This window comes from Cyprinus carpio, chromosome B11 (genome assembly GCF_018340385.1).
Source record: "Cyprinus carpio isolate SPL01 chromosome B11, ASM1834038v1, whole genome shotgun sequence".
In the NCBI taxonomy this organism is placed as follows: Eukaryota; Metazoa; Chordata; class Actinopteri; order Cypriniformes; family Cyprinidae; genus Cyprinus; species Cyprinus carpio.
This window is the reverse complement of record NC_056607.1, coordinates 21,967,398-22,039,486: the sequence shown is the minus strand read 5'-3', so window position 1 is coordinate 22,039,486 and position 72,089 is coordinate 21,967,398. Positions and strand designations below refer to the sequence as shown.

Sequence of the window (72,089 nt, the reverse complement as noted above, 5' to 3'; positions counted from 1 at the left end):
GAATTTTCATTTTGGGGTAAACAGATCCATACCTAGGCACAGAAAATCAGCAACACTTAGCAATCACTTAGAGTGTAACCCCCCCACCCCCCCACACCCACACACACAAAACACCCTAGCAACCATTTAGAACAACTTAGCAACGACATACTTAAGAAACCACCAAGAACACCATAGCATATCATATACTTTTAGCAACATGCTAACAACCACTCAGAACACCTTAGGAACTGAATACCTTAGAAACCATCAAAAACACCCAAACAACTTGCTAACAACCTTCCCACGTCACCTTACCAACCACATAGCAACGTATTGGCAACCATGCTGATCATATTAGCAGTCATATGCTTTTGATGCTAACCATCACTCACAGCATCTTAGCAATCGCATAGCAACATTCTAGCAACCACCCAGAACACTATGGGAAACATGTACTTTAGCAACACCCAGAACACCCTAGCAACTGCACAGCAAAATGTTAATAACCTCTCAGAACATCTTAGCAATCACGTAGTAACTTACTAGTAACCACTCAAAACACCCTACCAAATGAATACTTCGGCAACCATCAAGAACACCCCGGTAACTACAAAGCAACTCTCTAACAAGCACTCTCATCTTTAACAACATAACAACATTCTGGCTACCACCCAGATTATCTTACTGACTACATAGCAGTGTCCTAGCAACCAACCAGGACACCTTAGCCATTGTATACATTGTATATAGCAACCACAATGCAAAATGCCATTAACCACCCAAAACACTCTATCAATGTCCTAGCAACCACCCAGAACACCCTAGCAACCTCACAGCAAAGCGTAACAGTCACTCAGAACATCTTGGTAACCACATAGCAACATCCTAGCACCCTAGTAATGTCCTAGCAACCGTCCAGAACACCCTAGCAACCTCACAGCAAAGCGTAACAGTCACTCAGAACATTTTAGTAACCACATAGCAACATCCTAGCACCCTAGTAATGTCCTAGCAACCGTCCAGAACACCCTAGCAACCTCACAGCAAAGCATTACAGTCACTCAGAACATCTTGGTAACCACATAACAACATCCTAGCACCCTAGTAATGTCCTAGCAACCGTCCAGAACACCCTAGCAACCCTCACAGCAAAGCGTTACAGTCACTCAGAACATCTTGGTAACCACATAGCAACATCCTAGCACCCTAGTAATGTCCTAGCAACCGTCCAGAACACCCTAGCAACCTCACAGCAAAGCGTTACAGTCACTCAGAACATCTTGGTAACCACATAGCACCATCCTAGCACCCTAGTAATGTCCTAGCAACCACCCAGAACACCCTAGCAACCTCACAGCAAAGCATTACAGTCACTCAGAACATCTTGGTAACCACATAGCAACATCCTAGCACCCCAGTAATGTCCTAGCAACCACCCAGAACACCCTAGCAACCTCACAGCAAAGTGTAACAGTCACTCAGAACATCTTGGTAACCACATAGCAACATCCTAGCACCCCAGTAATGTCCTAGCAACCACCCAGAACACCCTAGCAACCTCACAGCAAAGCGTAACAGTCACTCAGAACATTTTAGTAACCACATAGCACCATCCTAGCACCCCAGTAATGTCCTAGCAACCACCCAGAACACCCTAGCAACCTCACAACAAAGTGTAACAGTCACTCAGAACATCTTGGTAACCACATAGCAACATCCTAGCACCCTAGTAATGTCCTAGCAACCGTCCAGAACACCCTAGCAACCTCACAGCAAAGCGTTACAGTCACTCAGAACATCTTGGTAACCACATAGCAACATCCTAGCACCCCAGTAATGTCCTAGCAACCACTCAGAACACCCTAGCAACCTCACAGCAAAGCGTTACAGTCACTCAGAACATCTTAGTAACCACATAGCACCATCCTAGCACCCTAGTAATGTCCTAGCAACCACTCAGAACACCCTAGCAACCTCACAGCAAAGCATTACAGTCACTCAGAACATCTTAGTAACCACATAGCAACATCCTAGCACCCCAGTAATGTCCTAGCAACCACCCAGAACACCCTAGCAACCTCACAGCAAAGCGTTACAGTCACTCAGAACATCTTAGTAACCACATAACAACATCCTAGCACCCCAGTAATGTCCTAGCAACCACTCAGAACACCCAACAAAGTCCTAGCAACCTCTTAGAACGCCTTAGCAACTACATACCTAAGCAACCTCCAAGAACAACCTAGCAACCGCATTGCTACTATCTACTACTATCTACTATCTATAACTACTATCAACACCCAACACCTTAGCAGTCGTATACTTTAGCAGCCATTCTTAACAGCTTCCTAGCAACAGCCCAGATCACCCTAACACAGACTTTGCCACCAGCAGCTGTCTAGTAATGTTTTGGTGAGTTTTTCATGTGCAAGCACCGGTCTTACTTGCTTCACCAGTTGTACAGGTTATAATGTCAGGCTCACATTCATTTCAGTCTGAGAGTAGGGGTGGGCGATATGACCAAAATCTTATATCATGATATAAGTAATTTTATTTCACGTTGATGATATATATCACAGTATAGTTATTTTTGCTTTAAATAAGGTCTTTATGATATCAAAATTGTCACCATTGTCAATATCACGAAAAAACTAATACTAGCCTAAATTAAAAAAAAAATCAGTCAATAAATAAAAAACTTCAAGCTCACTGAAGACAAGCAAACAGTCAGCAATTAAATAAGAATAAGAAATTACAAGAAATAGGACAAAAAAAACTACAGTAGAACAAATAAGAAATGCTACATTGTATAAAGTAATCAAAAGAATAAAAACACTGCATATTCTTCAGTGTAAATTAAATATATATTTCTTCTTATTAAAGTTACAAAAGTGATTGTCAAGAGCAGTGAGAGCTTCTCCCTAATGTTGTTGTTTGCCTAATGTGAATCACAGACAGCAGGAATATTAGACTGCTGTCACATTAAGAGCTGCCCGGACCAAATACTGTTACATGTTTTTTTTCTCAGCTGTTTGATTTCACTTAAAGGGTTAGTTCACCCAAAAATGAAAATAAGCCCATAAATCACTCACCCTCAAGTCATCCTAGGTGTATACGACTTTCTTCTTTCAGACGAATCCAGTCGGAGTTATGTTTAAAATTGTCTTTGAGCTTTCAAGCTGTTTATTGGCACTCAGCCGGTGTGCTTCAGTCCAAAAGAAGTGAAATAAAAAGCGCCCATCCATAAATAAAAGTGTCTCACACGGCTCCGAGGGGTGAACAAAGGCCTCCTGTAGCGATTTGATGTGTTTTTTTAAGAAAAATATACATATTAAAAACGTAATAATCACTTAAATATAGCTTGCGGCAACAGTTGTACACGGTAGCAGTTCTGGGCGGATTATGTATGAGGTCAACGTTGTGCATGCGCCGGTGAGTCTCGTGAAAACCAACGTTTGTTAACAGGAGCAAAGGAAGCAAAGTTTCCTTACTTTAGCAAGTCTCCTCTTGGCTTATATCGAAAGCCTCTGACATTCTTCTTTACAAATCCTCTTTTTGTACTTCTAATGGGCTAGTTGCATATCTCCGCCATCTTGGATTTCCGAGTCTAGTGAGTGTGTGCATAGATACTTCCGCTTGTGCTAAACGCTAGTGCAGAGAACCAGAGAAATCCAAATATTACCTTCTATATATGTTTACAGGATTTATAATATCACTTAAAATGCACATCTAAACCGCTATTATAACTATACTATAAATGTTAACTGAGTGCATTTGAAACTTACATATGTTCACACACATACAAAAAATCAAACACCTAACCAACAATAAAAAAAAGTATAAAAATTACTTAACACACAAAAACACAATTAATTTTTCCCTTACCAATTATGTAAATGTACAAATTACTTATTTCTTCAAAAATGTATTACATTATTTTTTTTTTTAAATGAAATATTTACCTTGTGTTGTGAGACATGGGCTGCAAATGATCTTCATAAATATCCATTTCTCAATTGTGCACATACACCAGTTTGTTCCATCATAATTTTCACAACATTTTAATATTTTACTCAGTTAACTTAGCATCAAACATATTTTTTTAATAAAATAAATGGGCTGTAAAAGGATTCAACTAATGCATGACAAATTCAAAGATTTGTTTTATCTGATAACTAATGCAGAAGAAATCGTAAAAATATACATGCACTGCTTAGACAATTATTTATGCAACAGATCTTTCACAAAACAGGTAAAACACACAGGTAATGCAAACACCGATCTTTCAATTAATGCCAACCTACCATAATAACATTGTTAAATTGTACAGTTAACTACAAATTTTGTTAATAAAACATACATGCATAAAATCTGAGCGTCTCGAAACGATCGTTTGACAGTCGCAAACCTTATAATCTTATAAATAGCAGTCAGAACAAAATCAGCTCTCCGAAAATGTACAGTATTGCAGATTTGAGTGGATTGTGTTTGAATGAAGAGATCCCCATTGACTGACTAAACACTGATGCTGAGCCTCATAATCAACAGAAGAAAGAATGAAGCATTCTCGATCCTCGTGGTATCTTAATGAATTTCCACACAGATGTATGCAATAATGTAAGGAGGATGTTTTCTCTTGTCTTTGATATACCACTATCCGCTTTTTAATTTGAAAAACGTTAATCATTTATATCTAGCCAAGTTTCGTATGTAAGTTTCCCCTTACAGTAAATGAGAACGTCGCAAGACCGGAAGTAAGTATGCACACACGCTTGTGCACCGAGCGCATTAGTGACCGTTGTTTTGTTCTGATCTCTCCCCTGTGCTTCCGCGTTCGTCACTTCTGAGCGGCACATGTGGAAAGCCGACCTCATACATCATCCTCCCGGAGCTGCGTTTTGAATATGGATATTTTTGTTACAAAAACGAATTTATTCGCTACAGGAGGACTTTGTTCACCCCCCAGAGCAGTTTGAGACACTACTTTTTTTTTTTTTTAATGGATGGCCGCTTTTTATTTCACTTCTTTTGGACTGAAGCACTGCAACAGTGCCATTAAACAGCTTGAAAATAACTATTAATATAACTCCGACTGGATTCTTCTGAAAGAAGAAAGTCATATACACCTAGGATGACTTGAGGGTGAGTAATTTATGGGTTAATTTTCATTTTTGGTTGAACTAACCCTTTAAGATCTAAACTATTGTGTTTATGAGGAGACCTGCAAAAACGGCATTTTGACACATACAAGTGTGTGTATTTAACCATTCTAGGCTTATAAAGCCTCAAAAATAACCATGCTCACCGTGGTCAGAAAGTCTCTCAGACAGCGCTTGTATATGGCGAAATTAGTTCTCTTTCACTTCTGATTGCACTTCAACAGCTTAAAATCACTTGTTTTTAAACCACATTGCTTAAAAACGCATACAAATGATAAGATTTCATGACCAAGTAAGCAACGTCACATGAGTGTGTAACCACGATAGAGATGATGGTCCGAAATCTCTACCAATGGACAAGTGTCTACTGGATAATTGTGTCTGCGGGTATATCGCCAAACCCCTGTCTGAGAGGTAAATGTGCGGCTTTACACCAGAATCCGATGCTGAAAATATCAGGTCATTTGGGTGTAACAATCATAACAATCGTTTTAAATGAATGTTATTCCAGAACGATCAAGGATAAAGTCTTTGAGCCCGATTTAGATCTGTCACTTTTCTTTGGCGTATGTAAAGTGCTGTTAGCATGGGGTCAGGCTGTCTGTGTGGGCTGGATGTATGTATGGGTGGTCTTACAAGACAGTCGCATCAGCTGCTGTGTGTCACGCCTCCGCTTTGCTTCCATTCATCAGCACCTCGTAGGCCGAGCAGCCTGATAAACATGCTCATTTAGTAACCGCGCGGGGCCGATCCATCCACATGTTCTGTTCATGAGCCCTGAGGGCAGGGTTCACCTGGGTAGGAGCTGTAAGGTAGTAGTTAAGGCAGACTCTCTTTGGGTCGAGTCAACCTGGTCTCCTCATCTCCCTGCTAGGCTTGGGTAACTATCCTCAAGACCCCTCTGCCTACGGACCAACGCGTCCTTCTCACACTTATGTACAGGAAGAGCAGGGATATAGCGGAGGTAGGTGAGCAACTGCATCCTACAATCACTTAAACCCAATAGAACAAACATCAGCCTGTGGACCCATAATGCTTCGGTTCTGTTACATGCATCCCATGTACAATATGCATATGCCGTGTGCATATTCTACATCAATCTCTTGAGTTTCTCATGGGATATACTAAAGTACAGCTACATGTCATTCAGAGAGCCTCAAAAGACGCATGTTTGAATGAAATACAATAAACTCCATGTTTATTTATTTTTCAGTATTGTAACTCGTATGGCTTGTAGCTGTATGTTTATTATATGAACAAAACTGACGGCTTGCTTCAGATGTTCTTTTTCCCATCACTGCATTGCTTTGCTGCCAAAAGGATGATCTAATATTGTCTCTGCTGGGTTTTCTGTGGATTTTGTGCCCCTCACGCAGCGTGTGACAAACACGACTAAACAAATCTGTGCGGATTCGGCGACCGCTGACAATTCGATTGTTTTACTTGACTCTTAAAAGTAATCCATTTCTCTTCATTTGTGTTCGCGTAGTCTAATGTTTCACTTTCATCTAGAGACTTTCGAATAAACTCTCTCCAAAATGCATTTCTGCCTTTGGTGTTTGTGTTTGAATTTTTCCAAACTGCTTTAAATGTGTTTTCATGAACTGTATGTCATCATACTTTTGTTTGTAGCTGTTTCCTATTCGGTTAATTATGTTTTGAGTCTTTCTTTTATAGATGCAATGGACATACTTTGGCCACATACACACTGCAAAGCTGCGTTTAAGAGTGAAGTCACTTCATTATCGGTCTGTGTGTACAGAATTGAGGTTGTGATAACCACAGCAAAAAGAAAAATGGATGCCAACAGTTTAATCTGCTTGTGTTACACATTTCCAACCAAAATAATATTAGCAAGATCTATAACCGCATGGTTAAATTAGTAAACCACTATAGAATTTTTCAGGAGTGAATTTGGTTGTAGAATTATAAAAACGGGACTGAACTCGTAAATTCAAAGTATACTTACAAACAGTTAGTGTATGTGTACAGCTGAGCACATTCCGATTTCAAACCTTGTCCAATTTCTCTGCAGAAGTTATTACAGATAAAAATGTCTGTGTACTGTTTTAAACTAGAGTTGCGGGTATCTGTCAACCCTTCAAACAACTGCTACAATCTACTCTCAATATTTAAGCACTAGTTCCCAGTTTAATTACCTTTACATGGGCAGAGTGCAAATCATTCTTTATAAAACGGATAGTTAAACACCTTGATTCAACCACAACAGTTTCTGAAGAAATACATTGTAAATTACTATACAAACATACACTTTTGTTAACATCTCTGTGTTGCTCGGCAACAACTTTGTTGGAACCAGAACCGTTTCTGAGGAACTACATTGTTTGGCAGAAGAATAATGTTTGTATTAATATAATTACATTTTATTTTTGCTCTGTTTTATTTTGTGAAACCTTACTCCGTATATAGAATAACCGTTTTATAAAAGCAATAGCCCCCGTGAAGCCGTGGTGTACAGTGAATTCATAACAGCTATAGGGGTTTTTCCGCTTCGTGTCATGCCTAACAATGCCCCTTAGCTATTGTAAATTCACTGTAAACCACAGCTTCTTGGAGCTTATTGCTTTAATATAACGCGAGCCCATATCCGGTGTTCTCCAAAAGCAGGTTAGGATTTACGCGAGACGCTTCTATAACGACTTTGATAATAAAAATGTGCAATCTATTTGAATTCTACTAAGAATTTTCTATATTTAAAAGCAGGGCTGTAACCACAATAGACATTAAGGGGTCCCTACCAATAATTATAAATTGTGAGTGAATTCCAGCATGATGCTTCAGTTTTTAATGGTGAGGCAAGATATAAGTAACTAAACTCTTAGTATTTGACAACTGTTTGACAAATGTTCACGACCAACAGTAATTAATATTCAGTGATGCAGCCTACTCTTTGCATTTAAAATATATGATTTTATTTTCATGATTAATGTAATTTATAATCGAATGCTGCAAGACAAGAAGCTTTTTTTTTCAATGTAGCAGTACAAAAAAGACTAAATGGGTGCATAATAAAAAACAAACAAACAAACAGCTCTGATTACTAAAATCAGTAATGACCAGATTAACTAGTAAACTGATTACTAAAAAATCTTATTTTTCTCATCCCCTTAAATTTATTTAAAGCCTATATTTATTTCAATTTGTTAAATAACAGTCTTAAAAAAAAAAAAAGTTACCCCTAATGTTCAAGTAGTCTAAGATTATCTAAAAAGACTACTTTCTACCACCTTAAAATTGATATTGCAGCAACAGTGATAAATTTGGACAATCTTGTAGAATTAATAGTAATTGATCCGTTAAAGGGATAGTTCACCCAAAAATGAAGTTGGGCGAAGAAAAATCAAATTGTTGTATAAAAACAGTTGACGGTAGCTATTGACTCATATGGTATTTTTTTTTTCCCAATGGAAGTCAATGGGTGCCGTCAACTGCATCGTTACCAACATTTTCGAAATATCTTCTTTCGTTTTCAGTAGGTTAAAGAAACTCATACAGGTTTGAAACAACTTGAGGGTGAGTAAATGATGACTGTTTTATTTTGGGTGAACTGTCCCTTTAAGGAAACAGATTTATACCATGAAAGTTGATTTATCATTGAGACAATTTAGTGCAAAAAAACAAAGTATACTTTGGACTTAAGAGAAGTGTCAACTGTATTTAGCTGCGGTGTGTACGTGGCCTTTATCTTGAGATGTAAAAAAAAAAAATTAGCTAAATTTAGGGTTACAAGAAAGCCTGGTCGCATGCTGTCACTTCCATGTTTACTGGTGTTTAATATCACGTCCCATGTTTTCATGTCTGTTGAGACAGGTTATGGGCAAGACCTGAGTACTTTTGGTCATAGCTTTGCAGACCCCAGCCAGCAAACTGCCTCGTACGCCGCAGCCCCCTCCGCACCCTCGTCAGGAGCCCAGCCGGCCGCCAGCAGCTTCGGACGAGGACAGAACCACAATGTACAGGGCTTCCACCCCTACCGACGCTGAGCTGCTCTCCCACCCCCAATGCAATACACATCGTCAGGGATACAGACGTTTTGAGCACGAGAACTGGATTCGGGAGCAAATAAAAGGGGTTTTATTGTGTGTAAATTGTGAACAGGGGCTCTACTGATAATAGAAGCCCACCGTACTCTTCTATATTTTGTAGTAGGACTGAACTACTGAAGTATTTAGCAATAGATTCGGATTGTCTGGTCAAACATCAGCACAGAACAGACGCACCAGACGTCAGCGACAGGGTCTCCCATTTATTCAGCTTTAATTATATTAGTGGGGAAATGTTTTTATTTTCAATTTTGTGAATTTTGTTTACTCTAAGAGACTTTTCCATTTTATTTAAGTTTGAAATAGATTACAAATGTGTATTATACACTTAAACTGTGCAATTTTTTAAAGAATTTTGTACTAATATATGTGCGCTTTTCTTGTTTTCTTTTTTTATTTAGGATGTAGACTTCCCTCAGGTGGCTGTTAGTGCACTTTGCACTTATGCAAAAAAGACAAAAACACACAAATATGAGAGTTTATTTGAAATAAATGATTTAAATAAAACGTGTTGTGCAGATTCATTGAGGTGATGTTTTAATTGCTTTTAAATTTACATGAATGCAAGACATCTATCTGTTTCAACATTAACTTGTCGAATGTGACCCTGGATCACAAAACCTAAGTAGCTGGAGTATATTTGTAGCAATAGCCAAAAATACATTGTATGGGTCAAAATGATCAATTTTCCTTTTATGCCAAAAATCATTAGGATACTAAGTAAAGATCATGTTCCATGAAGATATTTTGTAAATTTCCTACCATAAATATGTTAAAACTTAATTTTTGATTAGTAATATGTATTGCTAAGGACTTAATTTAGACAACTTTAAAGGTATTTTTTTTTCAATATTTAGATTTTTTGCACCCTCAGATTCCAGATATTAAAATAGTTGCATCTCAGCCAAATCTTGTCCGATCCTAACAAACCACACATCAATGGAAAGCATATATATTCAACTTTCAGATGATGCATAAATCTCAATTTTGATAATTTGACCCTTATGGTCTTGTGGTCCAGGGTCACATACTGTACATTAAAAGAAGTGTAATGTCCACGGTTACAGTATTATACTAATGTAAATATATTACACTTCACATATAACATGTCCTGGATGTATGAGGTGTTTTTAACACCTTTTTGGGTTTACTTAGGTTCACAGCATTAAATATAAATATTTTATATAGTCCTAGTCTAAAATTACGAGGTCATGAAAGCTGAATTCATAAAGCTATTATTCTAATATTAATAGTTAAGAGAGTAGCAAGGGCACAGGACATCAACTTCCCAAAAGTATTTTGTTAACAATATAATATTTATTTTAAACAAAAAGTATTTTGTTAACAATATAATATTTAAATAAGTGTACTCACTTAGATATTCATCAAGGCTAATGTAATGATTATATAGCGCATGTATCAGAAATCATAAAACTGACTTGAATGTACCATGTAAAAGTAAAATATATGTGTGAATATATTGTAAAACGTAATTAATTCCTTTGATCAAAGCTGAATTTTCAGCTTCATTGTCACATGTTCCTTCAGAAATATTTTTTTTTTGGCTTTTAATCACATTTATCTTCACAGAGTTTGCAAAATTAAGTATGCATATTGTATGTATTTTCACAATATGAGATAATTAATTAATTTTTAACTACACAGCCTGTATTATGTGTAAATATTTAGCCAATATATTGTTTATAAAGGCCAGTAGGAGGTAAGTTAGCTAAATCATAATTTTCAATCAAGATTTTATTTAATTTTTAATACTTTTGTGGAAACCATGATTCGTTTTTCAGGATTCTTTGATGGAAAAAGTTTAAAACAAAAGCATTTATAGGAAATATTTTTTTTAATTATTTACTTTTTAATACTTTTGTGGAAACATGATTCGTTTTTCAGGATTCTTTGATAGAAAAAGTTTAAAACAAAAGCATTTATAGGAAATATTTTAATTATTTATTTGTGTAACCATAAATGTCTTTACCATCACTTTTGTTTAATTTAATGCATCCTTGCTAAATTAAATTCTTAATTTCTTTACCAAAGAAAAACCTTCTGACCTATACAGTACCACAGTGCATTTAGTGCTTAATTTGAAAACTCAAATGAATTAAAAACTGACAAGTTGACTCGTTAATCTTCTCTAAATAAAACCTCCTCTACACTAGCGGGCGACTTACTAAACTATCCACGAACATTCCCTGAACTCTCGCGATATCACCGCGTCTCTCCAGCGGTCTTCCTTTTCCGGGAGTCTCTCAAGATGGTAAGTTCACGTCTCATTCGCGAATAACAAAACTAGAATAATCCAATCGAATCTACTGTAAATATAAAGCATGTCAGTGTAGAAAATATGCATGACGCTTACTGAAGTGTTAAAGCACGCTATCAGGCCATTATTTGTCGCACGGGACGATTGTTTATATAGATGTTCGCACGATTAGCATCTTCAGGGTCGCGCTGTAACTTCAGTTCTGAATAAAATGCGATGGATTCTTAAGTTTATTCTTAAATTTCTTGGCTTAATTTCAGTCTATATTTAACGCGAGATTAAGTAGGAATGTATTTCGTGTATTACCCCTCGTCTGTGTATTTATCAACACGCTGTGGTGTAAGTTGAGGCCTGTTAATCTCTGCTGTGTCTCCCTCAGGCGGACGTAGACCAGAAGAAGAAGCGCACCTTCAGGAAATTCACCTACAGAGGTGTGGATCTGGACCAGCTGCTGGACATGTCCTAGTGAGTCAGACCTCTGTCGTGTAAAACCCTTCAGTGCATGTGTGACAGACGAGAGAAGCAAGGAGTAGTTCACTCAGAAAGGCAGTGGAAGTAGCTCTTGTTTGGTAATTGTGAGGGAAACAACATAGTCGCGCGCATCTGTTTTATATAACAGGGTTTCTGATGGTTTCATGAAGGTAAATGTTAGACTTTTTAATGTCCAGTTAAAAAAAAGAATAAATTGAATAGAATACGTGTCAATAAATTTGTCTGTTAGCAATACTTTAACCTGTTTAATCCCAGACATGAAAATATCCAAATGATGCGTCATTAGTAACCCTTTGAAATAATCAATAATTATTTTTTAATGAATTTTTTTTTTTTTTTGGAAAAATTGTGACCGGTGGGATAAAGTGAGTACTGAATGTCATAAAAGTCATAAAAATATATATCTTAGCCCAGCTATTTTAAACAGTTTGATCACATTCTAGGGTTAGTATTATGCATACGAAAAACCTCATGCAACATTGATAGGAACATTGAGATAAAAAAAATAAAAATTAAACTATCACCGCATTTCAAAATTGTTACTTTTTTGTGAAATATAACAAAATTTTTATATTAATGCTTTGAGTATAAAACATCATTATTGTAATTTTTTTGTAACATTTAAATTTTTTATTTAGTGCAATATTTTGTCAATGCAACATTTTATTGTCATTTTCACTTGCAACTGCAATTGGATTTATATCGTATACCTAAGTTCACTGTTATCCCACCGGACACTATTGTGACCATCAACATGTTTACTCATTCTATGACCAAACGCAACAAAACTAAATATATGTAAATGCATATATTAATACTAGACACCCTAAAGATCACGTGTACCACAAATACTTTACTAGCCTTTAGTTTTGGAGCTTTGATGCAGTCATCTTCTCAAGGTGCAAACAGGAAATAAGCTGTTCTGGTCATGTGACAATTTGCACTAATCATGTGAAATATTTAATTGAGACCCCTTATTTTTTCCATATTTGCAGGAAGTGCACTAAAACATCAGTCAGTAAGGTTTTTAGAGGTTTATAAATGAAAACCTTTAAACCCGTGGGATTAAACGGGTTAAAATGTGAAAATATAACTTTGTTGTGACAGATCACCATTGCTTATCAAAGCCATTAGAATATAGAAATAACTTTTACATTACCTTCTGACAGCACTGCAAAAAAGATGTTTTTAATCAATATATTTGACTTGTTTCCAGTGCGAATGCCTACAAACACTAACGAAGCAAAATGATGTGAACAATGAGTTTATGGTTAAAAAAAAAAAAAAAAAAAACCAAATGTCTGCCAGTGGGTATTTGTTCTTGTTTTAAGCATAAATATGCATTGTGCATCTTAAGTAAAAGCATCATGATTTAAGGATATTTGTTTTGGGAAACTATAAAATACTAAGATTGTTTTGCAGTGCATGCAGTATTTAATGCCATTACTTTTTAGGCCTTAATTTGTAGACGTATAAATGTAGCCTGTATTACTTGTTAGGCCAATATTTTTGGTGTTCAATACAAATCTATTATAATTTAATATTTCCCTCTACCAGAGCTATATTCACACTGTTTTTTTTTTTTTTCGTGACAGACCGGAAGCAGTTAAATGTGAGCTTGAACTTGAAATAAACATGCATTGCATTATTGTAACCTGAACTTTTACAGTCTTGCTTAAGCCGAACTTCTGAATGAAGGTTTTGTCATCAGTCACCTGATGATTCTTGTGTAGAAATGTTGATTAAGCCGGTGTGTGTGTGTGTTCCTCAGCGAGCAGCTGATGCAGCTCTACTGCGCCAGACAGAGGAGGAGGCTGAACCGCGGCCTCAGGAGGAAGCAGCAGTCTCTCCTCAAGCGCCTCCGCAAGGCCAAGAAGGAGGCGCCTCCTATGGAGAAACCAGAGGTGGTCAAGACTCACCTGAGAGACATGGTCATCCTGCCGGAGATGGTTGGATCCATGGTCGGCGTGTACAACGGCAAGACCTTCAACCAGGTTGAAATCAAGGTAGGGATGAAGCATGCGGTTAAAATGCTCAAGCCAGGGACTCCGTGTCCCACTAAGCTTTTAAATATGGCTGATGTGTTTTTATTAAAGAATGAATACGCAGTGATTTTCGATAGTTGATGATTTGTATAATTTCCTCTTTTCAGCCTGAGATGATTGGTCATTACCTTGGAGAGTTCTCCATCACATACAAGCCTGTTAAACACGGTCGTCCGGGTATTGGAGCCACTCATTCTTCCCGCTTCATTCCTCTGAAGTAAAAAGTAGAGTATGTAAATAAAAGCCTCCAAAACAGCCTCTGACGTTGTCTTTCTTTATATAAAAGCTGTCTTGCTTGACAAAAAAACTGTGGTTCATTTACATAATGAAAATTCTCTGCTTTTCCGTTTGTGTGCCTGTGAAGCAGGCTACAGGTCATCTGTCAGATTTATGCAAGGTTTTTATACAAGAACTCTACAAAAAGTCTTCAAGGGTGGCAATATTTAAAAATGAGAGGCTAATGTTTAATTTTTGTTTTATAATGATTGAATTTCTTAGTTTTGATGCTAAATTCCTTTCATGCACCTGATGTTTTACCTGAAATGCCCACTTTCACAGCAATTACTCAGGGTTTCTGCGGGTCTTAATTCATGCTTTTACAAATTATGTATATAAGACCTTAAAGTCTTATATACATAGTTATATTAAATGTTGCATAACAAAAAAACTTTTTTCCCCAACTGAAATATCCAAATATCCTCAAGTCTGAGAACTTCATTAACTTTTATTTATATGATATATATATATATATATATATAATTTATATAGTGATGTAATGGAGATCAATTGGAAGTTTCATATTCAAACTTTGAAGTGTTATTAATACAAAACATTTCTGTTTGCAGAATATTTTATGTATGGTGTTCCATTAATTTTTTTTTTTCACCACTTGGTCTTAAAAGGTTCTTAAATTGACCATAAAAACTGTAGAAACCCTGTCAGTACAATAGCTAGCCTATCAACCTAAGTATTTGTGCTTCATATTAAAAGTATATGAACTGTTTAGTGGGTATCTAAAAATGTGAGGCAGAAGCCGATCAAGCTTTTTATTTTAGACCACCTTTTTAACACTATTTCAATGACAGGGCTAGAGTACTTTTAACATTAAAAGACTAAACTAATATGAAGGTTAAAAAAAAACCACAACTCAGAAATGGACATCATCTGATGTCAGTCAAATAAAATAAAGGCTAGTAATAGCCTGAAATAAATACATACAATAGAGCAATATATTTACAGTAAATGCTTCCAGTAACAGTATTGCACTGTGTTAAATTACAGCATTTTGAATAATATTTCATCTTGAGGTTATCACTTTTGGGCTGACAATATCATTGCACGTTTTATCCCATTTACATATCCCAGAGATGCAAAATGGGCTGGTGTTATATGTATATATAAAAAAGGGGTACTCATAACTCAAAAGCATGTAAAACCCATTCTGCTCTGGGACAAACATCCATCGGAGCTGTTCCTTTAATGTGTTTCCTGCAGTCATACACCAGCTAGTAAATATACGATGACATACATTCAAACAGTTCCATTACATTTGGCCCACATGCAAGAGCAGAGCAAATTGAACACTTTTAAATGTATACCATCACTTGTTTATAGGAAGATGAGCTATTTCATGCCCTTAGATCTGATGTCCACTGTAGCCTCTGTCCCAGTATTGATGCTTTTTGGCGCAGTTGTTGGTCTTATCAAGTCTGGTTGAGATTTGGATGGTGACTTGGGGGCGGTTTTTGGTCTTGTGTCCTCTGGAGGTTTGGTAGTGGTGGTCTTTGTGGGGGCTGATTCCTGCTTGGGTTTTGAGGCGGTTGCTGGCTGCCACAGGAAGAATTCATGTAAGAGAGTGTTAACTACGTCAGGGCACTCCATCATGACCATGTGACTTCCATCATCTATGATCTTCAGGAACCCCAGCAATAGGATCTACAGGAAAGCGAACACAGTAAATATGATTGTGCACACCAAAATTTGTGGTCAAGTGCCACTGAAACTTTCAGAGAAACCCCAGGAGGAGAGAGCCAAATAACTAAATGCACAAGGCTGTAAGCTTGGAACGTAAAAGGATTGTACCTCTGCCATACGTTGGTCCTCTTGTACTGGTACAAACTTGTCGTACATGCCGTGAACCAGCAGGACAGGCACTGTGATTTCAGCATGGTAAACCTCGTCTCCCTCCGGCCAGTACTGTCCACTCATCATGGACCGTAGAACGAAGGACGACACGTTGAAGGCATTGTTCTCTTTTAGTAGTTTCTTTTCTCTCGTTCCCTGATGGGCAAATCCAGCCTGAAGACAGAAAATGGCATCTTTTATTAGTTAAAAACTACTGTGATTGCCAGACATCATAGATACTCATGATCAAGCTGGCAAAGGACAAATGTGGGATATACAGCACAGGTCAAAAGTTTGGAAACATTACTATTTTTAATGTTTTTGAAAGAAGTTTCTTCTGCTCATCAAGCCTGCATTTATTTGATCAAAAATACAGAAAAAAATTACAATTTAAAATAATTGTTTTTAAATTTATTATACTTTAAATTATCATTTATTTCTGTGATGCAAAGCTGAATTTTTAGGATCATTATCACATGATCCTTTAGAAATCATTCTAATATGATGATTCATTATCAAAGTTGGAAACAGTTCTGCTGCTTAATATTTTTTCAGAACATGTGATATTTTTTAGGATACTTTGATGAATAAAAAGTAAAAAAAAAAAAAAAAGAAGCTATGCTTTTAAAATATAAATATTTTGTAATAACAATATACACTACTGGTCAGTAATTTGGGGTCAGTAATTTTTTTTTCTTTTTTTTTTAAATAAAATCAATACTTTTATTCAGCAAGGATGTGTTAAATTGATAAAAAAAGTGATAGTAAAGAAATATATATTATTAGAATATATATTATTAGAATTTTTTTTTATTTTGAATAAATGCAGTTCTTTTTAACCTTTTATTCATCAAATATATTAGACAGCAGAACTGTTTCCAACACTCATAATAAATCAGAATATTTGAATGATTTCTAAATGATCATGTGATAGACTGGATGTTACATGTGACACTGAAGGCTGGAGTAATGATGCTGAAAATTCAGCTTTGCATCACAGGAATAAATTATTTTTTTTAAGTATATTCAAATAGAAAACTATTATTTTATTATTTTAAGTTGTAATAATATTTGTAATTTTGATCAAATAAATGCAGGCTTGATGAGCAGAAGAGACTTCTTTCAAAAACATTAAAAATAGTAATGTTTCCAAACTTTTGACCTGTACTGTACTTTCAATGGTCCACTTCAGACATTTTACTAACTTTGAGTAACTTTGCAACTAAAAATCTGGAATACAACTTTTGCCTAGATTTTTGCTCCAATTTACAGCCTGCTAATTGCGAAACTCAGCCAGTTTGCAGGTTTCAGTTAACCAATTTAATAGAAAATCTATTCCTGGGGTCCCACTGAGTTTAGCCACAACCCTAAACAAACACCTTTGCAGGACAGTGGGTCCCCAAGAGCAGTATTGAAGACCTCTGGTATAGTGTATGATGGTCACAGACCCCAAACAAACTGGATTCTGTGCCCATCATACACAACAATTTTCTGTGAATTCTGTTTACTCAAATCTACAGACTGATTCTGACTTTTGGCAATTAGCATCAACTTATCCGGACTGGTAATCGGTGTAGTATAGGCCTATTCCAGGACTTTGTTAAAACTATTAAATTAAATGAACAAGGTAGTTGCCAAACATAGACACTCGTGTTCAAGCTGGCAAAGGGCAAGGCAATGACAAATGTGTCCTGTGGACCATTATTCTTACATGAGAAAGCTCCAGGTGAGGCACGGGGACAGGAAATTAAGGACACACGTGGGCAAGTTGAAAACAGAGCAGAGACTAGGCTCGAGTGCTGTAGGACCTCCACCGTTAATCATCACAACTTTATGAACTTGTTCCGGATACTCGTGAGCCAAGAAGGTACAAAACGAGACACTGCAAGACAAGAAAGAAAATGCTAAAACAAGTAAGGCAGCGTTTTTGCATTTATCAGGCAAAGGCATACATTTCCTTACCCATAAGAGTGTCCTACTAAAATATTACGCTTCTTTGCATATCGCTTGAAGATGATCCTAACGTCCTCAGCCAAAGCGTAAAAGGTATAGGCAGCGGGAATCTGAGGAGCTGAGCTTGCACCATGGCCAGCCAAGTCTGGGGCAATGACCTCGTAACCAAGTTGGGAGAAATAGTCCAATTGGCTTCCCCAGATATCCAACGACCCCCCGACTCCATGAATGAAAAACAAGGCCACATCGGGGTGAGTACCCTTGCAGCATGTGATCTTCCGCTCACAGTCAATCACAATGGAGCGTTTGGGTTTGCGCCGTCTGCGCTGCACTTGCTGCAGATTCTGCTGAGGTGCAGGTTTGATATCCGTAGCCTGTCCCGCGGTCGCTGACCCCGGTGTGGGTTCAGAAGCCTGGGCTGCTGGGGGAGCCTCACAATTGGAAACATCCGTATCCACAGTGCTGTCTCCATTCTGATAGCGGACCAACTCTGGATGGGTGGCTTCATTGACGTTCTCGATCAGAAGCTGTCCATTTCGGTACACTGAGATTTTGCGCTTGCAGCTGACCGTACCCCCTTCCCCAGTCCCTGGCTCCTCAACCACTGGTCTGTCTGGGATAATATGCCGAACTCTCAGAACCCTTCCTGGCTTTACCTCAACAAATTCAAAACCATCGGTGGGCTCGGAAGACTCAATAGGGACCACAACATTAGTAGACTTCCCTGTAAAGCAACAGAATATTCCATCCACAAAGCTGGTGAGCATGGTGAACACCTGGGGAAATAAGTACATTTGAGTTCTCAAAAATTCAGTGCTTTAGTACATAGGCTAATCGCAAATTTGAATTGCCACACATCAGTTTGGCAGATCAATTATCCACGTGTTGAGTGCAAGCTACCCAGTTCCTCTTGTCAAAAAGCACGCCAGAGCATGATTTTGCCGCCATTGTAGATTTACGTCAGGGTAGCGCCATATTTAATTTTTGACAGGAATAAAAATGAGACAGTGAGCGATAGAAACACAGTGCGTTAAATGGATTGTAGTATTGTTTAACAAATAAATGGAATGTCAACAAAAATACACAGAAATTGTGAAAATCACATGATCTAGGACCTATACAGTGCATGTATAGGTTGCAGAAACTGTAACTCGTTTTTTTAATAAATGTTTAGTTCAATATGGTGTCTAACCTGACTAAGTTCTCTAGATGTTAGAAGTTGCATGTTGGTTTGTTTTTGCTCCAAATATAGTGCTTTGCTGTCAGGCCTATTAGCAATTCTCATAGGACAACAGAATTATGGCACCTTCTTGCATCTCCATGAATTATATTCTATTTCAGGGTGTGAAATATATGATTCCCTTCCCAAAACTCAAAACCCTAGCTCCATCTTGTTAGGATCATTATCAGACAATATACTAACATCAATATCATAAATAGCATTGTTCATCACTAAATTATCTTAACACGTATGTCGAACTAATTGTGCCTCCAAAATTTCCTTACAAGAATTATGAAATATTATACATTAAAAGAAGCTTTAAAAAATAATACTAAAAAACATAATCAAACTAAGTGTAAGAAGCCTTTTTCCTTCTCAATGTGCATTAGTGTGCTAGTCTTCATAACGGGGTTAGATCTATTTTAATTGTGAAATGTCACAATAACACTGGTTTCTATGATGCAACTAATCAAAAGAACACTGATGGATTCAAAATTAACATGCTGTTTACTTTGTAACATTCTATACTTATGCATTTATGTAGATAATGGATTTTTTATTATTATTTTTTAACTATAGTTGGCAAGAAAAAATCTCATGTTTACATTGCAACATTCTATACTTCTGCATTTAAGTAGATAATGGAAGAGTTTAAAAAAAAATAATTGAACTATAGCTGCCAATAAAAAAATCTAATGTAAATAATTGATTGAATATTTTTCAAAGCATTGTAATTAGATGCATCAAAGCTTGGAACAGCCTTTCCTTTAGTAGGCAGCCTCCAGTTTTTGATGACAAATAAATACAATCCTTCACAAACTGTACAGTGCAATATCTTACCTGATTATCGATGTTCCCGATACATGAAAAAGCTGAATTGTTTACTCCAGTAGCTTCTCTTCCCAGTGTGATGAAACTGTGGGTTGGTAATCTGCTACCCTCAATCCAATAATTGAATACAAATAGAATCAATTTCCATATAATTAAATTACTTTAAAGATAATTTAAAGACTTAATTTGATGTAAAACCTATAATAATAATAATAATTAAAAGAGCGACAATGACTGTTTTTTTCGCTTTGATTCGCTCCCTATCTTCCAAATCCACATGACCACAGTAAGAAACCCAGATTAAAGCGGATTACACCTGCTGAGCATATGCTGTCACAGTCTCACTGAAAACAAGCACTGGCTAGCAACCACCATCTATTGTCTTGGATTTTTTTTTATGAATTACCTTGAAATCTACATTCAATATGGCTCAACACACAACATTTTTAATCTCATTTTTATTGATTCTCAAAAAAAGAAAAAAAAAGAAGAAAAAAAAAAAAGTTGACCTCAAACAGAAATTGGGAAGGCTTCATAAGAACAAGAACTTACAAATGCAGGAGTAATTGCGGTAAGTAACGCTGTAACTCTTTCAGCCAGATTTAGATTCAATATGGGCTGCTCTCTTCACACTTCCCCTTTAAGAGGTTTTAAAAGCTTTCTTTACTCAGAACATTTTGCATGCATTGTTTTGTTAATAACCTCGATAGCGTCAACACATTTCAATCTTTTCAACAAGAACAAACCAACACACTTTGCCAGGAAATGGCTTGAAACAGCTGACTTAACCTCACATCAAGTCTCCAACCACAGTGTATGTTGTGGACTCAAAGCACACTGGCTGAGAGTATTAAGCCTTATGCGTAAAGCTCCTCCTGTTTGTTGTAGCACAGATCAGTAACGTCCTCTGCAGGTTAAGAGAGGAACTGCTGCATAGCTGCACCTTAAATCTCAGAACTCCTAAATTAAACTACAATTCCAAACAAAGGAGAGACACTATTAAACTCCAACCTGTTATCATATTTAAAAGGCAAACAGACTGCAAGTGAATCAGCGCTCAGGGATGGAGTCAGGCATCTGAAGGCAAGTTATCCATTTATGATTCTGGAACGAACACAGCACTGCAAACCTACGTGACAACGGGAGGGAAGCGACAGAGAATGACGTTTGTATTTCTTTACATCACCAGTAACGTCATCCTCAAACTGTGACAACAGAAAAACAGTCCCAACAGTGCATTCATGCACAAGTATGCACCTGCTAGGAAGACCGTCACGTTACCAACACCAAATACTACATCTAAATCTGCCAAACGTGCCTGTACATTTCCCTTTTTGGATGCTGAAGAGAGATGCCTGTGTTTTCCGAGTACATCATGAAAGCAGTAACTCATAGCTGAGATTACTAGGGTGTTTTTCAACTTTTACTCTGCATTAATAGTGTCCTAACAAATCAATTTTCACACACTTCTTCATAGCAGACATTCGTTCTTATGTGCTTGTTGAATTTCGCCGTAAACCCGCCCCCCTCCCCTCGAAGTTCAGAGCTCAGCAGAATCGTCAAAGCTGGCAGTGGAAACCCGTCGCGCCACACGCGTTCAGAACAGGGCGCTGACTGCATCAGGAAGCACTCAGCAAAATAAAAAAAAAAAAGCACACTGTAAGAGAAGTGTTCTTCCATTTCTTTCTTTCTGAGATGAAATTCCTGTGTGGTGTGCGGGTGTTTGGGCTTGTTGTGTCCGTTCTTGTGCTGATGGATGGTGGGTTCCTCTAGGAGTCCTCGTTCATCTCCTGGCTGTCTGTCCGGGCGATTTTGCGGGGAGGCGCTGGGCTGCCGCCTTCCCCTTCCGCTTGCTCCTGCTCTCGCTTTTTAGCTGCATTCTGCAAGACATAAAAAGTACATGATCTTTCCAGTAGCTAGAAGTTTATACACTTACAATTCTTGTAGTCTCCTTTCTGCTAAATATAAGTTATTTCTTGGGGTTTAGGGTAGTCGTAGGTATTGTTGAAACTACAGCCAAGGAAGCAGTTACATACTTGGGCTGTATATTAGATAACAAACTATCAGGGGAGCTTATGGCTCGAAAAATTATCTCAAAGGTAAGCCAAAGGACTAAGCTCCTGGCAAGAATATCCAGCCTCTTAGACAGTAAAACATTAAAAATCCTGGCTGATGCGCTTGTTCAATGTCATCTTGACTATGCCTGTACATCTTGGTACACAGGCACTACTAAAGGTCTTAAAGGGTTAGTTCAGCCAAAAATGAAAATGATGTCATTAATGACTCACCCTCGTGTCGTTCCAAACCCGTGAGACCTCCGTTCATCTTCGGAACACAGTTTAAGATATTTTAGATTTAGTCTGAGAGCTTTCTGTCCCCCTCCATTGAGAATGTATGTACGGATACTGTCCACGTCCAGAAGGTAATAAAAACATCTTCAAAGTAGTCCATGTGACATCAGAGGGTCCGTTAGAATTTATTGAAGCATCGAATATACATTTTGGTCCAAAAATAACAAAAATTACGACTTTATTCAGCATTTTCTTCTCTTCCGGGTCTGTTGTGAACGCGACTGCGGTGACTGTTGACGTACGACATTTTCAATGGAGGAACAGAAAGCTCTCGGACTAAATCTAAAATATCTTAAACTGTGTTCCGAAGATGAACGGAGGTCTCACGGGTTTGGAACGACACGAGGGTGAGTCATTAATGACATAACTTTCATTTTTGGGTGAACTATCCCTTTAAAGACAAGCTACAGATCTGTCAAAATAAACTAATCAGAGTGATCCTTAAATTACATCCCAGAACTCATCTTCTTCCTGACCATTTCTCAAGTCTTGGGTGGCTCAGAGTGGAGGAGAGGGTTTCTCAACTTAAACTGTGTTTAGTTTATGAGATAAGAAATAATCTGGCACCCAAGTATTTATGTGATTACTTTTCAAAAATTAGTGATACGCACAATTACTGCACCATGGGGTGTTCCACAGATTACAGGACCTGCCGCTTTAAGAGCTGTGTGGGAAAGTACTCTTTCCTATACTCTGCAGCGGTCTTGTGGAATGGTTTACCTTTAAACCTTAAACTGTTGAGCTCTTCCTATTATCATTTTAAATCTTCAATAAAAAATTGGTTATTAAACTTATAAAGAGAAAAAAAAGAAAAAAAGTAAGGAAATAGAAATCCTTGAAGTAGTAGGAACACTGTATTGTCTGCTTGTCTTTTGGGAATTTAGTCTTTGTTTCGTTTTTTTTATTGTGTTTTTATTAGTGTTTTTTGTTTATTTATTTGTATTTTTCATGCTCCCTTTCTTCATTGTCCTCAATGATGTAAGTACATGTACTGTTACTCATCTTCCATCTTAAGGACCACAATGGAAATAAGCCTATGGGCCTTTTGTGTTTTTATCCTTTTGAACACGTGTTGATTGTTGTTGTTCAATAAAGTATTCAATCAATCAATCAATCAATCAATCAATCAATCAATCAATTCTTCCCGCTCACTAAGTTTGCATTTTGTCATCTACGCTGATTTTTCAGTGTCGTTTCAGTATGATTCTGTACCTTAATACATAAATTTGAATAACTTTAATTTTTAGATATTTATACTTTGCAGGAGTCCCAAAAGTCATTTATTTTTTCCACTTCCTGCCCACTCAGCAATTCCAAACTAAGTCCCACATTGCATTCATTTGTGTTTCGTCCCGCAGGAAAGCCAAACTCTACAAGTAGCTGGGTAGAACAAGAGGCCTTTCATTTGCATTTCTTTTCCTGTATTTTGTATTTTGATTAGACATGTGCCGGTATTTGGTAATGCGATATATCACGGTAATGAATATGCACAATATTGTTATAGTGGGCACTTATAAATACTGAGAATAATTATATATTACAGAATTTGGAATGCATTTAAAGAATACTATTCCCTTCAGCTGGTCAAAATGCACAGCACCGCTGCATGCTGCTTGAAAGACGCCTGTGTGCTCTGAAGTAAACAAGCACACATGAGAAGCACATGGGGGAACACGTGAGAGACACGCTGAATGAAAACACATTCACTCTCTGACAGCAGATGGCGCTAAACTGCAGAAAATGCAGTCCTTACCCTGGAAACCCCACAAATAAAGCAGCTGCACTACTTTCTAAAACATATTTAAATAACTTTAAACAGCCATTCAGATTTGTGTATTTGCTATGATGTTCATCACAGTGCCAAATACTTAAGTATTAAGACTTAATAGGCTATTTTAATCTGGACTACAACATGCCATAGATATAGTTTGAAAGTCTTTATATTTTTATTGTTAATTCACACTTTAGGCCTTCATTAGTCAACATTAGTTAATTCATTGGTTAACATAAACTGCCAATGAAAAATTCATCTGAACATTCATTAATCTTAGGTATTCCAATATTTAATAACATGTTGTTAAAATGTAAAGTTGCAGCTGTATTATTTAATGAGCTAACATGAACTAAGACATATTTTTTTTTAACAAAGATTAATAACTTCTGTAGCAAATGTAGCTATTGCTGATGATTAATGAGATTGTAAAGTGATACCTATTGGTCTTTATAGTGCTTTTGCACTTTAATCAGTGCAAAACTTTTAACTTTATATATTTTTCTGTATTGCTTTATTTTATTTAAATGTTCAGTTATTTTTGTTATTAGAAAAAAAGGTTATTTACTATATTATACTATATTTTGAGCACTTTTTTAAACTAAATTTCAATACCGTGATGATACCATTTACCGTGATAAAAGCATGAGCAATTAATGGCAACAAGAAAATTTGATACCGGCATATCCCTAATTTCGATATGAGTCTATTTATCCATCAACATGTGGTTGCTCTGTCCAATGAGAGCTTGATGAACACTTGCCTTCTTGTCCCACTGTTGATGAAGATAACGCAGAAGGATGTTCGTCTTCTCCGTGACGATGACTGTGAAGAGAACCTCTAAAAATTAGCGTTTCGCAAGATCATCAAGTTGAATTTTTATTATGCAATACAGCTCTACATTTGTACAACACAAGCACTCACTCTGTTCGGAGGGATACTCTCGTGTAGGCAGATATACTGATGGCCTTCTGTTCTGAAAGACAGAAAATAAATGGACTGTTAATGATTTAAAGAAACCCTGATGTTATAATTCACAGCCGCGGTGTGAAAACGCTCACTGAATATTCAGAAACATGATGTTAACAGCTCACAAAGAGCACCGTTAAACAGCAAACCTTACCGATGCTTTACACACGGAGTCGGCGTGAAATCTGCTGAAGTTTGTCTTGTTATAAACAGGTAGACCTTTCAGGAAATCTGCCTTCAAAACATTCAGAGACAAAAAAAAAGAGGTTAGAATCAAACACTTGCTCGAAATAAACCTAAATTAACACGTTTCATATTAGACAGGTCTTCGTCTTGGTGTCTATCATTCCTGAATTTAATAAGGACATGATTCAGTGAACAGAAATGGTCTTTTACAAAAATAAAATACTGTAGCCTCCTTTTATTCTGTAGAGATCTGACAGTTTACACACAATACAGAAAAATATAAATTGCTCATAACTGACCATAAAATCAATCTGACAAAGACCTAACAGGTATAAAGCAGTCAGTCAGCAATCAATGACAGGAGAGGAAGTGTAACCTAATATCGAAATGCACAAATCATAAATGCACATAATAATAATAAATCTGAAGAACTGCAGTAAACTCAAATGCAGATGATGCATGTCAGCCTTTGGGCGTTGCCAGTCTAGTCCACTCTACATGTGTAAAGGACATAAGCTTGATTTTTATTCATTTAAGTTTTCAAATCGTATTTAATCATAACAACACTAGTGAAATAAACATATCCAGGTTGTGACTGCTGAACAAAAGCTTCGGCGAGTCTCGCTCGCGCTTCTCAGCATGCTAACACACTAGCATACAAACATGACATGTGTGAGGAGATTTACAGATCACTCAAATCATCTGGTTACCACGAACACACGTTTTATAACCGGATTCAAACAGGCTGACGTGTTTACTTCAGGCTGTCGCGGTAATAGAAGTGTATATGAACTATCCACGAGTGTCTGAAGCGGCCTAGCATGCTAACTCAGTCACCAAAGCGGCTTGTCAGCCGAAAGCGACTCAAATCTCATCAGACTTCAGTATTTTAGATGATATTTCAAAGCCTAGTCCTTTGAAGATGTGGTTACGTGAAAATAAGAGGAAGTTTTGAGTGCAGGAACTTACTTTGTCCATGGTGAAGTCCTGTAGCTGTGTTTGTGTTCAGACAGGCCTGGACACTGACTGAAGCCGGTTACACTCTCTCTCTCTCTCACACTCACTCAGTCTCTCTCTTACTCACTCGTACTACTGAATACGACACTAAAACAATGGATCTGAATCACTAAAACACACAAATACGTGTGAACACAGATATACAGCAGCTACACTCCACAGCGCTAACTCTGTTACAGCTCTCTCTCTCTCTCTCTCTCTCTCTCTCTCTCTCTCTCTCTCTCTCTCTCTCTCTCTCTCTCTCTCTCTCTGTGTGTGTGTGTGCTGTAATTTTCTGTCATGCGTGGTGTGTTCGAAATACAGTAGCTACAGTCACGGAACCTCGCATTAAACACAGCTGTTCAAGCCAGTCAGGGTTATTACAGTAATCTGAAACTAAAACTAAACCCATAAAAATACGTTTTCATTGCATGCAATAAAATAAATCTGAAATGAAACAAAATAGAATATATATATATATATATATATATATATATATATATATATATATATATATATATATATATATATATATATATATATATATATATAATATATAATATATATATATATATAATATATATATATAGACATTTAAGAATGTAATAAAATGACAAAAACACAACATTATTACTAAAACACAAACTAAAATTAACATAAAACTAGAACACACAGTAGTCTCCCCAACACACCAACAACACAACACACACATATACATATTTATAAAATCTAATTCAAAATATTATCAAAAATGCAAAATAAATAAATAAATAAATAAATAAAATATACATACATATATATATATATATATATATATATATAAATATAAATATATATATATATATATATATATATATATATATATATATATATATATATATATTATATATATAAATTCAGATTAACATGTCAACATTTCTCATTTTCATTTATCTTAAAATACAAATGAATAAAATGACAAAAACACAACATAATTACTAAAATTTTAACTGAAATGACTGACACAAACACACACACAGATATATATATTATAAAAATCTAATTCAAAATATTAACAAAAATTGCACCTGGTATTAAAAACAGGTGTTATCAAATTAAGAAAGAATGATGCAAAAAAAAAAAAAAAAAAAAAAAAAAAATGCTATATATATATATATATATATATATATATATAATAATATATATATATATATATATATATATATATATATATATATATAAATAAATAAATTTATAAGTAAGAAAATAAATGTGTACATAACTGAAAATTAGATTTTTTACATAATTAGATTAGTTTTTCGCACAGCCTTTTATTTTATTTTTTTTATGGTAGCACAATTTTAATTAGTCTAATAATATACAGTACTTGACTCTCTTCATTGGTTAAAAAATTGGGTAAGATTTTATGAATATGAGGGTCAGATTCAGTCCAACTGATCATAAACATTTTCTTCAATGCATATAATATATAACCACTATTTATTTTATTTTTTTATAAAGTGTGACTATTCTAAACAATATCATAACTAATTTTTAACATTTAAACATAAGTTTGGAAAAATACATCTTCTGTTTTCCTGAAGCTTAATCAGTACAGCATAGCACTAATAATGCCAAGACCATGTGTGTGATACTAAACATGCATGAACTGATTAAAATATGCGCCTTCAGTGCAGCGTAAGTTTCTTCAGATAAACCAAATGCATCAAGCAAATAAATGTAAATAGTTAAGTAATTGAAAATAAAATTAAATACAATTTGGGATCTCTGCAGCTGACTTTAACAATAAAATATGATGGTCAAATTTTCTCACAAACATCATTGTAAAATAAATTATTTCTAAGATATGGTCTCCTTTTGTACACTTTAATAAGTAGATAAAATATAAATTACTAAAAACTAAAATTTTAAAATTAAATTATAAATTATTTATTATATTTTTAAGGGTATGTTGTCACACGTCAAACTGCATTGATTGTATATATCCAAATTTTGTATTTATTTATTTCTATAATTGCTTTTTTAGTGTGTTTTTTTTTAATAATACATGTTGGAGTGGGAAAATTGTATTCTCTATATAACAATAACAGTAAAAACAGAATTGAAAAACAAAAAAAAATTCTGCACATTCCACAACACATCAGTGTCAACACTTACGTATACCTCTAAATAAGAACGTTTTCAAAATTTTCAACAATTTAAAGAAAAACATCATGAACAGGTTTTCCCAACAATTCAGTGGGTCAAAACTGACCTGTAGCATAATAAAAACATATCATGAATTTTAGTATCAGAGATACAATTATAGTTAATATTAATATTTTAATTTAGGTCTTTATTTAGATTTTTTTAAAATTAATTTTATGTTTTGTTAATTTTGTTGATTAATTTTTATTTCAGTTCATATATATATATATATATATATATATATATATATATATATATAAATTTTATTGTTTTTATTTATTAATTCATAATTAATTTTTTTTTTTTAGTTAACTTAATCCATATTCTTAAAGTAAATTCATATGAATTGGCCACCAATTTGCCAAAACGTTAAATAGCTATGAATGATGAGAGTGTGTTGAAAATATTAAAGCGGTATATTAGAATAAATTACTTTCTAACCAAAAGAGAAACTGAAAGACAACTCAGAAAAACAATAAATTTAAATCTGTTTATTATCCCATTTCAGTTCTTACAAAAATATGACAAAATAAAAGAAATAAATAATCCCACTCCCTAATATTGTTTCTTTAATAAAGAAAAGTTTTACAGTGGAACATTGGAAGAGCTCATGATAGGTTTGTGAGGTTGCCTTCAGAGAGGGATTTCTGTGGCTCCTCATCACAATCAGTTCATATTTCACAGTTAGACCCAATGTAAAGCAGTTCTTAGACAACAAGCCTATGCAGCCTCATAATGCTTCCGGCTATAGGTAGCTTTTAACTACTCAAATCATTAAATTAAACGACAATAGTGAATGTTATTAGGCCAGAGCTGAGGGTCTGACTACATGATGTGGATGAATGATCCAGAAATAACTATGATCTATCATATTGCAGAGTTCAGCTCAAAAAGAAAGCAACCAACCAAAAAATGCCTCTTACTAACAAACACTTCCAATTCTTCACCAGTTATTGACTTTTTCTGCCCATTTATAATCACAGACATTCTTACAGGCAGAGACTGCATCAAGGGAATATCACACAAAATAAAAGACTAAATCTATTTTAGGTGACAGATAGCTCATTATATAAATGCAGGGACCAACATGTTTTACAATTTTTAACACTGAAAATGTAACACATACAACCATTTCACCAAACAGAAATTATTTTATAATCAAATAAAATTTTTGCATATGCAATGCATATTGGATATAATAATGCAATTTAATATCTGGTGGAAAAAGGCCCAAAGGAAGTATATTGTTGCTGGTTGTTGTAGTAATGGATGAATTTGTCAATAAAAGAAATTGAAAACTGATCTCTAACCATAATTAATGGCTTGTTAAAGACAAATTTAGAACATAAAACAGATTCAAATTACCATTCAGGCCAAAATATTATTGCAACAACATCTGTTCAGCAAATCTTGTCAACCAAATAAAGAACTAAATGCATAGTTTGTTTTGTTTTCTATAAACTTAAAAGTAAAAATGTTATATATTCCATGACTTGAGGCACCTCTCGTTTCTTCATGACCTTATGCTGTAATATATAAACAGCTTTACACAGATTCAACTGCTTCATAGAATCCCTTCAAAGTGTGTGAGATTGTGAGTTCTGTAACGGGTTTTGATTAACAGCAACATCTGAGCACATTGTGTTAAGATAAGACCCTCCCTTAGTTGCTCAGGACAAACTTAGTCATTCAAAGAAGTTCACACATTCAAACTGCCTCTATACAGACAGAGACGGTTTGTTTGAGAAACATTTACATCTTCCTTCACATTTCCAAACCTACACTAAAATAATGTTCAAAGAGGAGGCGAATACAAACACAGGTAGGCATGAATAAATTAAAACTGGCAACAAGTAGATTAATACTAGTGACAGTGGAATATTTCAGTAGTGTATTAATAAAAAAATACATTGGCTTGCAGGATAATGATTCATTAATATTTAATTATCTAATAATTATTATCTAATCACTACAGCCAACAGTTTGGAAACACATTTCCAAATTTGTAGAAAATAGGAAAGCCATCAAAACGATGAAATAATACAAGTGGAAGTATGCAAATTTATTTATATATGTATAATTCATATACATAATAATGTGTTTGATTTCTGTAGCGACCAAAATGCTAAACTATATTTAAGCTCTTTCAAAGTTTTGTAAAATTTGTCTTTTAAACAGTAACCTAAAGGTTTTTCGGTGCGTCCAAACGTTTGACTGGAGGTGTATGAAATGTTTTAACACTATCTTGCTTACAGTTTAGGGTAGTTTCCAATCACAGGTGATGTAATTAAGAAGGGTTAAAGTCTGCACTATAGGTAGGATATCAGCTTGAAGGTTCTAAACAGAGCTATAATGATAAGGATACTGGTGGCAATGCAATGTGAAGATGACCATCAAATTCAGGAGATGAGAGCAATTTTCATGACAGCGCTTCAGATAAGTGTGAAATGGATATATGAATTTCAGACAAATAAATAATCAACATCACACACCCCTTTGCATTTGTTTCATTGCAGTTTTCATTAGTGATTTTGACTTAAGTAACATGAACATTGGCATTCAGGGCCTATAATTCAGTATGGATGTACTAATCAGTAGTTTTTGCTTGTTTGCTATTGCTCTACTAAACCAGCGGTTTTAAACACATACAAAAGATTTCATCACCCATAGTTGGAACTGCTGCTGCTTGTGAGATTATAGTTGTTATGGTATTTTGGAGGTCATACTGTGAGACTGGTATAAAATGTGCGGTAACTGATCTTCCTTTTTTTTTTACTACCCAATAAAATTACAATTATCAGACTAGTAATTAAACACTGCACTTTAAAAACCATCAGAAACGCAGCTCATGCATTCCTATTTGGGTTGCAGAAAAGGCAATGTGTGTGTGTACAAGTGTGCGTATGTGTGGAAGGGGGGTCTTTTCTGCAAAGTTTTTTTCTGAAATATAGCAAAGCATTAACCATTATGGGGCAAATTCACTGAACAGTTGCACCACTGTAGCGTCTAGCGTTTCTGCACGAAACCATGCGTCATTTACCAGCTGCAATCCAACTTAACCAAGTTGTATATTATGCACCGATACTGCACTACGCCATGCGTACTTAAATTACGGAGTCGTCGTTGTTGCAGGTTACTTTATATGCAAATATAGCGCATTATAAAATGTGCCAAATTGTCAAAGGTTGTTAACATTTTACCGCTTGCTGTCTGTCAGCTATTGTCTGGAAAAAAAGTGCAAGTACCCTCAGCATTAAATTTGTGGTGACGAGAGGCCAACTGATCTTTGCAAATTTTGCCGATTAATCGGCACCGATAATCAGTTGGTGGAACAATCATTTATCGGCCAATAGATTTTCCAAGTTGGGTCTGTTTGCTGGAGTGGCTGAAAAGATTCACTGTCATTATACAGAAGGAGAGCTGCCTTTAGAGGCGAACCATGTGCTGTTTGTTTTGACATGTGAGACTGAACGCTGCACAGAGCGGGACACTTTAGATGCCGATTTAAAAAAGACAACAAAACACTATGTGTACACCACACTACAGTATGTTTTATATCATTATAAAGCAATTAATGGTTTGATTATATGGCACAACAGTAGAGAAAGAACAACCAAGGCTGAGAGGTTGCTAACATTAACAGTGCCTCAAGTGGTAAAACAATGTGACAAACTTCGATCCAAATGTTTAATGTCATGGCTGTTACCATCTATTTGCATTACTCATAGCCAGCTGGTCACTTTTATGCATTTGTTAGCCGGGCAAGTTGCATATTTAAAACTAGTGATGTGAGAAAGCAAACTGATATGTTCATGCAGCTGGCAGAAACATGAACAAATCAGAAAAGGATCCCAATTCAGTTCTTTTTTTATCATCAATATAAAGGGGGTTTTCCAATTACATTACATTATATTTGACCCAAATCAATGTTTTACATATAATTTAAAAAGTACAGTACATATTCATGATTCCTTGCTGTTTTTTGTAATAAATCTCAGTGATATTTTATTTGGAGTGTTGTTTGTTTCCATGCAGTATCCATTTTAAAAATGATCGGTTATTATGCTATCGGTTATCGGTAAAATCCACTATCGGTTGACCTCTAGTGGCGACCATTACCTGAATCGGGTGCTAAAACAAAGCACGCAACACGTGCAAATACACAACGCTCATCCTTCGACCCAATGTATTTCGAAAGCCAAAAGTAAACTTCCCTAATCTGTGTTCCGCTCTGGCTTGCGAACAGTCCACATGACAATTTCCGCTATTTGCCGTGTACTCCATCCACTTGCAGCCCAACTTGTGCACATACAACAGTGCATGTGTGATTTCAGCGCTCAAAAATAAAAGTCCACTAGGTGGCGCACGCACCAAACATGTCCATCTATGCTCAGTGTCAACAGAGCACACTCGCACGCACAATTGTGCGCTAGACGTAGCAGAACGCGGAAAATTAAGTACACCTGGGCTTTTAGTGAATTCCCCTTTATGTCTTTAACGTAACAGCTTCCTGGTCTCGCACAGCCTCAAAAACCATTCCCACTCTCCCGCCCTCAGTGTTACTAAGTATTTTCTCACACTGTTTTTTTTTTTTTTTTACTTTTTTTTTTTCGTGTTACATCTTAGGGCCTGATGGATCAGCATCGGATGAGGATGCATTCTCCCCAGTCTCTCCGCAAGGGGATGGGATTTCATCCGGGACCCCGTTGAGGTCGGACTTTGTTGGAGGCTTGTCCTGCACCTGTCCTGCATCCCCTGGTTTTGAAATTTGTGCCCCATTTACACATGCCCCTCCCTCTGATTTCCCAAAGTTAAAGAGTTTCCCAGGATTGAAGGACTTGTTGGGTGATTGGGACCTTTCCGCTCTCTCCTGGACTGGAGGAGCTGGCGTCGCACCAGCGGAAGCCATCGCCGTCTCCTTCTTGTTCTCAGGAGACTTTAGGAACTTAAAACTAAGGAAACCCGGTAGCTTGGGTTCATTACCCGTGGGTGACTGTGGGGAACGGGCTGTGCCGGAAGAAAACTTGCTCTGTAGAGGGATGATCTGCTTCAGTTTCATGACATTGTTGTTTCCAAGAAGCGAGCTGGGACGTTTGGGTTTCTCCCCCCCAGAAGCGCCTCCCCCACCCCCCGGTCTGGATTTGCCACTGTGGCTCTTGTCATGGTGGTGGTCACCACCCGAAGAGTCCGAGCGGCCATCGTCTCGATCCCGCCGGGCTTGATACTCCGCCTGCCGCTGGCGCTCCTCTTCCTCACGCTTCCTCCTTTGCTGCTCCTGGAAATGCTGCTGTGCCTGACGCTCATGCTTCTGAAAACGCATGTACAACAGCAATAAATCCGGCTGCTGCCAGAATGCTAATGACTTTTTAAAAATGCTTACAATTAACCAGTCTATATCCAGAAATTATATTTTCCAGTAAGGGGCAATATTTGCATTTTTTTACCTTTCTAAGGGCGTTTTTTATAATTACCTTATTAAATGCAAAAATTTTGATTGGTAACAGTATATAGGTTTTATGATTGATTGAAGTTGTTGGTTAAATTTAAGCATTTGAAAAAAACAGATACATTTGAAATGCAACATTGTATGACTGAACTGTTTACAATCAATTAACACAAGTATATTAAGACGAGTCTATGCCTATTATACACTATTATGCACCTTATTAAATGTATCTGTTTGTTTGTTTTTTTCAAACGCTTTAATTTAACCAGTCACTTCAATTAATCATAACACTATATACTGTTACCAGTCAAAATTTCAAAACATCAACATTCCACTGCAGAGGTGGAACAGAAGCTGCATCTTACAAGGCATCTGAGTTCATTTTCAGAGACTCTTTATGCAAAATCATGACAAAATCATTATTGTTGATTATTGCTCTTGATTATGTAATAATGATTATTAATGTTGGTTAATAGTTTTTTTTTCTTTGTTTTTTTCTGTGAGGAAAAAGCATGTTAGATTCTGGCTACAACCACAAGTGTGAAAACTAGTGGAGGTCTATTTTTTGTTGTTGTTGTTGTTGAAGAAAACGAGAAATTTTGGATATAGAGAGTTTTATTTATTTATTTATTTTAAACCAGTGATCACCAATCTTTTTAAGCCAAGATCCCTGATCTAGATCTACCTATAGACGATTTGACAGAAGAAGACAGCCCAGATTGTACCCAGAGTTGTCAGGATCTTGCTATGCATTTTTTAGGTGTTTACTGTGTTTTAGTGTTTTTATGCAGGGTGGTTGCAGACTGGTTCAAGTCAAAACAGTCTATACCCCAGCAATTATAATATACAGTTTCCTAAATATGGTTTCAGTCAGCGGTGGATGGGGTATTACCTTAAACGCCTCTTTGCGTTGAAACTCCAGCTTGGCCATTTCCTCTCCGACCCAGCTGGGGATGTCTGGTATTGCCACATGAATGATATACTTCAACAGTACTGCAAAGTGCTGCTCATGAGAGGAAAGAGAGAAAGTAAAAGTCTTATGTGTTAGACAAGAAACTGAAAACAACAAGTCCTAACAATACAACAGCAAATCATATAGTGAATGAGGTCAGTTCAGAAGGAACTTTGAACTTACTGGCATGGTTTGAGAACTGAATATGTGACCCTGGAGCACAAAACCAGTCTTATGTCACTGGGGTATATTTGTAGCAATAGCCAAAAATACATCGTTTATGTCAAAATTATTGTCGAAAATCATTAGGATATAAGTAAAGATCATGTTCCATGAAGATATTTTGTAAATTTCCTACCATAAATATATCAAAACTTAATTTTTGATTAATGATATGCATTGCTAAGAACTTAATTTGTATATTTATTATGTTTATTTGTTCTAGTGCTAACTTATGAATAAGGGACAGTTCATCCAAAATGAAAAATGAAAAAAGAAAACAGAAAAAAAAAACTTTTGACAAAGCAATTGACAGCCCTAATAAATACTAAAAGTGGCAAAAACACACAAAAAAAATACTAATATTTTACCTGCAATTAAAATGAAAACAGAAAATAATACAAACTGATTCAAAATATGAATAAAAACAATAGTAACTTTAAAAGTATCTCAATGATAGTAAAATAGCACTGGTGTGTATGTGCTTGAGTACCTCTAGGATGACGATGGAGATAATGGCCATCTCAGGACTAAGCCAGGGAAACAGTCTCTGTAGCTGCCCACACTGACCAATCAGATAGCAGTTCACTACGATGGCAATCAGACCCATGGCTTCCATCACTGTCTGTGCAATGATACAGGACTTTTACACAACCTCATTGTATGAAGACACACTTAGAACGGCATCAGAGGAGTATTATAATGATTTTCGGAGTACTCAGTGTAGTCTAACCTGCCACTGCCCGATGCTGCCCACCCTCAGGCCGAAGGGTCTCTGGAGGCTGGTGCACAGTTTAAACGCGTCGCTCCGGATCTCAATGATATTGTTAATGAGGGCACACATGGCGGCCAATGGGAAGGCAGAGGAAAAGAGCACCACATATCCAAACTGAACAAACATCTCCTGGTAGTCCTGAAAAGTGTCCTGGAAAGCAGTTTAGGGACATTTAGTTTTAGAGGTTCAGAGAAAGTATGTCAGTCAGAAGGATCTGCCTGCCTGAGGTAGTAGAACATCCACAATCTAGAACACAAGTACATTACAGAGAGATTTGCGATAGAGCACTTCAAATGGAAGCCATTGTGTTCTGTTTTAAATATTGTTAAAAAAATTCTAGAAATTATATTTTACACAACTGAAAAGTTGTGAAAAAAGTCTCATGTTCAACAAGGTTCAAAATACAGTAAAAGCATTAATAGTAACAGCAATATTGTGAAATAGTATTACAGTTAAAAATAAGTGGTTTCAATGTGAATATATTTTGAAATGTAATTTATTTCTGTGATTAAAGCTGTATTTTCAGCATCATTACTCCAGTCTTCAGTGTCACATGATCTTTCAGAAATCATTCTAAGATGCTGATTTGCTGCTCCAGAAACATTTCTGATTATTATCAATGTGGAAAACAGTTGTGCTGCTTCGTATTTTTGTGGATTCAAGTGGAGATTCATATTTCCAGCTTTTCACATACAGTTTAAAAGAACAGAATTTATTCTATTTATTTATTATTTACTTTTACAATGCAAAAAACAAGTTTAAAAAATGTCTGACAGTTTCATTCTGACCAACGGAAAAAAAAAAGTTTAAAAAAAGTTACAGAATCCTATTGTTTTTACATTCAAAAAATTAAACATAAATATAAGTAGTACAGTGGTGGCCAAAATTATTAGAACACTAGTATTTTCACCAACTAAAAAATGGTTTAAGTCCGTTATTTCTATCTTTTGCTGTAGTGTCAGTAGGAAATATCAGTTTACATTTCCAAACATTCCTTTAGCCATTAATTGTAATAATCCGGTGAGATTTTTGTCTGACAGCAGCCAGTGCTCCACACAGAGATCTGATCTCATCATCATCAGTCCGTCTGGAATGACATGAAGAAACAGAACAAACTGAGACAGACTCAATCCAGAAGAACTGTGCCAACGTCTCCAAGATGCTTGAAGAAACCTTAAATTTAACATGTGTAACAAGAACACTTTAAAATAAAGTGTCACCCCATTTATTAGCTGGTGAAAATACTAGTGTTCTAATCATTTTGGCCACTACTGTACGTATGCGGTGTCTTCTGACCTGGTATGTTTGCATGCAGCTCTCCATCTCGGCCTGTGTTAGCGTGTTGGTTTCTTGCTCCTCAGGAGGATCCATCCACGAATCTCTCTTGGTCTTACTGTCAGCCCTCTCTAAGCTCCGTCCCCTCTTCCTGAGCCTGACTGAAGTGCTGTTCTCCAGCGGCTCGGCTGTCAGCTCCTTCATCTCCGGAGCCCCGTTTTCATCCTCATCATCGCACATCTCGAAAACTGAGGCGGGATCCATGCCCCTCTCCACCATGGTGGGGCTTCCCTCCTCCAGGAAGCTGTCGTCCACCGGGCTGACGCAGCTTGCAGACTTGCGCTCTACCTTCTCAATGAAGCTGACCTTCCGTAGCTTCAGGCCACAATCGATGAGGCTCTCCGATTCGTTTTCTTCTTCGCTGTGCCTCTCGCCAGGCTCCTCCTCCACATCCTCATCTGGGACGCCGCAGCCGCCGTTTAGACACTTGCGTTCTCGTCTCTCCTGAAGGCCCTCTTCCCCCATCTGTGGCCCGCACAGGCCTGAGCCGAGTACGGTGGGGTCGCTGGGCGAGACCTGCGCTCGTCCTGCTGCGAGCCGCCCGTACTTGAGCAGTGCAGACACCAGCAGCTCCCAAACGGCCCTCAGCGTCAGCTCACCCAATCGGTGCCGCTCAGCCAGGTAGGGCTGCAGCACCTCCTTCATGTTCTGCACAAACTGCCGGATAATCAGCAGTATGGCCAGCATCTACAGCAACAGTTACACATCGATATGAATATCCCAATTGTGCATGCTTCGGTTAACATGCACATTCTGACAGCAATGTTAAATAAATTCTAGCTCTCTCTGCCCTAGTGAAAAATAAATACACTTAAATGTGTTTGAAATACACTTATTTCATGCTAAGTGTACTACAAATACATTAATAGTTGAAGTTAAAAGTTTTCAGAATATGCAAAATGTTTAACCAGAATAAGAGGGATCATACAAAATGCATGTTATTGTTTATTTAGTACTGACTTGAATAATATATTTAAAATAAAAGATGTTCACATACAGTCCACAAGAGAAATAATAGATGAATTTATAAAAATGTTCAAAAGTTTACATCCCCTTGATTTTTAATACTGTGTTGTTAGCTGAATGATCCACAGCTGTGTGTTTTGTTAAGTGATAGATGTTCATGAGTCCATTGTTTGTCCCGAACAGTTAAACTTCCTGCTGTTCTTCAGAAAAATCCTTCAGGTCCCTGCAAATTCTTTGGTTTTCCAGCATTTTTGTGTATTTGAACCCTTTCCAACAATGACTGTAAGATTTTGAGATCCATCTTTTCACACTGAGGACAACTGAGGGACTCATATGCAACTATTACAGAAGGTTCAAACGCTCACTTATGCTCCTGAAGGAAAAACCATGCATTAAGAGCCGAGGGGTGAAAACTTTTTGTATTTAAAGATCAGGGTAAATTTAACTGATTTTGTTTTCTGGGAAACATGTTAATATCTTCTGCAGCTTCTGAAGGGCAGTACTAAATGAAAAAATATGATATTTAGTCAAAATAAGTTAAAAAAAGGAACACATCTTCACTCAAAACTGTTCAAAAGTTTTCACCCCCACCAATGTGCATGGTGAAGTCTTTTAAGTTTAACCGTGACTCACTTGCTGGTAAAACAAACTGTTTGCGGTATAGAAGTGCATTTATTTTAGTTCTTTTCCATTGGAAATTAATATAATGAGTAGTGCTGTCAATCGATTAATCGCAATTAATTGCATTCAAAATAAAAGTTTTTGTTTACATAATATATGTGTGTGTATTGTGTATATAAATACCCACACATGCATGTATATATTTAAGAAAAATGTTAAGTTTATACATGTCAAATATTTATATATAATATCAATTATATGAATACAAATATATACATGGAAATATTTTCAAAATATATACTGTATGCGTGTGTATTTATATATACATAATAAATATACACAGTATACACACATATATAATGTAAACAAAAACTTTTATTTTGGATGCGATTAATCGTTTGACAGCACTAATAATGTGTCTGATTTAGTTTTATTTTTTTTATTTATTTTTTTACCAAGATCCATTACACCCCTAGTACATTATCATTTATTACAATATTCCTTGACTGAAAGAAAAAAAAACTAGATTTAAAAAGAATGCATGCCGCTTTGATGATTCATGTTTCTGTGGTGTGGTTTTAGTAAGAAGTGTAAAGCAGACTCTCACCTCTTTCAGACGCTCCATGTCTTTGAGGTAGAATCCAATATAGAAAAGGCTGAGATAAGAATTTACAAACTGAAACTGAGAAAGAAAGAGAACATTTGAGGAACAAAACCAATACAGTGGTATGAAAAGGTTCAAAAAGTTATTTGTTTGTTTATTACTCACAAGAACCATTTTGATGATGAGATTTTTCTCATAGGCACTCTGGAGTCTGTAATTTTCTATGGAAACAGCAGATTCAGATATTAGTATTCACCTCACAGCTAGCCAGTGTTTATCTTCTTTCTCCTTCTCACTCCTGTGTTTGGCTTCTGGAGGGCTCTATTCCCAAAATCCAGACCTTGTTACTTTCTACTACTGACAAACTTTAAACCAAAACTGGAGTTGCATAACTCTCCCCCATAAAATTCTGTTTTGTTGAATACAGTGTTCATAAACACTTCAAATGATAAATGACCAGATATAAACTCCCATATGTCCTGTGACTCACCCATGTCATTTAGCCAGCAGGCGATCTTCCTGTACACCTCATCACACGCCGTCACAGTGATGGCCAACATGATTTTAGGGATAAATCTTGCTACACGTGGAAGCTCCTTAATCCCCATCACAAATTCCTGCCAAACATCACTTCATTACAACTCACATTACAAGAACTGTTTTCTATTTGCACTTAGTAATATGTAAATCTATATTACTTTTGTTTTTATCATATATTACGGCAAAACGTATGGAAACCCGTTTCTGCCAAAAAGGGAAAAAAAAGGTAATCTCACAAAAAATATATATATATATATTTTTTTTTTATAGTTAATACTTCAAAATTTTGACTTACAAACTCTCAACTAGAAGAAAAAAGTATGAATTGTGAGGAGAAAAGTCTGAACTCTGAAATATACAGTAAGCTTGCAATTATCTTTATTTGTTTTTCCGTTATCGAAAAAAAAAAAACGTGAGCTATAAACTCAGAACTATGAGAAAATATCCAAATTCTGAGTTTGTATCTAAGTGTATATCTCAAAACTATAACTTTTTTCTCATAATTGCGTCAGAAATGCAAGATAAAAAGTCACAGTTCCCTTTTTTATTTATTATTTATTAACATGGGATCCCTTTAATTATTTTTTAATCACCTTCTTGCCTTTACTTGTGCGTGAGAGAATGTGTAACTCACCTGAAGCTCAAAGCAGACGAGCATGGCCAGAAATACAAAGCAAAGGCATAATATACAGACAGGAAAGCTGACCAGCCATCTGAACACTCTTGTCCTCCACGGTGGGTAATAAAACTCCTCACAGCCCGTCACCGGACTGCACCGCTTCACACCCTGACCGAAGACCAAGAGAGAGAAGAATTCATTTATTTGATGTGCAGTTAATATGCTATTAATAAGATTAAAGGGGTCTTATGATGCGATTTCTAGTTTTCCTTTCTCTTTGGAGTGTTACAAGCTGTTCGTGCATAGATCCCTAAAGTTGCGAAGACTAAAGTCTCAAACCCAAAGAGATATTCTTTATAAAAGTTAAGACTTGTCCACACCCTCCTAAAACGCCTCGTTTAAACACGCCCCCACATGTCTACATCACTATGTGGGAAGATTTGCATAACACTGCCCAAATGTTCACAAAAAGACAGAAGGCGTAACTTTTATTCTCTCTGTTGTATTGCCATGCCATGTAGACGCTGTGTGTTTCATTGTGAAAGAGAAACTACTTTGTTTGGTCTTCCAAAAGAGGACACAACTAGAAATCAGTGGTTAAGTTGTATTTACAACACTGTTCCAGAACAGTTCAAACCAAATATTCATGTGTGTGTGCAATGCATTTCACGGAGGACTGTTTCCTGGAGCTACAATGCCATCTTTTCTGACTCACAACCTGTAAGTATGTTTTCATATTTAAAGAATTTGCCAATGATGATTCAAACGCAAGTTTTAAGAAATGTAGAGTAGAGTTTGTTGTTTGTCGTTTCTCTGATCACAAATGCAAACATGGTTTTATGTTTACGCAGCGCTATACGCAACGCGTAAAAAGACAGTATAAGTCATTATAATCAATAATTATGTCCCCACTGGATGCAACAAATGCCTTGTTTGTAATGGGTTTTATTGGTTTTGTCTTGTTGCACCGGGAGACGGTATCACAGTATATTAAGGGGCGTAACATTTCCGTCACACGCTTGAGGTATTCAGCCAATCACAATGCATTGGATAGCTGGCCAATCAGAGCACACCTCGCTTTTCAGAGCGATGAGCTTTGTAAAAATCGATGCGTTTCAGAAAGGCAGGGCATAGAGGAGCAACAATAATGTACAGTAGATGGAAAATAATGTGTTTTTTGAACCTTAAACTGCATAAACACATTGCATTACACCAAATAGACAAAATAATGTTCTTTTTAGCAACGTCATTTGACCATTTTAATTAATCGGAGCATCATGTGATTGACTGCATTAAGATTTTAACCGAGTCTTTACCCTGAACTGAGGTCTGGGCTCCTCCAGTGACTCAGCTGGGGTGTCCAGTGTACCCCACTTATAGGCGAGCTCCGCTCCTCTGCGTTTCCAGCGCTCCAGGAACAATGTGGCCCATACCACATTAAAGAGAGCAAACACCACACAACAGATATCCCTGCTGGTCTGAGAGCACAGCGACAGAAATATCAATCACATGAACAAAAGTAGATTGTGCTGCTATTGTTCTACAGATAAGTTACTTTTCTGGTGTTTAAGTGGTCAAATACCTGATCGGATTCTGTGAGCATCCACAATACAAAGCCAATAACGGCTGGATACAACATGGAAGTGGTGTAGAAACCCAGCCAGGCAAAGTACATGGCAATCTTCACGCCAAAATAATCACAAATATCATCTAAGAAGGCAAAGAAGACAAAGACTCAATGACAAATCATCGAAGTAGGGCAGCAGCAACGAATCAATAAAATCATTAATAAAATATTCAGCAGCAAATTTGTTTATTGATTAATCACATATATATTAAGAGTGCAGTAATATTGATAAAAAAAAATACAGTTTTCAAAATTATTTGTTGTTAATTGTATTTTTATGACAAAAGAAACAGTAAAAGGAGTTCACTGGAGTATAAATTAATATAAATGTACAACATCGGAAGGGATGTGGAATAACATTTTCATGAATAATTGATTAAAATCAGTACATTTTAAAATCAAAATTATTATTTTTTTATTTATTTATTTGATTTATTTTTTATCTGATTTTCAACAGATGAATTAAAATAATCATTACTATATCTTAGCATCATATTTTTGTTTTTAAAAATTGTAGTGTAAAAATGACATTTCAAAGAACTGATCTGATACTTTTTATAATAAATTTTATTATACATATATAAACTTTTTATATATAGTTTTTTACATATAATATGCAATATATATATATATATATATATATATATATATATATATATATATATATTGCATATTATATGTAAAAAACTACAGTATATATATATATATATATATATATATATATATATATATATATATATATATGTGTGTGTAAAAATACTATGTAACGTTTATATATATATATATATATATATATATATATATTTGTAAAAAAAAGTATCAAATTAGTTTTTAGAAATGTCACTTAATCTGGGTTCATTTAAGAATGTTCATAAAGCACATATAAGTTTTATTGAAAAATATAATAATATGCTTCCGTTGCATCAATGAAAAAATTAAACTTTTTAAAATACTTTTTACATATAATTTTTTACATTAATTTTAATAAAAAAAAGTCTTCATTTTTTCATTAAATGTGCTTTATAAACATTCTCAAATGAACCCAGATTAAATTGTTGTTTAGTTAAGCTTGGACAAAATTGGCAAAAAGACCAGCAATCAAGTTTATGCTGTTTGTTTTTTTCAGCAGGGTTGTTAGCAACATTATTTTTAAGTTCTAAAATAACAACAAACTGAAAAAAAAAGTATATTTCCACTTTCCACTTAACTACTAACCGAGAGGCTGTTTTTCACACACGGCCTGCACCCACGACTTCGTCAGCTGTCCCAGAATCCTCTGCTCATGAAGCGGGAAGACTTGCTGGATCACACCTCGTGCCCTCAGCTCAGGAACTGGAACATACACACACAGTTCACGCTCACTAACACACACACACAACATCAACAGGTATTCAAAACTTCGGTAAAACTTTTCCTTCCAGGAACGTTCCCTACATCTGTCACCAGCAACATATAAATCCAGTCCAATCACTTTCAGGTACAGACCATCAACATACTGAGCGACTTATACATACATACAGGCCACTGCTGCACACTTCTCAGGGCTCTCAGGAAGTCTAAAGAGAAGAACTCACTGATTGGCTGCCCTTCCAGGAAGTGGATGTTGTGAAGGGCCTCCCCGTGTTTAGCTCTGAGATTGTCCAGCCAGTACTTGATTATGCTTTGTCGTTCCTGTCATACGGAAACAAATAGGCTTCAATCTATAATAATGTTCACAAAAATGTACTATCCAACTTTATGTCTCAATGAAATGACTTGATTCTTTAAAGGAATATAATGGGTTAAATATAACCCTACCAGTATTGACATGTCTATGATGTTGAAAATCAAATATCCTTACAATGGAAGTTTATAGGGCAAGATATTAAAATGTAACACTTGTATTTTATAATAAATATGAATAAAATGTAATGTGTGATGTTATCTAAATCATCATTTTGGGGTGGTACTACTTTTCGATTTTACTAATGATTTATTTATATATTATTAGTTATTACATTCTATTATTATTAGCTATTATTCTATTTATTGACATTTTGAGTTAGTGATTTTTATTTTAGTTCTGTTTAGCTTCTGTTATTTTTATTAGTTTTTTAGATTTCGATTTAGTTTTCATTTAACTTTTAATTTTAGTACTTCAAATTATTTTATTTCAGTTATTTGCCAGTTTTTTTTTTTAAAGTTCTTTTCTATTTCTTTTTAGGCTTCATTAAGTATTTCTATTTTATTTTATTTCAGTTCAAAAATGAAAATAGTTTTAATAGTTTAAGTTTTAGTTAACAATAACAAAACTGGTTGAGAGAAACTTCACACACACAAGGACTAGCTATAACATTACATTGCTGACAGCACGTTGTTTGAGTTTAATAGCTAAAATTATACAGTTTTTACAAAACTGAGAGTTAAAAATATTTTTCTGTGGTAGTCAGTATGTCTCAAATGCTGTTGTTTTGGTTTTATTTAACCCGAAATATTCCTTAGGGGACATGTAAACTTTGTAAGTCACGTATATATCAATGTGGTTGTGTAATACACTGTAAAAAGTGGTAACCTGCAGTTTAACCTCAGTTTCTACTTGATTTAACCAAATGTTGGTGTTCTGTATTTATGCATGTTCGGTGACATTATATAATATTTTTACTTGAATAAAACCATTTTTTTTTTTTTTGCATGTTACCATTTTAGGTTACCACTTTTTTACTGTATGCAACTCCCAACTTGACTTAATGCTGCATCAAAACCTTTATGCTCAATATTGTGAAGGACCTGTGAGGTGAAGAAACAGAGTTCACTCTCAATGTTCTCGTAGATGTAATCTTCCTCACAGGAGAAGCTGCGAGAACCGCCACCGAACTCCGGCTTCACAGCTTTCTGCAGTCCCATCTCTTCAGCCCCTCGTAAAAGACTGGCCACACAATAAAAAAGACATCAGCATCAATGTCAGACTCCAGCTAGCCTGTAACGACGAACACCATCAAAGCATAAAGCAAAGAAAATATAACTTATGTTCCAGAACAAGCAAGTTTGGGGTCAGTACACTTTCAGAAAAAAAGGTACAAATGTTGTCACTGGGGCGGTACTTTTTCAAAAGGCACACTTTTGTACCTAAAGAGTCCATATTGGTACCTTAAAGGTATATATTAGTACCTAAAGTGTACATATTAGTACCTAAAAGGTACAAAAGTGTACCTTTTAAAAAGGTACCACCCCAGTGACAGCTTTTGTACCTTTTTATCTGAGAGTGTAAAAAGAAGAAGAAGAAATCAGTACTTTCAGCAAGCATACATTTAATTCAGTGTTAATTTAGTATTATTGTTGTCGTTAAAGTTGTTAATATTTTGAGTAAATTTTTTTATTTTAGTTAAAGCTGTGTGTTTTGTCATTTTAATTAATTTTTGTTAATTAGTCTATATAGTTTTTATTCATTTTTGTTTCTGTTTAATTTGCAGTTGTTTTAATACACCACGTTAAACTAAACAAAAATGAGAAAAGCTGCCTTAACTAGCTAGAAAAAAAAAAATATTATTATTATAAAATACTTACAACAATTACATCATTCTTTGTTTATTAAATAACAACCAATAAACTGTTATAAAAATGAAACTAAAGACGTTTACATTGTCACAAATGATTTCTATTTCAAATAAATGCTGAACTTTATAATCATTACAATAATATTAAGCAGCAACTGTTTTCAACACATTTTAAGCAGCAAATCAGCACATTAGAATGATTTCTGAAGGATCATGTGACACTGAAGACTGCAGTAATGATGCTGAAAAATCAGCTTTAAATCACTGAAATAAATTACATTTTACAATTGATTCAAACAGAAAACAGCTACTTTAAATTATAATAACATTTCACAATATTAATGTTTTTACTGTATTTTTGATCAAATAAATGCAGCCTCGCTGAGCATCAGAGACTTCCCTCAAAACATTTAAACAAACTTGAACTTCTTCTTTAGAGGCTCACGTTGGAACATGATAATAAACATCATACTAGTATTTTCTTGACCCTTATGCCTCATTTCATGTCATACATTGTAATTACATCAACCTCACCTGAAGAAAGCATTCATAAACAGGAGATTAATGGAAAGGAAAGATAAAAGCTCCCTCTCACTTTTCGTATGTGGCCGTGACGAAGAAGGCGTACATCCTGGTGTGTTTGTGGTGTCGGATCTGGATAATGAGTTCTGGGATGCCGAGCCGTATGTGGTTCAGAAGCCAGAGCAGTGTGTGGTCATCTGTGGTGTCTGTATGGAGACAAAAATAAACACCTCATCACCTACATGTTATTATTCAACTGAGATGAAACGTCTTTATATTTTAAATTACAGCTGTAACTCCTGTTTGCTTTATTAATTATAAATTCAGCAATTAAAAAGGCATTCTGATTGAAGCACAATCCCGATATTGAAATGAATCATTTTAGTATCATTGATATACTACTATATTTTTTGTTAATGTTTTGAATTAGATTACATTTTTTATATTTTCGGCTTTTATGTTCATTTTAGTTAAGGCTTTAGTCATTTTTTGTTGTCATTTTTTTTTAAGTATGTCTATATAGTTTGTTCATTTTTATATCAGTTTTAGTTTTTAGTAAATAATAAAGTTAAGCTAAATGAAAAATGAGAAATGCTGCCCTGTTAACTAGCTGAAACAAAATAAGTGTTAATTTTGTTTAACATTTATTTTATTTCAAGTTTTTTTTTTTTTATTATTTTTTGTTTGTTTATGGTCTTAGTTTTAGTTAACCATAATAACACTGATCTAAATTAACTGGTTTTATTAAAAAAATGTTAACTAATATTTTAACCTGACCACACTGGGGTAAAAAATAAGTAATTTTTAAGGATAAAGTCAGGTATAAATAGTAAAAACTGCAAATTTTCCCTTTACACAGTGGACAAAAGTGCTAAAGGTATTCTATATGAAATAAAGACACTGGATCTTGTTCGCTAGCTACACTGTATGTGTAATTCTGCATGAAATTGGACGTTCTCACATACGAATCATGATTGTTATGACTGTACTTCACTCATTTGCACTCTTTTGCTAATAATTGTGTGGATTGTTTGTATTTACACATACAGGAGAACTTCTCATGGATATTTCCCAGCTAATTCACAGCATGTGAATTTTTTCTCAATCTTATCAAATCAAGTGTTAATGAATTTGAAGTATCCTAAGTGAGTGCAAATGAAGTAATTTGCATAAAACACACTCAAACCCCAAATCCCAAAGCCATTTGTTTTGACAAACAGACAAAAATAATTTTGCATCATGCATTTATTTTTCTCACATATTTGTGAAACATGTCAAAAGAACTGTGGTGGTATATTAATATATATATATATCATGGCATTGAAAGATTACCACATTCAAATACCACAGTACCATAATTAAAAAAAAAGGTATTTTTGTAAGGAGTAATAAAGGTATTTATTCAGTGTTTTGTAAGAAATATAGAAAAAAAGAGACAGGATAAAATACATCTAAAGCACCTGGAAATGTCATAAGGACATCACAGTTCTCTGTGGGCACCGTCTTCATCCAGGATTTATGGGACATGATGTGTCTCCCGGCCTGCAGCAGCCGCTTCCCAAATAGCTTATCTGAGAAAGAGAAAAGAAAACAAACGTCAGTCACTTTACAATGTTGCCATGAACAAACAGACCCCCTCCATGCCGTTCATTCTGCCCCTCGCTCACGGGGCCAAGTTTAAATGTCACTGTCATTCCCCTTGAAACATGAGAAGAGGAGACATAACCGAACGCTCCAGCGCTGGAGTCCTGACAGCACCGCGGCCAGTGTCTGAATATGAACAATAACCTCAGAGACCCGGCAGCACGGCTAGCTGTGGTGTGGTGCTTGTGGAAAATGTTCTAAGAATATTTTAATAAATAAGAAACATGAAGATGGAGATATATATATATATATATTTTAAACCTTTCTAAAATGTTCAATTTTGGATCAAATAAATGCAGAAGATGCTTCTTTTTTAAAAACATATTGGCACCCTTGGTAAATATGATCAAAGAAGGCTGTGAAAATTAATCTGCGTTGTTAATCCTTTAAAATAAAAATTAAAAAAAATCACAAAAATCTAACCTTTAATTGGATAATAAGAATTTAAAATGGGGGGAAATGTCATTATGAAATAAATGTTTTTCTCAAATACACGTTGGACACAATTATTGGCATCCCTGGAAATTCTTATGAGTAAAATATCTCAGAAGTATATTCCCATTCATATTCACAATTTTAAGCACTCCAGGGTGATTATGAATATGAAATTATCGAGCCATGGCTTCCTGTTTCACAGAAATATAAATAGGAGGGAAAAAAACAAAGGCCAGATTCCCTTAATCATCCATCACAATGAGAAAAAACAAAAGAATATTCATTTCTGATGTGCAGCAAAAGATAATTGAGCTTCACAAATTAGTGAAGTGGCTTTTAGAAAAGAGCTAGAGCAGTGAAAAATCCCATTTCCACCATCAGGGCAATAATTAAGAATTACCAATCAACAGAAAGTTTCAACAGTTATGAAACTGTCTGGAAGAGGACGTGTGTCTATATCGTCCTAATGTGCGATGAGAAGGATAAATATACTCCAAAAATAACATCCAAGGATAACAGAAGAAAAATTGAAGAAAATAGTCTCGGGGTCAGAAAACCTTAAAAAAAAAGAAATAAATTGTCAAACAGCACCTACATCACCACATGTTGTTTGGGAGGGTTTCAAGAACAATTCTCCTACTGTAGCTCATCCAAAACGAACTCCAGCATATTCATTTATCAGACATGACAGGAACTTCAAACGGGACTGGCTTCTATGGTCAGATGAAACTAAAAAACGAGCTTTTTATCAGCACACACTCAAGATGGGTTTGATGAACACAGGGATAAAAAAGTACCCCATGTGTACAATGAAATATACTGCTGTGTTTTTGATGTTGTGGGCCTATATTTCTGATGGAGGTCCTGGACATCTTGTTTAGACACATGGCATCATGGATTCTATCAAATACCAACAGATAAAAAAATCAATAAGTGACTGACTATGTTAGAAATCTTATAATGGGCCATGTTTGGATCTTCCAACCGATCCCAAACACAAACCTCAAAAACAACACAGAAATGGGTCACTGAGCACAAAACCAAGCTTCTGCTATGGCCATTCCAGTCCTCTGACCTGAACCCTATAGAAAATGAGAGGAGTGAACTGAAGAGGAGAAGCACCAACGTGGAGCTGGGAATCTGAAGGGTCTGGAGAGATTCTGGATGAAGGAATGGTCTCTGATCTCTTGTCAGGTGTTCTCTAACCTCATCAGGCATTATAGGAGAAAATTTAGAGCTGTTAAACTGGCAAATAAAGGTTTCAAAAAGTATTGAATAAAAGGGTGCCATTAATTGTGGCCAATGTGTATTTGAGAAAAACATTTATTTCATAATGATATTTCCCCCCATTTTAAATTCTTATTATCCAATGAGAGGTTAGTTTTTTGTGAATTTTTTAAATAAAAGATTAAAAGGATTAACAATGCAGATTAATTTTCACAGCCTTCTTAGATCATATTTACCAAGGAGGCCAATATTTCTGGCCATGACTGTAGTTTAAATCTCTCTCTCTCTCTCTGTATATTCAATGATCACATATTCACTATCGTACCTTAAAAACCATGATAACAGCATGATTCACATTCAAAACCGTGATCTTTTTTTCTCAGAAGAAAATGTTATTGCTGTTATTCCCTGAGATGCTGTTCTTTAATAACTGAGATATGAATTGGAGTTCTTTTTGTGTTTTTCTTTGTTACATTTGAGCAAATGCATCTTTTATCTTTGTTTCTTTCATGCTTCTTTGTCCTGCTTGGCACTGCATCATTGCCTTTCCATTTGTTTGACCAATGCCAGGCAGGAAAGTATATTTTTGCAAATTCTATTTGCCGATGCTAGAGGCACATCTCACAGAATTTATTTCCTATTGGTTGGAAGATTTTTGTTATATCTTTAGAGTTCAGACTCAAATGCATTAAAGCCCAAGTAAAGCAGTTGTGGTCAGTTGCGTAGTGTTTTTGGCAGTGGCCGCTCTGTAAATGTTCAGCTGCTCCCTGATGCATGACCTTCAGAAAGTGGGGCACAGTCTTCATGAATCTAACACAATCTCAGGTCACTATCCAGCACTTAAAAATAATCAGATTGTCATAAAATATTGCCAAATATCACCAAAGCACAAATATATGCACTTGATATCTGCAATAAGAGCCTTTATGTGAAGGACAAAGAAAACTATTACTATCATTTAAAAATGTTTTAAGTAAATCATTTTACTGTGATGTTCCTAAATTCCCTGCATGACGCATCACAATTGTATTTGATTTCATAAATAGTTTGTGCATCAGGGTGTTCATTTTACGTTTATTGCATTATTGTATTATTTGTGTTATTGCTATATTCATTTGCCATTGTTTTTATAAGTTATAATGTAGCTTCTGTTTAGCAAGGAACAGTTCAACCAAAAGTGAAAATTCTGTCATTATTGACTCACAGTCACAGATATCTGTAGAAATGTGTCTGTCTTTTGTCCATATAATGGAAGTCAATGGACTCTAAAGAAACTCAAAATATCTTATTTTGTGGTCCACAGAAGAAAATCAGAAAAGTTTGGAGGATAACATGAGGGTGAGGAAAAGAATTGCAATTTTGGGTGAACTATTCACAAAGAGATTTCATTGCGTATAAAATCTATAACAAAATATACTAATAACTAATGTTAATATATTATATAAAAATATAATATATTAATAATGCCTGAAACAACATGACTTTCTAGCAAACCACAGCTGTCTGACTTTACAGTAACTTTAAATTGAGTTTTTTTCTTTTTATTTCCCACTCAAATCCAAGTCAGAACAGATGGCTTTACTACATTGTCTGAAGTAAAGCACCATCATCAAATTCGTGTCAATAGTAGACATACGCAATCTGGCCAATCATCAGACAGCGCTCGCTGGCTTGGTTTCCCAGAACTCTCTAAGCTTTATTTTTACCCGGTGTGTAAAGCCGAATGCATGAATGATGCCATACTGTCATAATGCAACACATCTCCAGCAATGAAATCTGTGAACGTCTTAATGGAGGCTACAGCATAAAAAATACACAAGCAAAGGCAAATCCTCTTTACTTCTGGATTCTTTTCAAACACAGCAGTGATTTACCACTTCTGCTGTCAGAGGGTCATCAGGACCGACATTGTAAAGTGCTCCAAACGTTTATTTCTAAATAAAAAGGTGCTGAAAAGGAAAGTACTGCAAAATAGCAATATTTCATACTGCTGCTGATGAGCCAAAAACTCTGGCAATTACTAAAGCATATGAACAAAGCCAGTGAAGAATTGAATGCATGGGCAGGTATAGAGTCACAGTGTGTTGGACAACAATAGCACAAAAAGTGATGTATTAAAATAAATGTTGATACAGTATATTAAAAAACTGAAAATTATAAATATATTTACTGTTTCCATAAAGCAATTCCTGTGAAGCAGATATGAATGGGGCACTGTGAAGGAAAGCAGAAATTATGCATGACTGAATACATGCTTTGTCATTTCATAGATAGCACCATTAGTGATGTGCAAAAGAAGAAAACATGAAATGAAGAGTTGCAATTAAATGGGCCATTCACAGGTTTCACACAGATATTAAACATATTTGTGCTATTTTATATTCCCTTAAAAATGGAAGTGGATCTAATAGCTCTAAAGCCAGTTACCATGTAAGTTCATAAATATGTGCCAAATTTTCGGCATCATTACTTTAGTGTTCAGTTTTACATAATCCTTCAGAAATCATTCTGATTTGCTGCCTATTACTATTATCCAGGACTCTTTGATGAAAAGAACAGCATTCATCAAAAACAGAAAACTTTATCACATTATAAATCTTTTTACAGTAAAATCTGTAAATCTGTATATAAAGATGTACAACCAGAAAGATCCAGTATTTCCATATCTGTCAGCTCTTAAAAGTGCCAGACCCAGGAATCCCAGAGTGACAAATTTGATATATTTCTGCCCAGCATTCCCAAAAGTGAAATCTACTAAACAAATTTGAATAGAAAAAACCAGAACATTCAACCTTTCATCCTCTGTTTTATCCATATTCTGGAGAATATTGTATTTGTTTATGAATGTGAAGAACCTAGCTATAACAACAGATGCTATTATGAAATGTTGAAGGAGTGAAACCCAACCTTCTGAGTGAGTTTTGAGAGTCGACTCAAAATGTAAGCATTTGGAAACACGAGCTGAATCAGGAGATCATTATCTGTTGAAGACAGCTGTAAACTTTCACAGAGATTTGTACTGCAGGAAAGCAAATCATCTCAAAATATACTGGCTTCGGTTTGCCATAAACCCACATAATAGTACAAGTAAGTGTGGAAAAAAAAAACAATAAGTCGAACCTATGTTTGGCACACTCTCAGGAAAAAACAAAAGCTGTCACTGTTGCAGCAGCACCTTTTAAAAAGTAGAAATTTATAATATTTAGGTACTAATAGCTATAAGGTTCTTATATCCACCCTTTAGGTGCAGCTTTTGAAACAGCTTTTGTACCTTTTTTCCTGAGAGTGTGTTCTTCAGACTCATAAATCACTATGTAACGTGGTTCTGTAACTTCACAACACAGGACCTCTTCATAGTCACTGCCTCCAGGCTTCAACTAAAACTATGTCAGAGCTTTAACATCCATCTAACGTTTACCACAGTGTTCAGGTGTGATATCTGCACCAGTTTACAACAGCAGAACTCTAATAAACACGATTAATTATACCAGAACTAGTTTCTGAAACTGCCATCCTTCATCAAATTAACTGTTCAGGACAAACAACAAGGAACAACTCGTGAACAACTATCACTAAACAAAAAACACAGCTGTGGATCACTCAGGTAACAACACAATCAAAGCTTTTGAACGAGGTCATTTTTAGAAATTAAATTATTATTATCTCTTGTGGACTATATGTAAACATCTTTTATTTGAAATATCTTATTCAGAGTACTAAATAAACAATAACACATTTTGTATGATCTCTTTTACTTTGGTGAAATAATTAACATTTTGCAGATTCCGCAAGGTGTATGTAAACTTTTGACTTCAACTGTACAATTGATTGATAAAAAAGTTTATCAATTGTTGTTAAAAATCAGTATCCTTATGGAGGTAGTACCACAGTTGGATTTAGTTTGAAATGACGTCACACCAGTTCAGTCGTTATATCACTTGACGTATATCAGGGCCTTTACAATTATTATTTATTAGTGAAACTGAAAATGAGGGGTTGTTAGAATAATCAACTAAATAATTGAGACTTCATAGTTACCAATTAATGTTGTAGCCTTGGTTTTTACAAAACACCCTTTTCAAATAAAAATGAATACTTTGAATTTTTGCAGTTCATTTACACGGCAACAGCGTTTCGGGGGCCTGAAAATGCAAACTTTTGAAAACTGGTCTCAAAGTGCAAGTTTTTGAAAAAGGTACCATTTCTGTGTAACCTACAAAAACGTGAATTTGTGAAAATGGTGACATTATGTGCATGCATATTACATATTCGGTCTATAGACCTTATGTAGCTCTTTCAACCTTTCAACGTTGCGCTCTTTGTGTTCTATCTTTCATTTGCATTTCCACAATGTGTGAAGATCGTACAAATTTCTGAACCACACATTTTAAAATCTTCCCGATCTACTGACATTTGTTATGACATCTGCTTCGAACATTACAATGCTCACGATAAGTTAGTTAACTCTACAGTAAGTAAATCCATTTCACAAGCTACAGTAATTACTCTTCAACAGTGGTGCTATAGAGCTACAGCAAATACATAAGTTCAAAGACAGAATTCTAAAGATGGCTGAGCACCTGTTTCTTTCGGCACATAAGGTATATCCACCTTATTTTTCCTGTAAGAGTGGGTGTAGCCATTTTTAAATTTAATGTGTCTCCAGTGACATCCGCTTCCAGTTATTTTTAGCTGTACAAAACAGCTTGTTTTGCTGCTTCATATTACAAACTGGTGTGTCTTACCATATTATTTTAATGTATTATCTTAACTATGAACACACTGGTTTGTAGTACATACAGTTTTACCGTTTACTGGTATTTTTCTCTTTATTTTCACACGTACACAGAAAACAGCTTACTTCCACTTTTTGCGTTGTACAAAATGACAACGCCCACTACTGGCCTGGCATGCATAATACAGTGTCTTATTAGTCGTTATGTGCGGATTTGAGAAATGTGCCCTTGGAAAACACTAATGCTTTTACTTTCAAAGAAAAAAAAAAAATGGCGAACAGAGTGGCTACATTTACATGCAACCAAATAATCTGTTTGTAATCGGACTGACAGCTAAATCAGACTGAAAAGCCTTCGTGAAAAAAACACGATCTGATTGAGCTCGATCTGAACAAATTTCGACCGGACCGGATTGAAAATCAGAACTGAAATGACTGTGCATGTGCAATGATGAAGAAATTGTGTAAAACGACGTAGGATGGCACAGTGGTTTGTAATGGATAAATATTAATTCTGTTCTTTAAAACAAATAAAGACGCAGTGTAGGAGAGTGTCTATTATGTGCAAACAGTGGAAGACTCTATATTTGTGCAGTGTGTGCATGTAAAAAAAAATCAATTCCGATTTTAAGTTTGTGACATATAAACGCGCAGATCAACCCGAACACTACATGTAAACATACACTCAGATTCATAAATCGGAATGAATTCAGTCCGACTGAAACAAAACTTGTGCATGTGAACATAGCCAGTGATGTAAAAGTCCCAGTGCTGTTGGACTAAATATCAGCACTCTTGGAACAGCGGTTCATCCAATCAGATTCGAGGACCAGAACTAACTGTTGTATAATGCTTCACAACAAGCCACAACAAAAGCTCATCCAAGCATCAACAAACCCTAAAACAGAAGATGCTTTCAGCAGTAATATCGCCTCAGACATCTTGAACCTGCCCGAAGGCCCGTGAACAAGGACTAATCGAGCGCAAAAAAGTAGCGCGCGGCCCATATTATGTAGACTGACGTTACAGCTCCACTCTCGCATTTGAAGTGTTGCTGTCGCATGACCTTCTATAGGCCACAAATACATCGGCAGGGAGAGTTTAATGCATGCATAATGGACATAACGGAGCAGACAGCATAACAAAGCGCCGCATTGTTCATGCCGCTCGAAGGATATGCCGCGTGTCTCTTATGCCCGCGTCACATGCACCTGTCCCGTCCGTATATGCCCTCTCCAGACTCACCCAAAACGCCCGCTGATGAGGGCTGTGGGGCAGCGCTGTGCTGCTGCTGCTCTGGCCGCTCCGCGTCTCCCTGCGCTCGGTGTCTGTGCCGCGAGCTCTCGCTGTCGCTGCTGCTGCTGCTGTTTGCCGATGATGCAGCAGCGGCCGCCGCGTCGGGCATCATGCTGCTGCCGTTTCAGCGGGGAATGGATGCAGAAATGGGGCGCAGTGTGTGTGGATACACACTGGCTGGGTTAAATGAAGGTGAGGGTGAAGTGAAGGTTGTTGTGAGTCATCCTGTTTGCGGCGGGATGCGAGGAGAGACCGACTGCGGCGTGAGGAGGAGTAGCCTGCTATGGTGGAGGAGGGACAAAGAAGGGGAGAAGATACCTCTCTCTGTCTGCCTTTGCTTTCAAACACTCAGATCCAGATAAAGTCCTCTCACACTGACACACTCTCATCGGAGACGTTCATTAGATGGCTGACCTCAGCATGAGTGTATATCGATGAACACTATTGATCTGTACATTAGAAATCAAACCTAAGCATTTAGGATGGCAAAACTCTCTAATTCTTTTGGGCTGAAGGTTTTACAGAGATTTCCTTACATGTATGTTATGATGTGCAATACATTATCGCAGCATTTTAACCTTTAACTTCATTTGTTCCCAAAAAGTTCACAGTATATATATATATATATATATATATATATATATATATATATATATATATATATATATATATATATATAAATAACCTCTCTCTCTCTCTCTCTCTCTCTCTCTCTCTATATATATATATATATATTTTAAATAAGACATTTTTCTAATTATTCATCCAGTTCTGATGGCAAGTTTTAAACAGAGAATAGCCTGTTTTCATATGGGGCCCTATGATGACTGTAAAAAAAAAAAAAAAGGCAACATAAGTATTTCTAGTATTAAGGATAGGTTTTAATATTCGTTTAGGTTCTCTACCCAGCACAAAGTGATGATTTGAAAACCAAAAGTGTCATTAATTTTGTAGTATTTATGTATTATGATTTAAGAGCATCTTTATCGGGTGCCAAATACATATTTAAAAAATAATTAATAAAATATGATGATTAGAATACAGTTTTAAAGTTGACTGCTAGACTTGCAAATTCAAGGCTTATTCCGGCTTATTTTTCATATTGTTAACAACAACATTGACATAAAGATTATTGGAGTAGCCTATGTTTGTAAGAAAAGTCTTATCAGTGTCACCCTGCCTTTTCTTTATAATTATGTGAAATTTATAATCATTTTTGAGTGAAAGTTGTGTCTTAAATGCAATCATTTGTGTAAAGGCATAATCTTTTTGTTTACAAAGTTTTTTGGTTTCAATTTATATGAAAGTATACGGCATATTATTTGTTAATAATTTTATTATTAACTCTCAATTAATATGAGTTCATTTAAAAAATGCTATCTAAAATATTTTTTGCATGTTAACCAAACTACCTATAATTTACAGTAAAATTGCTCGTAATTGTATCATTGGTTACATACTAACTCAATCCTTGCATGTAGGAGACTATTTGTGAATATATTTCTGTATTTCAGTGGGACTAAAATGAGACAAAGCCTGTCCGAAAGGATGAAGCAGGGTATTATTTATTAATTAATGCAAAAAATATCTTTCCAGCTGAATATTTCAGAAGGGCTTAACTATGAAGGTGATTTATTATACCTCTCTCTGAACAAAAGAGCATAATTTAAGGCATATAACAGGGTGATTTTCTCCATAATCTAGATCTACAGTCGAAAATAATTATTTACATACAGTCAAAAAAATAAGATTTATATTAACATTAACCAGAAATACATAATACATACAGTTCTGCAATTAAATTGTTGTAAGATATTAAATGAATACATTTATAGGCTATGTGTAATAAAACCCTTGTGATCCAAGCATATATTATCTGTAATTATCCCAACACATTTTCAAATGGTCTCATTACCACAACTCAATCTGATTTGGCTAAAAAGATAAGTACTCTGCATTGTGATGAATTATAGTGTAAAATATAAAAATAATTGATAATTACATGAAATAGCTTTACCGAGGGTTTCAGACATAGTTTTGCCCTATTGCTTTTACAAGCAAACAGTAAACTAAGCAATAAATGTTTCTGCTTACTCATCAAGCTATAGGGGTCTTTAGAGGTCTCTAGGGGTATTTAGCCTAAACATGTTCAATATCATAAATAAAGTTGCAGTTGATTTAAATAGTTCTGCTATGTATTTTAAAGGGTACAAATATCATGCAGTCTCTCTACTAATATAATGTCTTAAAAACTACACCCACTGTAGGCCTATAGCAATTAGAAAAGGTTGCATGAAATAAATCACACATTTTCCATTTTCATTTATTCCTTGAAAAACATGTTGATTGAACTATTTCTTGAATAATAATATGTTTATTCGGAAATATATACTCCACACTAACTTTAATAAGATCATGATTTTTTCAATTTAACACAACAACAGATAAGTCTCAAAATTTGAGTAGTTAAACAGAGTAGCACGGTTCCTGTCACTAGTGCCACACGGACAGAATTGTAGCGCACAATGGGAAATACTAATTTGATTGACAGTTAAGCTGGCGAATAGCAAGCATCGTTCCTCCCACGTGTATCGACGCGGACCAATGAAATCCATCTGAACGGAATCGACAACAACAAACCGCACGTGGATCGCTCGTTTATGACAGCGGTGTAAATAATAATGACTCCGCCGAGCTATTGACACATTAATCCTGTATATCAGGTCATTAACATACACTTTATTAGTTATTGGAGAAGAAGTGGCGCTGTCATAACTGCTATAAGGTCTCTTGCGTTTGCTCCTTTAGGTTTCTGTTACAGTAAACATAACCGGTTTGTGTTTGTCAGATCTCTTCTAGTAAAAAAGATGCTGTGTTATAAATTACACGACATTTGCTCTTCACTCCAGTTACTTTGTTTCCCATGTCTTTAATAACAGCTCTCGTGTTGTCATGGTAAGAGAAATTGTGTTGGGAGGAAGCGATTTGAAGACCAGACGTGTCATTAATTTTGTAATATTTATGCATTATGAATTGAGAGCATCTTTATCAGGTGCCAGATAAATATTAAAGGGATAGTTCACCCAAACATGAAAATTCTGTCATTTATTACTCACCCTCATGTCGTTCCAAACCCGTAAGACCTTCGTTCATCTTCGGAACACAAATAAAGATATTTTTTGATGAAATTCGAGAGCTCTCTGACTCTCCATAGAGAGCAACGCAACTGACACGTTCAAGGCCCAGAAAGGTAGTAAGGACTTTTTAAAAAATAGTTCATGTGATATCAGGGGTTCAACCTTAATTTTACAAAGCTACGAGAATACTTCTTATGCTTAAAGAAAACAAAAATAACGACTTTATTCGTCTGCAGTGGCGATGAGCAGAAGTATATTGAATAAAGTCGTTATTTTAGTTTTCTTTTTGCACAAAAAGTATTCTCGTAGCTTCGTAACATAGATTTTTAATAGATTTCAAATTGCATTTATTCCTGTGATAGCATAGCTGAATTTTCAGCAGTAATTACTTCAGTGTCACATGATGCTGATTTTATGTTCAAGAAAAAATTCAATGTTGAAGACAGTTGAGCTGCTTTATATTTTTTGTGGAAACTGACACATTTTTATTTATATATATTTTTTTCAGATTTTTAAAGTTTTTTAAAAAAATCTATTTATTTTAAATAGACATCTATGGCAACATTATACTATAAATGCTGTTATTGTCATTTTAACATTTGCTTCCTTGATGAATAGAAGTAATAATTTCTTTCAAAAAATCTTTCAAAGTATATAAAATTAAAAATTATTTCTGGTTTGACACATATTCACTCTTTCGGTGGAGTCTTACAAGCACTTGGTGTGTGTGATCAACCGTCATTGTCCCAAATTGTTCTGAAATATGTCCTCTAAAACCCTTTATGTTCATTTTATCATGAACAATTTATTTTGCAAACAGCTAGTTATTGATTCAGCATTTTAACACTAGATGGCAGCATATGTTTTGTGCTTAAAAATATCTTGCTTTATTCATTAATTTCTCCTTTTGTGTGAAGTAGTTCTTTATTAACTTATAGGCTTTATCTGAAGATATTATAGAATGTAAATTAATAAATGTAGTGACGTGAAGAGTTGGAAATTCATTTTATTTTAAAGTCTCAGTGACCTGATCCATGCAGAGACAGAAGCACAGAGGTGACAAATAGCAGGAGATCTGGGCCACATTTGCCAAGCCTGGAGTGTTCGGCTAAAACGAATATAAGTAAAGGATTGATCAGGAATATCTCATGTTTTTAGAACTTCTTTATGACCCTGTGCTTTGTCATCTGACCCACATATTAACATTGTTTTCAAGTTGCTGCTTTTGTGTTACAAAAATATTGCAGCAGCAACCTAAATTACTTTAACATGTTTATCAGTAAAGCGGGCAGGAAATTCCAGACAGATGCTATAGACATGCATAATGTGGAAATTGTTAGGGGCTGTTCACACAGAACTCGTTTTTCCATTCCAGTGCGCTACTTTTTCATTGTTTTTCTATATAAACACACATTCTGTATGAATGGCGCCTTAAGTGGTGTACGTGTTTGATTGTTTCCTACTGGATGTGAGTCAAAAAAGTGAGCAGAACACTTGAATTGCTCCAGGAGAACCATCCATTATAGTGTGAGCTATATTATTCTTGATACTAAAAAAAAAACAATTCAGTTTCAAATAAATGCTGTTCTTTGGAACTTTCTATTTATCCAAAGAAAAAGAAAAATCACGGTTTCCAAAAAACATGATGCAGCACAACTGTTTTCAACATAATAATAAAAAATGTTACTTCAGCAGCAAATTTGCATATCGAGGTTTTCAAGCATCAAAACAATAAAAGTATAATACAGATTTACCTTTTTTTTGTACATTAGAATGTGTCCTGTTTGTCTTTTTTCCCAGAGCAAAAAATAATGAATACCATACATTTTTACCATGAATTTTGAAAGACACAACTAAAATGTTATGCGGTGTAACAATAGTTTATATAACAATTTAAGGATCACAGTGCACTGCAGGCTACAAAAACTAATTAATAATCATTTTAAATCTTTATCAATCTTTGCCACTATTTGTGTAAACACTAGGTTTTAGTCAGCAACACTATATATATAAATATATATATATATATATATATATATATATATATATATATATATATATATATAATATATATATATATATATAAGTTTTTTTATATAAGTTTTTATTTCATATGTTTTAACAAGAACAGCAGTGTTTAGGGGGCACCCCGCACCCACACTTGAAGGTCAAGTTAATTTAATTTTATCTATATTAGCGCCAAATCACAACAGAAGTCATTTAAGGTTACCCCTCTTATATAACAGGCCTACCCCTTGTTTTTTTATTAAACAAACTAAATAGCCCTATGTTACTTACTGTATCTTATTTACACAACAGCATATCATTTCTGTCCACATGGTCAATCGTTTCAGTTTTCCTCTGCTCTCTTTATCGCACATGGCAGAGTTCCGCTTCTAACACTTGGAACAACTCCCTGATAACCACATACAACTGTAAGGAACAAAACATCCAGTTTTCTCATTCTTCTCCTCATTTTGTAGCACACTACAAGGAAAAGTTGTTTTCCTTGTAGTGTGAGGCTGAATGGGCTGTTAATATGATTTACTGTGGAAGCCAATAGAACACTTGTCACAAGTGTATGTTTACATGAGAGGTTATTGTGTTTTTAATGTAAGGTATATTAAATAATTCCAGAATTTACTGCTAGATTGGGCAGTGTTGTCTCTCTGTCAGGGATGGTGTCCATCTATTGTTTGTGTGTAAGGGTGAGCAGATTGCTTGAGTGAGTGAGGAGCAGAGAGCAGGAGACAGGACATCCTGAGCAGGGTGTGCGCCAAGCCAACAGAGCTCTTAAGAACACACAGTGATATCACATATATTTTTTTGTAAAAACACCCATAAAAAGATTTTTTTTAAAAAAAACAAAAAATATAAAAAAAAAAAAAAAAAAAAAGGTCTCAAAATAAACAAGGTCTCAAAATTTTGTGGAAAAAACATTATAACAACGAAAAGTTATGACACAAAAAAGGATTAGAAATATTATACGAGATTCCTGAACACGGCCCCCATGCAGATGTTTTCATTAAAGCAAACAGCGACATACTAAATACTAAGATGGTCTGATCTTCATGGTAGTTTTCTCAAACATTTCACTTAAATTATGCTGAAAACGAATTGAAACAGTTTATTCTGTAAACTGGATTGATTGAATGGCTTTCTAAGACTGGTATGCCAGTTGATGCAGTCGCTGAATCTTTCACTCAACCGTTTTGTTCAAAAATACAGTTTCATTCAGGCACAAAAAAAAAAGACAGGAGCTGGGAAAATTGTCTAAAATTTACACTGTAGTTCAAAAGTTTTGTCAGTAGGTTAATGTTTTTTAAAGGGGTCACTGAATGCTACATGCATTTTTGCTTGAACTGAAATGTGTGTGTTGTGTGCAGTGTGTGTACACAACCACCCTATAATGATAAAAATCCACCCAGTGTTTTTTTTATCTACTAAAATCTTTACCCCTTTCTGCGATCTAGCCGATCTCAGATGCCTGTCTTTGTGACGTCACACTGGCAGGCCCCTCCCATGATAGTTTGATTGACAGTAGCGTTTCAGCACAGACTGGACTGGCGTCTTACCTCAGACCCGCCCTGAGTGACTGTCATCAGTCCACCATTGTTTCACCGCCGGAGCAGATGTAGACAAGAATGACTCCTTAGCGATTGAGGTGTTCTGTTGTTGGATGTAATAAGGAACACAGCAGTCCTCATTTACTCCCGGCATCTGAGCCGCTGAAGACGCAGTGGGTTACATTTGTTTCTGAAGGGAATGCACCCCAATCTACCTAAATGCATCTATCTTCGCATGAATCATTCCTGATCCAGCTTCACCAACAGAAGAAGTGAGTATAAGGTTTTAAATGAATCTTTTCAAATCGTCTTTCCTAATAATGTGCTAATTAGCAAGTTTCACGATGAATGAAACTGCGGCTAAAGTAAACGGTCTCTCTGAGAGCAGCTCAGAAGAGAGGGGCGGGGTCAGCAGAGCTCATTAACATTTAAAGGAAAATTCTACAAAATGGCTTGCTCTGAAAAGAGCTGTTTTTGACAGGGTAAAAAATGTGTTTCTTACACTAGTATGAGAAATTTTAACCAAACTATGTTACAAACTTTTCATTAAGACCCTAAAGAATCATATCAACTGGGCATCCGATGATCCCTTTAAAGTAAGTCTCCTGTGTTCACCCATGCTGTATTTATTTGATCAAAACACAATAATATTGTAAAATATTATTACAATTTAAAATAGCAGTTTACCAATTGAATATATTGTAAAATTTAATTCATTCCTGTGATGCAAAGCTTCATAACTACAGTCTGCTTAATATTTTTGTTGAAGCCATCATGCATTTTTCAGGATTTATTTGATAAAGTTCAAAAGAACAGCATTTATTTGAAATAGAAATCTTAATCTTATATATAATTAAAAGCCTTACTGTCACTTTGCCTTCATTACTGTTGCTATGTCCGACAAGCCACATATCATGTTATCATTCAGTGAAAAATACATTGCAGAGCAAAGCGGACACTGACAATGGGCTGATAGACAAGACAGAGCAGGTTACTACTGGCTTGAAACAAAGTCTCGGCTTTCTAATTTTGCCATGTTTTAAGAAATTCAAACAATAAATATGGGTTTGTGGCTCTTTAATGTGTCGTGAGAAATCACTTGTAGTGCCCCCAGTTAAAGGAGCATGTGAACTGATCATCTCTTCCTCTTTACTAGTTATAGCATGAAATAAACATAAATGAACATCAGAAGGTATCTAACTGCGGAAAGACGTCAATACACATTTTTCAAGCTTTAGTGAGACTATTACCGACAGTCTGTGGAATTATGACTAAGTTGTTGTATTTGTGTGTTGTCAATTATAGTGCTTGGCACACGTAGAGGCATTCATTGACTTCAGTGAGGAATCATAAATGATGGTACGTCTCCTCACATGGATCCCTGTCACTGATTCATTTCCAGAATGGTTTGCAAGACTTTCCTGTTAGTATTGACCTCAGAGAAACCAGAGCAGATGTTGAAAGAAAGAATCAAGACCATTGCAAGTCTCTTGGAGAGATGTTGTTGTGCCTAAAAATACAGCATGTACAATTAATACACATGCCATCATTTGTCCAACTTTATTCAGATGTTTGGGTGTTATATTTATATTAGAGTCTGTTCCTCTGGAGAATTGAGGGATTTCATTGTGCGTCAAGGAACAAGTCTGTCATAGACCATCTCCTTCCTCTGAGAGTTACAGACGGCTGTAAAGTCACTAATAGAGGTCATGAAAAATAGTGTTTCCCCTCCATTGACACACTTCTAGTGTGCCAAAGCTCTGTGCATTTGTATCTGTTCAGTGCCAATTATTTTTATCCTTGTCTTTTAAAGTTAGATCTCTTTTGCTGTTTATTCCTTGTGCATCCTCATGGACTTTTTGACATTTTCATTTTAAAATAAAAAAATTATAATTTTGGCTCTGTTAATGCAAACAACATACAATTTGAGTAAATGGGGTTTTCTTAATGTGGAATGTGACATTTTAATATTTCACCCTCATTTCTTTTCATAAATAAGTTTTACACCAAATACAAACAATAGTTACACTCAGGACATTAAGGACAAAGATGTCTCCATTAAAAGTGCAATTTTTAATCCTAGTGCCATTTATGCATAAAATCGTGTATTTGTTCTTAATAGAGTTTGATTCTGCTGGCAAGGCTTCAAATTGTTTTTTTTTTTTCTTTTTTTCTCTGTTTTATAGAAAATACTCACTTTTTTATGTTTTCTACTCACAAAAGGCCAATTGAATTGAAGTTATGTAATTAGAATTGTGTGAATGTATTGGTATCACTATAAGAGTGTGGCTTGTTTCTTTGGTTAAATTTTATTTACAAACTAATTAGTTTAACAAAAATATTTATTTAAATGTAACATTGCACAAAAATAATAAAGCGTCAAAATTTATATTGTTTCTGAATCATATCCAAGACAAGACTGTCTTATCAAAGACTGGAATAATCATTCATTCTTGTATAAATAAATAAAAAATTTCTGCTTAGCATTTAGTATTATGGATTTTTTTCATAAAAAAACAACAGTGGGATTATGTAAACAAACTGGCATTTAAAGAGTTAAAATTCTAAAACTAAATGAATTTTTGGTAGTTATGACAGACTAAAGTTGGTAAAAGTAATAAGAAATAATAAGAAAAGTTTGTTGAGCAGCAAATCTGCATTTTAGAATGATTTCTGAAGGATCATGTTGACACTGAAGACTGGAGTAATGATGCTGAAAATTCCGCTTTGATCACAGAAATAAATTACATTTTAAAATATTTTCACATTTATTAAAGTTATTTTAAATTTTAATAATATTTCACAATTGTTACTGTATTTGTGATCAAATAACTGCAGCCTTGGTAAGAATAAGATATTTCATTCAAAAACATAAAAAAATCTGAGAGACCCCAAACTTTGATTGTGATAGCTTTGACAGCAATAGAATATTTTTTTGCTTAAATATTTTTTTTTGTTACTTTTAGTGGATCCCATAGCTTCTTTCGTGGTCACCTAGCCCTTATTGTTTGTTTCTTCAACTTATAAGAAAAGAAAAGATATTTCTGCTGTTCTACTGTTTGTTCTTTTGTCCACACTATCATTTTTATTCATTTGGGTAAGTTAGTCACTACTTGAGTGAACAAAACAATGCATCAAATCAGGTTTCCACATTTATGGGAATATAATGTTTTACTTAAAATGGTTAAACAGATTTTAGGGGCAAAAGAGTCACATTGTCCTAAGATAAAAGGTTGATGGGTGTGATAAATGCACATAAAGTGACACCGTATGGCCTTTAATGACGTTTATCTCTAACCTCTGTGCTCTCCAGTAGCACAAGGGGATGTTTGGATATCACCACACTTCCTGCCCCCAATTACCCCACATTCATCAGGCCTCTTATTGTTCTTATCAGTCTCTGCTGTCAGTTCCTGTGTAGTGTAATTTAATTATGCATTTTGTGAATTCAATTATGCTTAAACCTAAAAAATTGAATTTTAAGAATGTAGCACATTTTGCACTTGAACATTTGAAAAGATTTAGAAATGTAAAATTTGTTGATTTTGGGATTGGTAAACTCTGAAAGGAAGTTCACACAAAGAGCACTTGAGTGAAAATGGCCTCTTCCTTCCAGTGTGCATATGGAAATATACTTTAATTCCAGACTGTACCAGAATGGCAAACATTTCTTCAAATTTTCATCCGCTCAAGGAAACTGCAGAGCGCAGTACTGGTTTAGAGCGGTTTATTGTGTTGATATACGTGCAGTTATTCTGGTTCAGCACTGAGCAGCAGAGAACAAAAGACAAAAGGACAAGAGATGCTGAAGTTGCTTTATTCAAGTATTTCTTTAGGTATTCAAGGGGTTTTGTTTATAGGTGTTTTATGTAATTATTCAGTTCCAGACAGATCATAGCTTACATGCTGTTCAGAATCAGATAATTAGATAATAAAAGCATTCAAATGTTAAAGTGCCTTGTTAATGAATGAAACGCTGAAATGTTACATAAAATAACGTCTTTCCTACATAAAAAACAAAACTGATTAGACCATATTATGACACTGCGGTCTCTTATGCACCTCTAATGGGTTATTTAATGGTGATTTATGGTGATTTTATATTATAAATAAATAATTAATTCATGGGTACTTGGAAAATAAATAAATGCACATGAAATATTGATGCCATTCAAAAGATTAATTGGCAACTTGGATATAAAAAGATGGTACTATAATATTAAGAAGGATAATGGTAAGGTCTTATTTGTTAACATTAGTTCATGCATTACTAAGAGAAGACTTTTACTTGTCTTACTTTTCATTTCCTGATTATTTATTTTAAGAGAATTTTATGATGGTAACAGGATTGATGCATAAATTGAGAATACAACTTTTTAAAGGAATAATTCACCCAAAAATGAAAATACATCATTTACTGAACCTTAATGTCATTCCAAACCCACAAGACTTTGGTTAATCTTCGAAACACAATTGAAGATATTTTTAATGAAGATTTCTGTCCCTCCACTGAAAGTCCAGGTAACCAAAACATAAAATATCCAAAAAGACCATGCAGGTGATATAATTTTAACTCGGTCGATGCTAAAATAGGTGCGGAAAAACTCCATATACACTCTTAAAAATAAAGGTTCTTTATTGGCATCAATGATTCCACAAATAACCTTTATTGTCCATGGAACCTTCTCATTCCACAAAAGGTTATTTATAGTGGAAAAAGGTTTTGTCATTATTAAAACACACACACACACACACACACACACACACACACACACACACACACACACACACACACACACACACACAAAAAGGGTCTTTTAAGAACTGTTCACTGAAAGGTTCTTTGGGAAACCAAAACTGGTTCTTCTACGGCATCACTGTGAAAACCCCCTTTTAAAACCTTTATTTTAAAGCTTGCATTAGCTCTTTTGACTTTGGCAAATAAGCAACTATTTGGCTTTGGACCAGGTGTCTCAAATCATTCAGAATTGTTATTCTAGTATGGAAATTCAGACTCACCTTCACCTGATCTGGACAATTGGAAACTGCAGCAGTTGTTGTTGGCGGTAACCTCAGTAACACAGACATTTTTGCTTCAAAGGTGGTGCACTTTGTTTTGTACTTCGCTTACGGATCTTATTTTAAGCTCCATTTTTAGGAAGACATTTCCTTATTTCATCTAAAAAAAGAAATGCATATGTTCCTGCCCATGCTTATTATTTGCCCATCACTGTAACACTGGTCTGTCAGATGTCACGTTTTTACAGGATGTGAACTTTGTGTTGTTTTTTTGTGCTTGTAATTATCACATTTTAAATATAGTTAATCTAGGTTTTCTCCCATGGTAATACCTCTTCCCTCTATCCTGAGAAATTAAAGACTTCATAGAAGTCTGAGTCTAAGAACAAAATGTCTCACAGGCCCCCCAACATCTCAGTGAACTAGTTTTTATTGTCCTTGGATGTGCAATATGTGCATTGCTGTATGGCAAGCCATTTTAACATTTATTCCTTTATAATTTTTCATGCTATAAGTACTTATTTTGTAGCTACTAGTATATATTCCATTAGGTACTAGCATTTATTCAGTGTTTATTCTTTGGCCACTAGAAACGTCTAATGAATAAGTACTAGTATCTAATGAATAACTACTAGTATCTTACAATAAGTACTAGTGTTTATTTAGTTGGTACTAGTGTCTAATGAATGAACACCAGTATCTAATAAATAAGAACTGGTATCTAATGAATAAATACTAGTGTATTTTAAAAAAGTTATAGTATCTTAAGAATAAACACTATTAGCCAATAAATAAGTTTTAGTACCTAATGAAATAGATACTACTAGCTAAAAAAAAAATAAGTTCTAGTAGAATCAAAATAGTATGTTTTATAAATTAAATGTTAAAATGGCTTATCACATATCAATCAGAACTGGACAGTTCTAAATCAAAAATTTGAAATAAGTTCCTAGTGACAATTGAATATTTACTAGTCACTATTGACATAAATACTAGTATCTAATGAATAAGTACTAGTATTTAATGAATTAGGAAAGGACATGACGTGTGACCAAATATGCTTGAGTTCTGCATTTAACCCATTCAAGTGTGCACACAAGACACACAGAGCAGTGGACAGCTAATACTGTGGCACCTGGGAAGCAGTTGGGGGTTCGGTGCCTTGCTCAAGGGTCTCACCTCAGTCGTGGTACTGAGGGTGGAGAGAGCATTGGATATTCACTCCCCACACCTACAATCCCTGCCAGACCTGAGACTTGAACCTGTGACCTTCGGGTTATATGTCAGACTCTCTATCCATTAGGCCACAACTGCCCCTTAAGAATTAGTTCCAGTAACAATCAGTACTAATATCTAATTATTAAGTACTAGTATCTTTAAAAAGCTTTTAAAGGTGTAGCAAAAGAATTTAGTTTTAGTAAAAAGATTTAGTAGCATGGAAATAGACACAAGTACATTTGAAGGGTTAAATAGTGCTGTTCTTTGTTGTCCTTATTAGTTTCTGAACTAATTGCTGTATCTTCTTTCACTCTGTATTGCTCAGCGTTCTGCTGCCGTAGTGTCTCTCACAGCTGGGACCAACAGAGATGTGGTGGAGGTCCCGCTGGACATCGGGGGGTATCCCGTGCTGCTGAGTGACACGGCAGGGCTATGGGACACCACAGACAGCGTGGAGCAGGAGGACATCCGGCGCGCCCGTCAGCGGTATGTATTTACGGACACGTGTGGGAAAATCAAGGTAGAATAAACACTCAGGCATTTTCGTGCAAACAATCCAAAGTGATAAATATTGGTATCCTAAAAATGGCCTGTAGAAGGGGAAATATCTCTCAAGATTTCTTGCAACTCATTGAGGGGAAATGATCTGTTTATTCACAGATTTAGATATAGGTGTGTGGCACATTTTTCACAACTGAATAGACATGGGAGGTTATGCAATAATATAAAGAAATAGTTACATAATGTTTGCAGAAAAAGAGGTTGCAGTTTAATAATGACCAAAAATTATGTAGTCATTTACAAAGTGCCATGTCTTTTAAAAGAACAGGTTGCAAAAGAAGTCTGAAACTATAGATGGTTGTTAAAGTTGAACTTGAGGAACAACCGACCAGAATTTCTTTGTTTATTTTTGTCAGGGAAACTGCACATTATTAATACCTAAACAACATTTTCACAATTTTGATTTTAGATTTTTGATTTAATTTTTATTTGAGAAACCATGATGCCTTTTTGTATCTTTTAATTTTGATGGGAGTCTATTCCAGTCATGGCTTCCTCTAAAGGCAAAAGATAACTGACTAAAAAGAGATAAATAATCCATTTAACCAGCTCTTTTTACTGATATTCAAACTTTCACACTCATTTTTTTGCTTATTAACTATTTAATTAATTGATACAACTAGCTACAATTACAAGTGAGCAACACAACAAATTTTAGACAAAGCCCAAAAAAATATTGTGGCCATTTAGACCAGGGGTGCCAAAATATATGAAGAGATCCAAAATTAAACTTGATTGAGTTTCATGTGCTAATATTGTGTTAAAATGTCAATAATTAAACAAAAACAAAAAAAATATATACAGTATATTTAAAATTTTAAATTAAGTTTTAACTTTTTAAATTTACATTTCAATGAAAATATAAAACAAACAAAAAAGCAAAAATCTAAATTATAAATGGACACATGCTTTGATGGCATGTTTTTATATGGTATGGTGGGTCATTAGACCGTACTGATCACAAAACAACTATGCATAAACATCACAGTTCATATTAATCCATATTAATTAATCAGTAAAACAGAGTTTTAAAACAGAAAAAACAAAATAATTGTTCCTGCATTTTAAAACAAATTATTATTTTTGAAAAATATAGCAAAAATAATTCTATAAAAAGGTCTATCATCATTTATTTGCAGATATCTTTTTAATGTTTTATTTTATCAAATGCAATGCAATTCAAACATTTTAATGCATGCACAACCGTGTTCAAGTGCCACCGTTGCACATTAGGCATTTCCTTGTCACAGTTTACCTTTGTGTGTTGCAGTGCATGATATTTTTCTGCCTGTACAGTATGCTGTGATTTACTAAAGTGATGGCATAGACAGGAAGAGGCCAGTTTGTTTCTGCGAGGTCAGAGGTTGTAAGATGCTGACCAGGCTCAGGAAACAGCCCCACAGGGTGGAGCAGGCAGATCTGTCTCTTGTGGTTGCCGATTTGATGCAGCTTCCTTCAGAGCCCCAGCTAGTGCCCGTCTTCCTCAGCGGACACTTGAAGAGTATCCTTGAGCACTCATCTCACAGCAGGACTGCATCCTGATAATCAACAAAAGTGACCTCATCTCTGTAGAGCACAATTGCAGCATCAAGGCGGCCCTCGATGAGGCTATGGTTTCACTAATAATAAACATACATTTGCATAAAGCATCCATATTTGTCCATGCCCATGTTGATAGGAGTATTAAAAACTTGAAAAGTATTAAAGTGGAGCGCAAAATAATTTGACATCGACTTTCATTGTATGGATAAATGAAAAACTGGATACATTTTTTAAAGTATCTTTGTGGTTTGACAGAAGAATGTAAGTCATTCAGGTGTGCAAAGGTGGACCAAAGTTTCATTTTTGTCTTGATATTATAAAGTGATTAATCTTGAAACCCTACCAATAATTACAAGCTTGATTTTGACTGGCTGTTTTACAGGCTCTTTGTGAGGCCAGTAAACTAAAGGTTCCAAGCACTCGATTTCTTTCACTCCCATGTCCTCCAATCAACAACAATCAGAATAGTGAGTGCAATCAATGAATCACCAATTTCACAAAGAGACTGTCCTGTTGAAATGGCTCTCTTTTCTCTTCTCAGGTGAAATAAAAACTCTAAATAATCTTCTGCAACAGCAGAAAGGTGTGTTTAATTAGTGCTGGAAGGTGGCCCTCCAGAAGCAAAAGCTGTCACTATGGTGGCACACCTTTGTACCTTATTCACCCCTAAAGTGTTCATATTTGTATCCTAAGGGTACATATTATTACCTAAAGTGTAAAATATTAGTGCCTTTTGAAAAGGTACTGCCTCCGGTACAACTGCTGTACTTTTTTCTAAGAGTGCATGTGATGATATATGGCAAAATTATTTCTGTCAAGGGACCACTGTATACTTCACTCCCTCAATTTTGTTTGGAACAACCTTCTTATAGTGCACTTAAAGGGCACAAAAATGCCTTTAAAAATTTGCCTAGAACAGAGGGATATGAGATTGATCATCAACGAAAAGTGCTAGGTTACAAGTCACACAAAATATTAAACATGACGCAAAAGTAATATTGAAAAACCTCTAAGGTAGACATTTTTGAAGACCTTATCCTTTGTTTGGAGGACTTGTGTTAATTACTCATATCAGGCGTATCAGAGTGATTCAGAATGTCTTTTTTATTGCTTTCACTCAGTGGGGGAAGTTGTGGCCTAGTGGTTAGAGAGTTTGACTCTTAATCCTAAGGTTGTGGGTTTGAGTCTCGGGCTGGCAATACCATGACTGAGGTGCCCTTGAGCAAGGCACTGAACCCCCAACTGCTCCCTGGGCACTGCAGCATAAATGTGTGTGTGTGTGTGTGTGTGTGTGTGTGTGTGTGTGTTGGATGGGTGACATGATGTAGCCTACTTCTGAG

General features: G+C 35.4%; 5 protein-coding genes and 1 pseudogene across 11 annotated transcripts in view; 3 read left to right on the top strand and 3 right to left on the bottom strand.

Annotated features, from left to right (window-relative positions):
• LOC109063298 (DAZ-associated protein 1-like) overlaps positions 1-9,729 on the top strand; it is a 22,415-nt gene extending 12,686 nt beyond the window's left edge. For 2 of the 6 annotated variants that reach the window (XM_042734597.1, XM_042734598.1), the window contains exons 12-13: positions 6,016-6,105; positions 8,973-9,729. In XM_042734597.1, the coding sequence (XP_042590531.1) occupies positions 6,016-6,105; positions 8,973-9,145 (263 nt within the window). In that variant the 3' untranslated portion in view covers positions 9,146-9,729. Of the gene's footprint in view, positions 1-6,015; positions 6,106-8,968 lie in introns of all 6 variants that reach the window. The other 4 variants (XM_042734599.1, XM_042734602.1, XM_042734600.1 and 1 more) reach the window with 3 other exon arrangements.
• A 1,612-nt stretch (positions 9,730-11,341) lies between these two features.
• rps15 (ribosomal protein S15) lies at positions 11,342-14,276 on the top strand. The gene is made up of 4 exons (XM_042734604.1): positions 11,342-11,477; positions 11,863-11,948; positions 13,747-13,981; positions 14,128-14,276. Exons 1-4 carry the CDS (start codon positions 11,475-11,477, stop codon positions 14,239-14,241), a joined length of 438 nt encoding a protein of 145 aa, XP_042590538.1. The 5' UTR covers positions 11,342-11,474; the 3' UTR covers positions 14,242-14,276.
• Positions 14,277-15,052: 776 nt separating this feature from the next.
• On the bottom strand, positions 15,053-21,038 carry LOC109063322 (protein ABHD8-like). Its single transcript, XM_019080400.2, has 5 exons — positions 20,160-21,038; positions 18,107-18,873; positions 17,856-18,026; positions 16,103-16,319; positions 15,053-15,955 (listed from the first exon to the last, which is right to left on the bottom strand). The coding sequence occupies exons 2-5, from the start codon at positions 18,862-18,864 to the stop codon at positions 15,644-15,646; spliced, it is 1,458 nt and encodes a 485-aa protein (XP_018935945.1). The 5' UTR covers positions 18,865-18,873; positions 20,160-21,038; the 3' UTR covers positions 15,053-15,643.
• Positions 21,039-21,559: 521 nt separating this feature from the next.
• Positions 21,560-26,655, bottom strand: LOC109106224 (DET1- and DDB1-associated protein 1). 2 transcript variants are annotated; one of them, XM_042734595.1, is made up of 5 exons: positions 26,397-26,644; positions 25,396-25,476; positions 25,197-25,248; positions 25,036-25,097; positions 21,560-22,030 (listed from the first exon to the last, which is right to left on the bottom strand). In XM_042734595.1, exons 1-5 carry the CDS (start codon positions 26,403-26,405, stop codon positions 21,920-21,922), a joined length of 315 nt encoding a protein of 104 aa, XP_042590529.1. In that variant the 5' UTR covers positions 26,406-26,644; the 3' UTR covers positions 21,560-21,919. The 2 variants fall into 2 exon arrangements, with proteins under 2 accessions (XP_042590529.1, XP_042590530.1); XM_042734596.1 differs by lacking the exon at positions 21,560-22,030 and adding an exon at positions 23,909-23,939 and having other exon boundaries at positions 24,973-25,097; positions 26,397-26,655.
• A 6,535-nt stretch (positions 26,656-33,190) lies between these two features.
• LOC109106627 (anoctamin-8-like) lies at positions 33,191-56,076 on the bottom strand. The gene is made up of 17 exons (XM_042734594.1): positions 55,656-56,076; positions 47,830-47,940; positions 46,443-46,575; positions 45,081-45,219; positions 43,889-43,985; positions 43,530-43,646; positions 42,270-42,397; positions 42,004-42,165; positions 40,703-40,855; positions 40,019-40,145; positions 39,694-39,749; positions 39,532-39,606; positions 37,299-38,024; positions 35,961-36,152; positions 35,721-35,852; positions 34,949-35,059; positions 33,191-33,918 (listed from the first exon to the last, which is right to left on the bottom strand). The coding sequence occupies exons 1-17, from the start codon at positions 55,816-55,818 to the stop codon at positions 33,226-33,228; spliced, it is 3,315 nt and encodes a 1,104-aa protein (XP_042590528.1). The 5' UTR covers positions 55,819-56,076; the 3' UTR covers positions 33,191-33,225.
• LOC122138834 lies at positions 55,817-71,299 on the top strand (annotated as a pseudogene).
• Positions 71,300-72,089: the final 790 nt, after the last annotated feature.

What these genes read in the sequence shown, in the direction of transcription:
- rps15 (XM_042734604.1), top strand. An exon ending in CAGCTGCTGGACATGTCCTA is followed by an intron (nt 11,949 to 13,746) that starts GTGAGTCAGACC and finishes TGTGTTCCTCAG; the next exon opens with CGAGCAGCTGATGCAGCTCT. An exon ending in TCAACCAGGTTGAAATCAAG is followed by an intron (nt 13,982 to 14,127) that starts GTAGGGATGAAG and finishes TCCTCTTTTCAG; the next exon opens with CCTGAGATGATTGGTCATTA.
- LOC109106224 (XM_042734595.1), bottom strand. An exon ending in ACTCCGTGTGTAAAGCATCG is followed by an intron (nt 25,249 to 25,395) that starts GTAAGGTTTGCT and finishes TCTGTCTTTCAG; the next exon opens with AACAGAAGGCCATCAGTATA. An exon ending in AGAGTATCCCTCCGAACAGA is followed by an intron (nt 25,098 to 25,196) that starts GTGAGTGCTTGT and finishes TTCTCTTCACAG; the next exon opens with TCATCGTCACGGAGAAGACG.
- LOC109106627 (XM_042734594.1), bottom strand. Translation starts at nt 55,818, where the DNA reads ATGATGCCCGACGCGGCGGCCGCTGCTGCATCATCGGCAAACAGCAGC. An exon ending in TCGTCTGCTTTGAGCTTCAG is followed by an intron (nt 40,146 to 40,702) that starts GTGAGTTACACA and finishes GATGTTTGGCAG; the next exon opens with GAATTTGTGATGGGGATTAA. An exon ending in TCTCCATCGTCATCCTAGAG is followed by an intron (nt 35,060 to 35,720) that starts GTACTCAAGCAC and finishes TCTCATGAGCAG; the next exon opens with CACTTTGCAGTACTGTTGAA.
- LOC109063322 (XM_019080400.2), bottom strand. Translation starts at nt 18,864, where the DNA reads ATGCTCACCAGCTTTGTGGATGGAATATTCTGTTGCTTTACAGGGAAG. An exon ending in TTAGTAGGACACTCTTATGG is followed by an intron (nt 18,027 to 18,106) that starts GTAAGGAAATGT and finishes CTTGTCTTGCAG; the next exon opens with TGTCTCGTTTTGTACCTTCT. An exon ending in CTCACCTGGAGCTTTCTCAT is followed by an intron (nt 16,320 to 17,855) that starts GTAAGAATAATG and finishes TTTCTGTCTTCA; the next exon opens with GGCTGGATTTGCCCATCAGG.